This window comes from Salvelinus namaycush, chromosome 3, assembly GCF_016432855.1.
Source record: "Salvelinus namaycush isolate Seneca chromosome 3, SaNama_1.0, whole genome shotgun sequence".
Lineage (NCBI taxonomy): Eukaryota > Metazoa > Chordata > Actinopteri > Salmoniformes > Salmonidae > Salvelinus > Salvelinus namaycush.
In genome coordinates this window covers 29233305-29305101 of record NC_052309.1, presented here as the reverse complement: position 1 = coordinate 29305101, position 71797 = coordinate 29233305, and the positions used below count along the sequence as shown (strand labels likewise).

Below are 71797 nucleotides of genomic sequence, written 5' to 3'. Positions count from 1 at the left end.
GTCAATGTCCTTGGGGACCAGCTGCTTGCGTGTACCCATGGGTCTGTGCACCACCTTAGTGGCTGACAGGTACTTGGTCTTCAGGTCAATGGCGATGTCCTTCAGGTCCTGCAGGCCTCTCCAGCAGGTCCGTATGGAGCAGGAGCCAGACACACCGTGACACTTACACTTCATCACCAGCGCATCTCTCAGGGCCTGGAGGACGTGAACGTAAAACACTGTTACTATTGAGGCAAATGCTATAGCAGAAAATATGTCAAAGATTGCACAAAGGGATTGATTTACAGTTATAGGCCCTGAAAAGAGCTATATACAGTGCATTCGGAAAGTATTCAGACCCCTTGACCTTTTACATATTTTGTTACATTACAGCTTTATTCTAAAATGTATTAAATTGTTTTTTCCCTCATTAATCTACACACAATACCCCATAATTAGAAAGCAAAAACAGGTTTTTAGATATGTTTGAAAATTACAAAAAAAAATCAACAGAAATACCTTATTTGCATAAGTATTCAGACCCTTTGCTATGAGAATCGAAATTGAAGTAAGGTGCATCCTGTTTCCATTGATCATCCTTGAGAGGTTTCTACAACTTGATTGGAGTCCACATGTAGTAAATTCAATTGATTGGACATGATTTGGAAAGGCACACACCTGTCTATATAAGGTCCCACAGTTGACAGAGAATTTCAGAGCAAAAACCAAGCCATGAGGCTGAAGGAATTGTCCGTAGAGCTCCGAGACAAGATTGTGTCGAGGCACAGATCTGGGGAAGGGTAGCAAAATATTTCTGAAGCCTTGAAGGACCCCAAGAACAAACTGGCCTCCATCATTCTTAAATGTAAGAAGTTTGGAACCACCAAGACTCTTCCTAGAGCTGGCCGCCCGGCAAAACTGAGCAATCGGGGGAGAAGGGCCTTGGTCAGGGAGGTGACCAAGAACCAGATGGTCACTCTGACAGATCTCCAGAGTTCCTCTGTGGAGATGGGAGAACCTTCCAGAAGGACAACCATCTCTGTAGCACTCCACTAATCAGGCATTTATGGTAGAGTGGCCAGATGGAAGTCACTCCTCACACCTCCTAAAAGGCACATGGACAGCCCGCTAGGAGTTTGCCAAGGGACACCTAAAGGACTCTCAGACCATGACAAGCAAGATTCTCTGGTCTGATGACACCAAGATTGAACTCTTTGGCCTGAATACGAAGTGTCACGTATGGAGGGAACCTGGCACCATTCCTACGGTGAAGCATGGTGGCGGAAGCATAATGTTGTTGGGATGTTTTTCAGTAGCAGGGACTGGGAAACTAGTCAGGATCGAGGGAAAGATGAACAGAGCAAAGTACATAGAAATCCTTGATGAAACCATGTTCCAGAGCGCTCAGGACCTCAGCCTGGGGTGAAGGTTCACCTTCCAATAGGACAACGACCCTAAGCACACAGCCAAGACAATGCAGGAGTCTCTGAATGACCTTGAGTGGCCCAGCCTGGACTTGAACCCGATCAAACATCTCTGGAGAGACCTGAAAATAGCTGTGCAGCGACGCTCCCCATCCAACCTGACCGAGCTTGAGAGGATCTGCAGAGAAGGTGCTTTAACAAAGTACTGAGTAAAGGGTCTGAATACTTATGTAAATGTTATATTTCAGTTTTTTTGTTGCTTTTTCATTATGGGTTATTGTGTGTAGATTGATGAGGGAAAACATTATTTAATCTATTTCAGGATAAGGCTGTAATGTAACAAAATGTGGAAAAACTCAAGGGGTCTGAATACTTTCCCGAATTGTCCTGTGGGTTTCTTTAGTTGAACATCATATCCAATTGGATAGAACCCTAATCATCCACATTATCAGCCAATAACCAATAGTGGCTTTATTTCACTTTCATTTTATAAAATTTTATTCATTTTATACACATAAGTCTACTTATTTACTTGTGTTTGGAAACAAACACATTGTATACAAATGAAAGCTGAATTTGTCATATCCTCATATCCTCATTTACGATTGCTCAGTATGCTCAAATAGTCATCCATATATCCATCTTTCAAGCCAAACTACTACTGCTACCTCTACTGCTACTGCTACTACTACTACTACTACTACTACTACTACTACTACTACTACTACTACTACTACTACTACTACTACTACTACTAGCCTTAACCCTTGTGTGGTGTTCGGGTCCACTGGACCCGAGGGTAATAAAAGTGTGGAAAAGTGTTTGTGTAGGTGAAAACAAGTAAAAATTCAACCAAAAGGTTTACTGTGTGCCTTCACTCTGTCTTCCTCCTCCTAACCTGGCTCTCTCCCTGCCTGTCTGCCTGTATCCCGCTATTCTCGCACTCTTTACCATTTGTAGTGTGTGAAACTACACATTGTCTTGAGGGAACCTGCACAATGTTATTATAATACATTAGTCTGATACATTGTAGCTCCTTACCACAATCAATCAATATGGCAAAAATAATCTCTGCTCAGAGGGCCTTAGAAATAATTTTTGCAGAGAGAGAAGCTACAGTAGTGTGGAAGGAGCGTCTTCCACTTTGGAAGATGAAGACATTTCAGAATATGAGGATCAAGTCTCTGTCAATTCGGAGTCTGACAGTGAGTTGGAAGAAGAGGATGAGATTGACCCTCAGCCAGCCCCAGAACCAGCCCATCAGCAGCCAGCCCGTGGGCAACCAGCTCGTCAGCAGCCTGCAGGAGGAGAAATATAGATGTCAAAAAATGGTGACATTGAATGGTCTTCTTGTCCAAAGAATGAGCCACCCCGCATGGCTGCTAATGTGACAAGGATGCAACCAGGGCCGACGCGGATGGCGGTTACTCATGTGCAGGACATAAAGTCTTCTTTTGAACTGTTCATCCCAGACACCATCCAGAAAATCATTCTGGACTGCACTAATTTGGAGGGCAGGTGTGTTTTTGGAGAGAGATGGAAGGAGATGGACAAAACTCATTTACATTTTTAGATCCAATGGGAAATCCGCAGAATCCTTGTGGAATGCAGAAACTGGCAGATAACTTTTCCGTGCAACAATGTCTCTGGAAAACGTACACATTATTTCCAGGATTATCCGCTTTCGATAACTGAGCCACCAGACCAGCTCGGCGGCAGAGAGACAAGCTAGCTGCAATCAGGTCAGTGTAGGACAAGTGGGTGGACTGCCTTCTCCTGTTTTACATCCCTTGGCCCAACGTTACTGTTGATGAGCAGCTTATGCCATTTAGGGGCTGCTGCCCCTTCAGGCAGTACATACAGTCTAAACCCGCAAAATATTGAATCAAGATCTGGACTGCTTGTGATGCTGCTTCATCATATGCGTGGAACTTGCAAGTGTATACAGGGAAGCCCGATGGAGGAGCCCCTGAGAAGAACCAAGGGATGCGGGTTGTCCTGGATGTGACACAGGGACTCCGTGGCCACAACATCACATTCGATAACTTTTTTACTTCGCACAAGCTGGGACATGAGTTCCTCAAGAGGAAGCTGACGATGGTAGGAACAGTATGAAAAAACAAGCCAGAGCTCCCACCTCAGGCCGACTCGTCCCTAGTGTCCTACGTGCCAAAGAAAGGCACAAATGTGGTACTCGTGAGTATGCTACATAGGGATGGGAGAATCTGTGGCCAGGAACTTCAAAAAACAGAAACCATAATGGATTACAATGCCACAAAAGGAGGGGTGGAGAATTTAGCTGGTTACAGCTACAAAAGAAGAACCCTACGCTGGCCCCTTGTGATATTCTTCAACATCTTGGACATCTCGGCTTACAACGAGTTTGTCATCTGGATGGCGTTGAACCCAGATTGGAACAGAGGGAAGCTGAAGAGACGTCTCTTTCTTGAGGAGCTGGGCAAGGCATTGGTAAGACCTCAAATCTAGAGGAGGCAACATATCCCAAGGACCCCAGCTTCTGCAGCCATCGTGAGGATGATTCAGGAGGAGGATGCTGGTGCCCCATCTGCCCGAAACACAGAACTAACCAACTCCAATACCGGAAGTACGTGTGAGTGATGTTGTTGCATGTGTGTCTGACTCTCCTATCTTGGCCTGCTGTAACTATATATGTGAGTGAGTGAGATGTTAGTAAAATTCCTGAACTGTGTTTTCATCATTGTAGATTGCAGCCGGTAGCAACAAGAAGAAGCGCTGCGATGTGTGTGGAAGAAGGACAGGAAGGACAGGAAGACACAGTACACATCCATCAAGTGCAAGAAATACATTTGCTACACACACACAGTAAAACTCTGTCCCTCATATGGGGTGTAGACTGGCCTTAATTTGTGTTCATTTATCATTTCCATAAAATACTGAAAAATGTGTCCTTTCAATTTGTTCAGTTCAAAGCAATAAACATCAATAGTGATGCAAACCTTGTTTAATTTATATTTGTTCAAGATAAACATGATTTATTCCACCCATGTCTTGATAAAAATAGATTTCTGTTCACAAAAATTCAATTTTATTTAAAAAAAACAAATAGCACTTTATTGATATGTATGCTGTCTATATTGCTTGTAATTTATATAAGTCAACATCTAAGTATTAAGTATTTTTATGTAAATTGTTATGGCTGTATTGTTTTAAAAACCCAATAATATTGTGGGTCCATTCATTGGGTGAATAACAAAAACATGAACACCACACAAGAGTTAAGACTTGTGACTCGACGTTGACTTGAGACTGATGACTTGAAATTATCTGGCTAGGTTTTGTAAAATGTTTTCACTCATTTTGTGGCACAGAGTCTCTGTGGATTACTCTCCAAGCAGCCAGAGACAGTAGCCGCAGCATCGACATGCAAAAGAACGTGCAACAGATTGGTGAATGAATTGGACCAGCAAACTGTTAATCAACACAGGTCGGAAGAGCTAGCGCAGTGGTTCTCAAAGAGAGAGCGTTTTGGGGGGTCGCGAGTATGAAGCTGAATGGGAAAAATACATATTTTTCCTACATATTTTAATAGGCTACATATGCATATATATATTTGCCTGTTTGATCTGGTTTCTAATATAGACCTACCCTACGTACGGTATTATACCAAAAGATTGTCTCAAAAACATCTCATCTGTGCTTCAGAACCAAAAAGTTGCAGGTCTTGATTGTTGACCAATGACCAGTCATCAGCATTGACGCACAAAGGCGAACGCGCATATCCAGAGATTAGTGACCAGAAAGAATTTGCATTATTTTCTCCAGTTTTGCCTGACAAAAACACAGTAGGCCTTCGTTTATATTATTTATCCATATAATATACAGGTTAGAAATCAACCACGGAGGCATCTTTGCCCGAACAATAATAGGCTACCTGCCGATTTCATTGATCATGTTCATATTTCAGATAGTCCTAGTTTGGGTGGCTACTGGCTATATCATGTCTAAGGCTTGCTATAACATCGCACTGCCTTCAATATAATGGGATGAAAATTTAACATATTCTGGCGACTTAATTACGGTATTTGTGAAGAAGAAAAGGGCTATCCAGTTCAGGTGGCAACGAGCATTCGGCAGGCAGGCGGCCCTCCAAAGTGAAGCACTAAGCGTGCAGTGCAGACAGACAATGCTTTCCAGACGATCCTGCAACCTCCACTTTTTACAGGTGGCCAGTATTTTGCTTGCTCTGGACTACAGAGAAGTGACATAATATCCCTAGTTGTTATTGGCTGCTAACTGGAATGGTTGTAATGGCTGTAATGACAGGCTACATTTGCGCAGCGATTATGTGCACGTGTTAGCGTATGTACCTCGGGCATGTGTGTGTGTGGGTCGCAAACTTTTAACCAACTATTTTTTGTGATCTTGCAAGTCAAAACGTTTGACAAACACTAAGCTAGCTAGGGAGAGAAGATTGCCATAAATATATATCTAGCTCTAAATATTGTTTGGTGATCAAAAATATTAACTGTTTACTTTGCAAGCTCACCAGCAATGGGGCATCAGTCATAAATGACTAGCATAGGCCTAGCTACTGTTCTGTTGGTATGTCAAAACTGCTTGAAATGTATAATTTACTTACATTATGAAGCTTGCATTTGGAATTAGTTGCAAAATATATTATAACATAATCAAAATGTGTTATAGACAAAATAATGAAAAGGGCTGTTTGGAAGTCTCAATAGTCTCAACAGTCACTTCATGTATAGGTTTTATTTTTTTACTTGACTTGAGACTTGACTTGAAAAAACGTGTGACTTGACTCGACTTGAATTGTTCTTGGAATGCATGACTTAGATTTTACTCGAGACTCGACTCGTTCTACTTGGGACTCGACTTGAGACTCAGATCTTGTGACTTGCTCGTGACTCAAATAATAGTGACTTTGTCCCACCTCTGAATACTACTACATAGAATGAACAGTATGTAGTATCAGTATCAGTGATCTGTGATAATAAGATTACTTTGTACCTGTCTCCCCACTTCACTGTTGTGCAGATGCATCAGCTTGTTGGCGTGGGAGCCTGCCTTCTTCATCTTCATGGGGGCGTCAGAGAACTTGGAGCCCATGACCAGGCCATAGTGCAGGTTGTCTGCACATCCGCCCCAGCGGTAGCCCGGCTCAGGGATCTCCCCGGGGATGGGGCCGCACGAACACAGGCGCAGGTCCCCCGACGTGCACGCCTGCGCTATGGTGTGGCTGATGGCCGCCGCAGACAAGGCATACACAAACGCTGACTCCCTCGTGCCTGTTTGGAACAAGACAAGGCCTTTTGAGTGAGGGAAAATACCTCAGTGAGTATAATTTTTGTAGTAGAATCTAACCTTTATCTATTGTATCATCGAACAGTTTGCCAAGTGAAACCGCAGTAAGAGTAACATGAGATAGTCACTAGACAGATATGGTTATACAGCCGGAGTGGATCATATGGATCTAATGTAGGTGATGAAGTGTGTACACACAGAGGGCAGATATGTCAATGCTGAACGATGGAGGTAGGAGACAGGAAGAACCAGCCATACCACAAAAACATCCCTGTATGAAGAAGACCACTATTTTATTGTTGGCCAGTGGCTTCTCAAGACTGGTCTAACAGTTGACAGATGGAGCTTGTCTTCTCCTGAGGCGTATCATCATGGAGCTATCTCCTTAAATCTTTGATTAGGAGCCAGCTCTTTGTTGTGTTTTATATATATATATCTGCACCCAAACTCAGTAAAACTGGAACTGACATTGGCTCTGCCTGGCTCAGCAAAGATCCCTTTGGCAATGGAAATAAACCCATCAAAGTAGAAGTACAGAACATGGAAAGACTCAGACAAATCACTGAAAGGAGTGTGCATATAATGAGACAATGATCGATCAAAATCTGTAGGCACGTACTGTATACATTACTAATGCTTTGTACTGGAAGGAGCAACTAAGAGCCTGCCTATTCATACGACGTATGTTCAGTTGAGTTCGCTGATAATATTTAACATCTTGCATTACTATAGAAAACTAGATTCGTGTAGGTAATGTGTGACGTAAAAGGGATTTAAAACTGAGAAGGATGAGTTGTCACAAAAAAAGATGTCTAGATCCCTTCTAATAGTCACTGTCCAACTCAAAAATGTCATCTGAAAATACCTCTTACATAATGGAATCTATTGTGCCACAAAAGAGAGTCAAGGCACTGTTAAGCTATGAAGACAACCACATCAAGTACTTGGAACATAAAGAGAAGGACTTTGTAGCACGGATATTAGGGAGGTGGGTGGCTAGGGTGATAAAGGACAATTTTCTTTCTTTCAAGGGGACACAAAGAAGAATGGTAGCCTTTGCTTGGCCCAGTCTGCTCTGCCCTCAGAGCACAAAAGACCCCCAAGGACGATGATTAAGGCTTTAAACTCTCGCTTGTAAATGATCTCCTGCAACACTTGAATTAGCTTTTTGAATCCCACCAAGGACACAGAGTTTCTACTGTGCTGATAATTTGGTCTGAGATGATCACTCCTAGTTCTATTGAAAAAAAACGTTTAGGTTGCACACCTAGCACAATGGATCTCACACCACCATTTCAATCAATTGATCTCACAGCACCATAAACAGTAGGGGAGACTGGGGTTTGTTGTCTCACGGGTTTTTGTATTTGGCATTTTATTAGGATCCCCATTAGTTACTGCTGAAGCAGCAGCTACTCTTCCTGGGGTCCACACAAAACATAAAACATGACATAATACATATAATTAATAGACAAGAACAGCTCAAGGACAATCTAAATGGCACTGTGCAATATTGGTAAGGTTAACATGTGTGCATTCTTTGAAAGAACCTATCCACCTGGTCAATTCATGTCAGCATGTCAAAACATTGAGGTTAGGAGAATTTGTGTTTTCTTTACTTTTTTTGTTTTAATTATGGGAGTATCCATGAACAATTATGTTTGTTGAAAAGAGGAAAGGGAGAGCTATATTTCAAACCTCTTTTCTGAGTTCCAAGGTCCAGCCATGTAGTAACTAACATCTTTATTGGCATTGGAGTTGGTTGTCACTATCAACTCCATTATAATAAATCCCAAGCTCTTTTGTGCTTGTGCTATAAAAAGTTCCCTTCGTTGCCGCTCTCTCACACATATATTTTTTATGTCACCCCCCCCACACACACACACACACACACATGCTTGTGCAAACAAACACATACACACCCAAATTTACTCAAAATGTCATATGTTTTTCTCATGGCATAAAATGTTGAATTTGTTAGAAATATCTTTAGTTCAAAGAAAGGCTATTTCTAAGATGCTGTATGCTATATTGCTTCATTTCCTGTTACAAAAGAATAAGCTACTAGCAAACATTGTGATAACCAACAACATACTGTGTGACATCCTATCCCGCGATGGGGCTGGTTGTCACAGGTGGACAGAGTGTGTTTGATGGCTTAGAACTCCATGCTGGAATAAGATATGAGGGTCCCCATTTCAACCCAATACCTTGGTCTTTCTCCTAATATTGAAAATAGCCTTTTAAGATATACTGGTGCTGAGAAATACACACAAGAGTAAAAAGTGTGACAACCAACCCCGGTCTCCCCTAGATTGTGACTAGTAGGCCTACCTCTGTCAAGATCTGGACGATACCTCGAGGAGTCACTGGGGATATCAATAGAGGAACAGTTCCAGCGCATATCAGCAAAGGTCTTCTGGCAGGTCTTCTTGACCTCGCGGGCTGCGGAGATTATGGTCTGCATGAGCTCCAGGTTGCTCCGACACAGTTGGGCTTGTGACGACACCAGGCCGGGCAGCAGCTTGCAGTGCTGGGTCTGGTTGATGTGTAAGGACGTGGGTGTGTGAGATAGGGCCCTGGAACAGAAACAGATGTAATTATAAGTACTTCATTATGATGGCTTCAACTCAGAGGTTTCTATACTGCAAGAATGTCATCTGAAAAATTCCAAGATCAAAATATTTCAGGTTTTTGATATGAAATATGACATGATTTTATGAATGCAAAAGCCGATGCCATAGCTGAAAGTAATTTTCTCACTTCTAACATACATACATTTTTAGGCCCATAACTATAGTTACGATACATACTGAACCATTGCGCTTCAAACATGTTTTGAACCAATCAAACAGATTATCAGAACTGTTGGAACTTTTGACATTTTTGGCATTCGTACCACTTGACTTGGAAGATACAAAAATACCAGAGACAGGATGCCATTGACAATCTCTCAAGAAGTCACGAACAGGTAAAACATAACAGACCACAGCTTGGCATCAGACTATTCTCCTGATTTAGTTCAGCAGAGGAGGTTCCAGAACATGCCAAATTATTAATTCATCATTGGCAAAAAGCCTGACCCAGATCTAACTGACAGCACTACATCTATCCATCTATCATCATTTACATTCTTCATTGTTAAAAGGATTGCATTCTACCGAGAATTTTGTTTGGCATAAATCATCTGATTACGAAATCTAAAAGGGGGGCACACATACTTGATTTGCACATAGACAGAACAGAAGATTAGTTCATAGAAAAACCACCAGAGAACCTGGCCAGTCAGTGTCTGACTCTGTTTTCTATGTTTGCAGCAGCACTGCGAGGGAGAGAGAGTTCCGTGAGAACCAGCCAGTGCCTCCTGCACTTAGGCCTGTTACGGATTAGGAGTGAGGGGAGTGGCCACTCCATGCCCAACGATAAGTTGTGACAGACTCCCCTGTGCTCGTGGTAACCCAGAGCTCACAGGTGTTTATGGCTGCATCTGGTTCACATCCAGGCCCGTAGAAATATCAAGGCTGGGAGAGACCCTTTCTACTATAGGATTTAGCACAATGTCATGCAATCTCCATCTCTCTCTCTCTCTCTCTGAGGCACATTTGCTGTTCGACTGTTATAGCCTATAGAAATCTTACAACAACTCACTCATAGGTTTCAGATGCTACAGATGGTAAAACAAAAACATCCCAAATCACGTGCAGGCATAAAATGTCAATCAATCTATGAACCAAAGAAAAATATGTACCAAAGTCAATGAGGAATTTGTATGTCTAAGGGAAAAACTTCCAAATTATGTCACTCTTGGTTATAATGATGTTTAACACACAAGCTGCTTGTTGCTTTCGAGTACTCTGTTCTAACAGATTAATTTTTCACTCCATAATTCCCGTTCAAATCTTCTCATTAACATTCATCAGGGGACAAATTGAGAACCTAGACTGAAATAATGCACAGCCTTTCTTTTAGTTTACCGGCAGAAAATGTGGCAAATGTTCATCCTCAGAGGGACAATAAAGTTAAATTATATTATATTTTTCTGCAGGTTTAGATTAAATACAGTAGGAAACAAGAAGGACTTGGAGAGCCCCAGCTTCTGTTTTACTGCCTAAGCACAACACAGGCCACAATAAACAGTAAAGCAAAAGGAAAAATGCACACACATAAAATACAAAATAAAAGGTCCTTACAGCCATTTGATGCCGGAGCAGATCTGGGACAGCAGCAGAATGGTAAGCAGACAGAGTGGGAGGGTGTTAGACGTTTTCTTCATAATGATAGTGTTCCAACTTAGAGATGACAGTAATGCAGGTGGCTGTTGGCTTTTAGGCTCTTATAGGTGCAATCACAAGTCAAATGCCATGACACCGTCTCCCCCTCTTTCCCCTGTTTGGCGGAATAGAAAAATACACCATTAAAGGAACACTCCACACTATTCAAAACAAAATGTCAAAAGATAATCTATGCTATAATGGTTTTGTTCACAGCCACATTTCTTATGTATAGTGGAAATCGAAAAACTCTATTTCAAGAAATGTATTAATTGTGGAACTCTTGTGCACATCCTTCCCACTGGCGCAACAACACTCACTGCAGGGGCTATTGAGAGTTGACAGATCCCCCCCCCCCCCCCCCCACACACACACAAACTGAATTGTAATTTCTGCTTAACTTCAGATACATTTCAGATAGTAATATGATCAGTGGATGGCAACAACACACCAGCAGAGCACACTACCCTACAGCAGACAGGTTGTACTTGTACAGGGCATTACCTCCATCTGATAGGGTTTTTAATTGTCGTGTGATGATAAGGAAACTCTTTGAAAATAACTTTAATTTTATGCCCCAAACAAAACACTCATCTCACTGATTATAGTGATATTTAAAGTGGAAATAATAGTTGCTTAATACGTCTCATCAACACAAATAATAAGACAGTATAATAACACCATTATTTCACTCTATTTTCACCATGTTGCAAATCTTCCGAAGCATCTCTAACCATGTGGGTAATACAAACCTACAGCCTAATTTATATACATGTTGCGAATTGTGATCTAAATTGGCTACGCTGTACGGGAGCTCAACATCAGACCCTTTGGAAATGTCAGCTACAGCACATGTGGTATAACGGTTAGCAAGCAATCAACTACCAGCAGGCAATCAGTTTAGATAAGAATATCCGATTTTACATTAAAAACATTTATTCAACACTTAAACATTTAAAGATATTTAACATTTCTTCACAAAACCTTAAAGTTGTGGTAGTTCCATTTGTCCCGATCTCCCATTTTATATAAGGTACATTGGGTTTATGCGAGGGAAACCACTCTATGCATGCAGAGGTTACATTGGTATTTTGTGTGGGGTGGAACTGTCAATGAAATGAATAGTTCTGCCCATGATCACCTTCAACAAATATCTATTAAATTCCCGTTGTATAATAAAGCCGTATCAGCCACTAAACCTAAACATTGGAACTTTATTCCACATCGTTCTCTTTCAAATTCCCCTCTATCTGCATGTTTGAAGCTGTCTCCTTGTTATTATAGCCTTCTACCTCTATTCAGTCGCAGTAGGAACAATAGGTAAATAAAGCTACTCTTAAAATGTAGTTTGAGTCACGTTCAAGTTAATAAGGTTGCCTACACTCGAGTCCTTATTCGAAAATATCTGGGATATTATCTATCCAAACTAAAATCAGATATATAGTAGCCTAATCTTTAAATAGCCTAGTTCGTGTTCAACCAATTAAAAGCTATCAAACTCTGAAAATAAGCATGTCATCGATAACTTTAGACTTTGACAGTCATGTCATGAAACTAGACCATTGCTCCTCACCTTTAATGATGATTCGTGTCAGTGTAATATCCTTTTGAATTCAAAATCCTCCACAAATTCGTATAAATCCACAATTTCGCAATTCAAATGAATCCAAAGAAGTAAGCATCGTTTACTCCCCAGCAACAGTGGCTACCTCTTCTCTCTCGCAGGTTATTCAGCGTGCAGTGCCTCTCGCTGCGGAATGTGTTGGACTCATGGCAGTGGGGCAGCCTCAACTCATAAGTACTCCTGCGCCGCTTTGATCTCACTGGTGATGTCAGGCACAATTAGCATAACAAAACGGGTTGAATTTGGACTTCCAAGGAGAGACGTAAGATACCCACACTGTCATTGTCCAATCTTGCTCTACATGTTAGATAATTTTAACCAGTTGTGCTATAGTTTTTGCTATATATTTTCGCAGTTTTATTTTCTAGGTTGCCCCCAACACTAATGCTCACAATAATGATAATAGTCTAATATATAATAGAAACCACGAATAGTTTCAAGTTTTAATGTCACACACACACAAGTACAGTGAAATGCCTTTCTTGCAAATTCAAAACCCGACAATGCAATAATAAATAACAAAGTAATACTAGAAAGAAACATATAAGAAATATGAAAAACACAATAAGTAAGTAAGCATACCCTGCAGTCAGTTCCAATACCATATTTACAATGTGCAGGGATACTGCAGTGATGGAGGTATATACTGTATGTATACGGTAAGGTGAAAAGGCAACAGTATATAAGATAAACAGAGTAGCAGCAGCTTGTATGTGAATGAATGTCCGTCTGTGTAGAGTCTGTACAAAAGTATGTGCATATTATGTGTGAGTGAACAGATGTTGTGTAACTGTGTAGGGCCCTGTGAGTGTGTAGGGCCCTGTGAGTGTGCATAGACAGAGTACAAAACTAAAACAAAAGGTCAATAACGATACAAGGTTAACTCAGATAGTCCGTGTAGCTATTTTGTTAACTATTTATAAGTCTTATTGCTTGGGGATAGAAGCTGTCCAAGAGCCTGTTGGTGCCAGACTTGATGCACCGGTACCGCTTGCCGTGCGGAAGCAGAGAGAATAGTCTATGGCTTGGGAGGTTAGTCTTTAACGATTTCCCGGGCCTTCCCACCACACCGCCTGATATAGATGTCCTGGATGGCAAGGAGCTCTGCCTAATAGGCCCAATAATATATGATGACAATGATTATTATTATTATTATTATGCTATTACCTTAATGGGCCTGTTGTTTTATTATCAGCATCATCTATGTATTAAAAAAAAACTGAAATGTAATTTCAACTCAATGTGGACAATTTGAATATGCTGAGTTTTGTTAAATATATTCAATAATAATAAACAAAAACAGGGGCGTACTGAAAATGTTTCATGCACATAATGATTCCACCATGGTCACCTTATTAATAATTTTACAAGCAAGGCAGGTAACTATTTCCTTATAGTTTCTGTGTTTTAATATCAGTGAATGTTCCCATGCATCGCCATATGCATTTTCTATTAACCAATAACCTGGCTCACTTTGCCTCATGCAGAGAATTCCGTAACGCTGTGCTCTCCCCTCAGTAAAACAACCACACACCCAAGCGCTGTAATAACCATGCAATTAAGACACCTTCATTAAGATTGTTTCCACTGTTAACACGGTTCCAGTGTGTTGTTGTCTGACTGAGGCAGAGCTCCGCAGGTCATTTGAGCGGGTGTTTTGCCTTTTTATTTTATGGGGACAAACTTAATGAGAAAGGAGCACACAACAATGTAGGCTACAATTACATTTTAGAACGCATGGTCCTATAGGACCATTAACTATGAGTGTAATTTATGTACATTGGATTACGAGGGTAAAAACGCACATGACAGAATAAAAAGTAGGATGGCATTTTATTTTACTGGCTAAACCAGCCCAGAATGAAATTCAATAATTTATAAATGAAAATGTAGAAAAAAAACGTTTATTAATATGGGAAATGTTTTATGAACAGTCCTACTGTAATGTTACATTACATTATGGAATACTTTGCCGAGTAATTTTGAAACCCTGATACAGTCTTTGCAAAAACAAAAGACAAACTGGAAAAGTTATTTCGTGATATTTAAACAACACCACAATTCATCAGATTTTACAATGCTGGGCTAGGAACCTAAATCAACTTTAATATTCATGTTCCATTTTTTTAATACCTGTAATAACAGTATAATGACAGCATTTTTATTTTGTTTGGAAATTGTATGAAAACAGAAATGATATGTCCATTGAATATAACGGGTTTAAAAATGATCCTGGGAGGCTCCAGTTGCTAGTTGGTGGAGCCAGAATACACGGATTAGAAATAGAATCATGACATTATACAAAAATATGAAGGGTTTTCAGCGTAAAGGAAATTCTATTGTCAACTGAAACTAGTAACACTATCACAGCCGCTCTTTCTCCCATCATCTGTTTTTACTCAACAGGGGTCCTCTACCAAACAGTATTATTTTTCTGGTCGGGTATCAGGAAACTTGCTTGAAACGCAATAATGGGAAAGCAAAATAATACGCGCACGCACGCTGCCCCCCCCCCCCACCACCCCACCCCCTGCCGGCATGGTTTAAACCACTGACCTTGCTACCTGCCCCACGCCCAACATGCTAGCAGATCCTCTACTGGCTGCTCCAGAGGGGAGAAGGATTAAGATCTGTCACAGTTTCTTACTGCCGTTTGATCATGTGGGGTAGACACATTTACTAACCAGGACATGCCCACTTTCCCTCTGCACAGGGGGATTCTGTGGCCAAAATCTCTTTGGCAAACATGGTACAATCCAAGGTTGTTATTTGACAGTAACGTGTCTAGGGAACGCTTGGAGTTTGAGTTAACCTTTTACTGCAGTGGGCTAAATCAGGGTCACACAGAGTAGTCAAACAAATCCTATTTGTAGTGTGACTGCACTATGCCATGTTTCTGGTTCCGGCGGAGTGGGTGAAATGTGTTTTATGGCAGTAAACTGTGAATGGACATGGGTTGTACTGTGTGTGGGGAAGGAGGGGGCTGCAGCAGAGCTTACTGTAGCTGGAGCACTATAGCACCATCTCAGGGTTGACCGTTTTACACAGAGGCTCTCCATTCCTGTCTGAGCCAGGATCAACATACAGGCCTTTGATCTCCCATCTCACCTTTCAACCAACACACAGGGGAAAGGAATCCTTTTGGCTGTTCTGACTAGACAACAAAGCCACACGACTTCATAAAAATGAAAAACCTCATAGTTGTTTTACCCAATAACAGCCAAACCTTCATCAAACCTTTGTTTAGATTTAGCACCTGCAATTATTCTCTGTATATGTATAACAAACTCACAATGCCTTGTTCTACCCCACAGAAAGAGCCTGAAGAGGTCTGAATACAATGCTTAAACGTTTGGGAGGAATGGCTTTCCCAGCTCACAATGTTGTCCCATTGTCTCCCCAATCTCAAGTGTACCAGAGCTATATCAAGAGGAGATAAGACCACTCATCTTTCGCCTCCTGGGATACAGGCCTGAATGGGCCCTGAGTCACAGCTACCCAGCAACTACCCCCTGAAAAGACTAACCTGTCTGGCATCCATTCAACCCTTTCCTTTTATTTCTCTATCCCTCCTGTTCCATGTTTCTAAGCATCACCACCAGACTGGCAAGTTTCATCATGGTGTTGCATAAACTTGTTTTAGCGCTCACATCAAATCAAATCGTATTTGTCACATGCGCCGAATACAACAGGTGTAGTAGACCTTACCGTGAAATGGTTGCTTAGAAGCCCTTAACCAACAATGCAGTTCAAGAAATAGAGTTAAGAAAATATTTACTAAATAAACTAAAGTAAAAAATAAATAAAAAAGTAACACAACAAAATTACATAACAATAACGAGGCTATATACAGGGGGTATCGGGTAATTTGCGGGGGTACAGGTTACTCCCATCTACAGGCACAGAACATTTTTGTTAGTTCAATCAAGTTAATCTGCTAAATTGTAATTATTCGATTTATTGCCTACCTCCTCATGCCTTTTGCACACATTGTATATAGATTCTCTTTTTTTCTACCATGTTATTGACTTGTTTATTGTTTACTCCATGTGTAACTCTGTGTTGTTGTCTGTTCACACTGCTATGCTTTATCTTGGCCAGGTCGCAGTTGCAAATGAGAACTTGTTCTCAACTAGCCTACCTGGTTAAATAAAGGTGAAATTAAAATAAAATAAAACTAATGTGAATGCCATTGTATTATTGTGAGAAAGATCTGAAAGTTGATATATGCTTATGTTTGTAGCTCCCACAATGCAGTATACCTAACAATACACAGAAATCCAAACACTAAAAATAAAGAAATTAACTAATATCAGAACGAGCAATGTCAGAGTCCGGAATATAAATATATATATGGATATAATGTTGTGTATAGACAGTATGGACAGGATATGAATAGGAAAGATGTGTACAGCAGTAGTTATATAGGATGAGCCTTGACTAGAATACAGTATATACATATGAAGTGGGTAAACATTATTAAAGTGACCAGTGTTCAATGACTATGTAGATAGGGCAGCAGTCTCTAAGGTGCAGGGTAATGTATCGGGTGGTAACCGGCTAGTAACAGTGCCTAAGTTCAGGGCAGGGTACTGAGCGGAGGACGGCTAGTGGTGTCTATCTCTAGATGGTAGCGGGTGAACAGGCCGTGGCTCGGGTGGCTGAGGTCCATAATCATTTTCTTGGACTTCCTGTGACACCGGATGGATTAGATGTCCTCGAGGGAAGGCACATATACAATGCAACTGAATTAAGTGTCCTCTTGTTGATGAAGTACAAAGTACGAAGCTTAATATTTCAAAAGATCCTCACTGTCAGCTTAACTTCTTCTGAAAGCAGATGGAAATGCTTGAAATCTCTGAGACACAGACAGACATAGCTCTTTCTGGCTTCCTGCAACATTATTCCATAAATTATTACCTCTTACTAGCTCAGACTTTGATGAAAACGGTCTATTTTAATTTTTTCATCAAATGTTTACCACCAAACACTACGGGATCCTATTATCAGTTTGTTCTGATATAAAACATGACATTCGTGTCTATGACATCCTATATAACACAACACCATAATCAAAGAAAGCATCAAACTTTCCCTATAAAAAGGGAAAAAGCATCATCAAAGAGGCAGCTCACCAATGTGAAAATACTATCTTGATGTGTGGATTTTCAGGTGCTCTTCTTCTGAAAACAGGCAATAGTGTACCTCACAGCAGGGTCCACAACAGAAACAACGATCACCATCCAATTTGTGCTCTACAGCCAGGAGAAGATAGGAGCACATCTTTTGTGTACCATTTGTTTATAACCATTCTTAAACTCTGCTTTGAGGAGCCTAAACCCTTCAAGTGACAGATGGGTGGCACTTAATTTGGTCTTCAAGGAGTGCTCAGGCCTGTATAGGACTGTTTATCCATTCATGGACCCTTTGGCAAATGTAATTGTCCGGATCCAGAGTCCAACACCATTGGTTACTCATTTCAAAGGTGAAATTATATATTTACAGATTAATTTAAAATTAATATCATAGTTCCATACTAAAATCCAGCCACACTATAATATTAAAGGGATACTTCAGGATTTAGGCAATGACATTTTTATGTCTCTACGTGCAGTTTGAAGGAAGTCGCTAACTAGGGTTCGAGCAATTGCTAACTAGCTTTAGCGCAATGACTGGAAGTCTATGGTGCTTACTAGAATGCTAGTAGATACAATAGACTTCCATTCATTGTGCTAACGCTAGTAAGCATTGGCTACCTCTAATGTCCTTCATACTGGATGCAGAGACATAAAAATGGTATCCATGAGTTGATCTGACTCTGGGGAAGTAGATAAAGGGCTTCATTGCCAAAATCCCGAAGTATCCCTTTAAGTGATTTCTCAATTTGCTCTGCTGTAACTGTCAGGGTTTATAAAGTGCTTATAAAGCACATACAAAGGAGGCCTTCACAAAGACTATGAATGTTGTTCCTTGAAGACATTGTGAGATAACATTAAACTACTGAACAAAACAAATCAATATTTTCTTTAGGGTATTATGACATGAAATTAGGATCAAAAGTACTTTTTCGCCACATGCAGATAGAGGACACAACGAGACATTTCCTGTAACATGAAAAGTGATGTCAGTGTCGGCTTCTACAGACCATCCATCATACGAGAGCATATTATGTCTGACGAGGTGTTGCTGAAAGAGGAGGAAAGGGGAGAGCAGGTGATAAAGGTAGCGGAAGGATGGAGGTAAACTACCTGGGTGGGGTGATGCTTCCCTTCACAGTTCAGGTTCACTCTGCCAACACCTCTCAGGAAGACTGACCCAGACAAAGATGAAGGAGCCAACAGGGGCAAGTGCCGCCACCACAGGACCACAGGCCTCTGCACAGCATAATAGATCAATTGTGCAGCAGAAAGACATGTTTCTTTTCTCCTCCTCAGAATCAGTGGAGGGGTATCAGAGTACTGGAGCACTCTTTATTAATGCGTGACGCTTAAATCTGAAAGTGGAGCAGCAGTAGAGAAAGGGGTTACCAAAGCAGTAACCTGATCACAAGTTAATCGTCTTTGCCCTCTGCTGGTAAAGGGGCACATTTTTACTGGGCCAAGCTCAGCGGACGAGCAATCAGTGACCGACTGCTGATGCCCTGGCTTTAGGAGAGGGAGTAGATTTAAGGAAATGTCAGCAGTATAATTAATATCTCAAGAATATCTATCTATACGTTGTATACACACAGCTTTGGAAGCACTAAGTTTATCAATGGCATTTCTATACATGTCACAAAGATATATTTCCAATAGTACAGTTTAGTTTTAAATGTCTGTCCAGTGCATGAAAACGTGTTTCTAGTTCTGATCGGCTGACTTGGTCTATTTGTCGGTGTTTCTGAATTATGGGGGGCGATGCCATTTGTCCCCTGCAAAAGGAACCTTTAAATAAAATCCAGTTAAGCCTGTCTTCCTTCCCCTCCAGAGTGACCTTAAATTCTAGCAATGGACATGATTAGAGGGCCACAGGTCTAACATTAGAGCAGAACCTTGACTTCCAATAGGAAACCAGCACAGAAGTTCTAATTATGACAAGCAATTCCTTGTTTTGCTGGGAGATGAAAAGGCATTTCTTGCTTGTTATAGCAAGGGGTCCCAAAAACAACCAACCAAAAAGTCAAGATGAGATACAGTACAAAACACCTGCAACGAGGTCCACCTTTATTTCTGTATCAGTGGGGTTATGGGACTGAGCAGAGTAAAGTTTAGGAGTTCCTTAGCTGGATGTAGCCACCAGGGTTGTGGTCAATACCATTTCAATTCAGTCAATTAAGAATGTAAACCAAACATTTTCTCATAGAGAAGCACTGAGTAAAATTGGAATTTCAGTGTACTCCCTGAATTGAAAAGGAATGGACCTAAAAACCATGGTGGCCACAGCTAATGAGAATGGGCTGTAATCCAGTCTTCAAACAAGGCTCTGGGCTTGTCAGTGACGACCCAGAGCACAGCAGAGACAAATCCGTTTGCTCAGCAGTTGACCGAGGACATGGAGATGTTCCTTTCACACGGAGCTGAGCACCAACAATACATTCTTTCTTGTAAGGGAGGTTTCTGCTGTTACAGATCACAGGAAGAATACATGTCCCTTGAAGTACACTAATAGTTGAGATGGGGATGCACTGCTCTTTAACGCATAGATGGAAAGGAACTGTTTTTTCTTGGTGTGTGAGTCCCAAGGTGATGAAAGAATCACTGGTTCAAACATATTCCAGTTTATAACCAGTTTGTTTTTGCCAAAATACTATCGTAAATTAATGGTTAATTGTGGTAATTTCAATTAGATAGAAACAAACAAGATTTCTTTGGTTTTAAGTCAGGATCTACCTGAGATTAGTAGTTATTTTACAAATCAAACACTTTCCTCAAAACACGTTTTTTTTTTTTTAAAGGAAAATATATACCTGTGGGACTTACAAAATCAGTTAGATAATCTGAAATTTGAACACATTTGAAAGCACACAGAACCCCAGTCCTTTCTGCTGAGCACTAGACACAAATATCTGGCAGGCAGATTACAAAATAAAAAATGTATTGCTTGTGGAAAATGTGGTCAGTACCTAGGTCAAAATCTAGAAATGACTGGGAAATTCTCTCAACGATGAGAGGAACAAGAATTTGGCGCGTCTGTACAGCGTCCATCTTTTCACAAAACTTTTCAAGCTTAGCACATCAGGAATGGTTGTCAGGATAGATTCAAGAAAGCAATCTTCTGGCTTTCAAGACTTCTCTATAGATAACACAATGTAGAAAAATGTATAATACAGTGGTTTCGCTCACCCGAAATCTGAAAATGTCTTTCATGGTGTCTTTTCCTACTATAATATCTACATCATAGTTATACATTTGGAAAAGCCCATGGTTCCTTTAAAAAATACTGCATATTACAAGTGTTTTACTGATGACCATAAAATAGTTGATTTGTGAGAGCAATTATTGCATTGTCATCTTGTTAAGATCTTTGTTCTACCTGGGTTCATAAGCCTTCTGAAGTTCTTTCCTCACAGCAGCTAACCTCAGAAAGCTCATAGGTTATTGCCCTAAACTGACCCAGAGCCCAAGGTCTCACTGAAGACAGACTGATTGCCTCCCTTCAAGATTTGAAGACATCAGCTTGAAAACAATACCCCAGTGATTGATGCCCAGTCCAGAGACTAGGCTAAGGATGTGTTGCAAATCATAGACAAGAGGGAGTGTAAAAAAATTAAATCACACCCACCATTCAAGATAATTACCATGACAGTGGGAGGAATTAAAATTTGTAGGAAGTGAAGAATCAAAAGCAACCAATGGGAGGAAAAAGTTGGAAGTGCATAGGCCTACTGCACAATAAGCAATTATGAGATGGGAGATACTTCCTTTTGTTGTTGTCTAGACCAGTTCATATGTTTGAGATTTGTCTTCATGTTTGAGATTTCCCATTAAGATTGCAAATCGGTAAGATATACAGCAAGCTTCATGGTTTATTTGGCTTTGGATCCCATATCAAAAGGTGCGGCAATGCTTACATTCTCCAATCCTCAACAAAGCAGACAGCTGCAAGTCTGCCCCCCCCCCCCCAAATCGAATTACTTACATAAAATATGCTTTATAATCAAACATTTTCTTGATCAATAAAGGGGACTCTTAATATATTCCAAATTAAATGCCAAAATAATGTCGCCCTCTTGTGACTGCTTTGAACATTGATTTACTCACGATGGAATGCCTGCTACCGCAATGTGAAGTCATACAATAAGAACAGAGTCTTTTTAGAACTTTATTTTCATTTTTTGACAAATATATATGAATGTTGAACTCTTAAGGAGACAGTATTTGGAGAATTCTTTACAGAAAATGAACTCTCCTAAATAGACAAGAAACCATCATAAAATACATCTACATGATTGAACTAACCATTTCTATTTGTGCCAAGGAAGAGAATGATACAACTTATTGACAGTGAATTGATGCAAGTGATTCTTAAATTCAGTCCAATGTTATTTGGTGCTGACAAAAAAAGTTATTTCAAAAAGCCTGATGGGACTGTCATTTTCAGACATCTGTATTTTTATGATTCATGGGGTTGACTGTTAGTTTTGCATAAAGGCACACAAGCATTGGTAACCCTCAGGTGAGCATTGCTTTTTTTGTAAAGACATTGGTCCCATTAGGCAGTACAATTATCCAAACAACTTAAAACAAAAATGTTATAATAAAAAACAATGAATAAAATGACCAAAAGATTTAGATCATTCATGTATACAGAGAAATGTCTTCTAGTAAGTTAAAATGTTTGAGACCTAAATTAGGTTGGACATTTACTCAAGGGTACAGTGGGTCAGCAGTATAGGACACCAACTCAGAAACCTGCTTTACGCTAATAAGAGCTTGAGGGAACACCAACTTATTTACAGAGGATGAAGTTCAGAAAGGGACCTGGTCTCCTGTTGTATGAACCCCTGGAGGCTTCGCTTTCCCTGCCTGAAGGTACTCTCCCTCCGGGAAAATGGTAGGATGACCAGGAGCCTTAGGAGGGTTTCAATGTTACTAAAGCTCCTAATGTCTGATGCCTTCAGGGTGTCGAGCACAGTAGCTGGAAGATACCCGGACATGGGATCCAACCACTTCTCTCTCCAAGACTTCATCTCTGTTGGGAGTGAGACCAGGTCAGGCATGTCATCTTTGTACATGCGGAAAACGTGAGCATTTACACTGCTGTTTTCTAGCTTCGACATGGCGTAAGGCACAATCTCCAGGCACCTCAGGGCACTGAGGACCTTCTCTGTGAAGAACTCACTGACCTCAGCAATGGAGTGCTCTATCACCTTCTGACTAACCGCCATTTTGTAAAACTGACTCAGGGGTTCTAGCAGCGCAGAGTGCAACAACGTTATCTGCAGCTTGGAAGCTAGAGAGACAGCTTCCTTGAACCAGGCCTTGTGATGTGTGTCGATATCGCTCTTCAATTCATTGAGGGAAGTTAGGAGATCGGGCAAGCTATTCATAGCTAGCAACACATCTAGGGGTTTTCCTTGAAGAGATTGGCTCAGCTTTTTGGTCGAGCTCAGGACATTCTTCAGCACGACAGCCGAGAAGATGAACTCAAAACGTCTGACTTTATTGAAGTAAAGCAGTGCCTGGCCACTCCCTAAGCTATTCTCCTCACTTTTCAGCTCATTCAAGCACAGCATGACTACCTCCAGGAGCTCTACCATCAAATCATGCATATCATGACTCTTCTCCCAGTTCTTAATAAGCTTGTCCCTAAGCTCATTACCCTTCCCCTCATCATGTTGGAATATGGCAATGATCACCTCTTCCAGTTTGGTCTGTCGTTCTGCATCCTCTGTGAGCCACTGTAACATGTTTTCTATAGACACTGCACAGTCTGCTGCAGCCACTGCAGGAGATGACCTGGCTAGCCACACATTCAGAGACACAGCAGAGCTGACCATTTGCATGGCCAGGGGGTATTTCTGGGCTATTACAGCAGAGACAGCCCTCATCCGAGACCCTACCTCACCAACACTTAGCAAAGCTTGCCCTCTACAGTACTCCATATTGAGCCCCCATTTCTCTGATAGGGCTGTTTCAATAGCATCAGCCAAGACAGCAGTGTCCTGGCTAAACGGGATGAAAGCTACAGTCTCCTCGCACTGAGTGTCCTGTTTGTCCAAGTACCTGATGCACAGGGGGACATAGAGCTTTCCCTCAATCTCAACCGCCTGTTCCGTTATTATTGTGAAGAACTGTGAGTCCCAGAGTTCCTTAAGTATTTCCTCACGCACAGGTGGGTCATAGAAAGACATAGCCTGCCTCTGACCTACGACCCTGTCCTCTACCATTACAACACCGTCCTCCGCGACGCCCTCCTCCACCATCAGCCCGCCGACCTCCTCCTCCGCCAGCGCGACAGCCTCCTGCGCGACGGCCTCCTGCGCCACGCCGTCCTGCGCCTGGGCCACGCCGTCCTGCGCCACGCCGTCCTCCGCCTGGGCCACACCGTCCTCCGCCTGGGCCACGGCGTCCTCCGCCTGGGCCGCGCCGTCCTCCGCCATCAGCGCGCCGTCCTCCGCCATCAGCGCGCCGTCCTCCGCCATCAGCGCGCCGTCCTCCGCCATCAGCGCGCCGTCCTCCGCCATCAGCGCGCCGTCCTCCGCCATCAGCGCGCCGTCCTCCGCCATCAGCGCGCCGTCCTCCTCTTGCAACTCTCCTGCAAGGGGTTGTTCTGCCATATCAGCTTGGTGTTCCTCAACTGTCTGCTCATGTCTCTCATCAGGGTTTAAATCAAAAGCTCTGAAATCTAAACACACACACAGTTAGTTAAACACCCCTCTTTCCTTTATTTTCACTCTGAAGTATATACTATTACATGGTTCATGTAGAATATGTCATGATGAATCTTCATGATTTAAACATTCACTTACCACTTTCCAGCTTCAGACTTTTCATTTGTTTCTTCACCTAAATTACATAACAGAATTGAGTACATTTAAAACACATTTAATTGCTATGCATATCTCCTTTGCCAGGGGATGGGGGGGGGGGGTGATCTTGCTGTATTGTTTACTGTTATTATCTGTCTGTTTGTAAAACTGACAATTCATGAATAAAATAATTGTATGCATATCTATACCAGGGATTTTCTGGATAGAAATGGGGCTTAGGTGGTGGGCGTGGTGGAGGCGTGGCCATGGGCCTGGCAAATGGTGTGGTCGATGACCGAAAACTTTAGATGCCCTCCCGTTGGCCGCAGTGACAAAATGTAGCTGTTTTAAAGCAAATTTCATGCAATTCTACAAAAAAAGGGATTCAAACAAAACTAAATCAATGGGGGCCCCATGACAAATACTCCTGAGTTAAAATTTTAGATTCCCCCTGACTGTCTTGCTTTTATTTTGGTGATTCGTTCTCAAAGATAAACTTACTTCAAAATGTACAGGTCCATCATCATTTCTACATACTTTATATCTGTGGTTTAATTTTACACAAAAAGAAAAACAAATGTTTTGTGTGTGTGTGAGATATATATATATATAGATACTGCTCAAAAAAAATAAAGGGAACACTTAAACAACACAATGTAACTCCAAGTCAATCACACTTCTGTGAAATCAAACTGTCCACTTAGGAAGCAACACTGATTGACAATAAATTTCACATGCTGTTGTGCAAATGGAATAGACAACAGGTGGAAATTATAGGCAATTAGCAAGACACCCCCAATAAAGGAGTGGTTCTGCAGGTGGTGACCACAGACCACTTCTCAGTTCCTATGCTTCCTGGCTGATGTTTTGGTCACTTTTGAATGCTGGCGGTGCTTTCACTCTAGTGGTAGCATGAGACGGAGTCTACAACCACCACAAGTTGCTCAGGTAGTGCAGCTCATCCAGGATGGCACATCAATGCGAGCTGTGGCAAGAAGGTTTGCTGTGTCTGTCAGCGTAGTGTCCAGAGCATGGAGGCGCTACCAGGAGACAGGCCAGTACATCAGGAGACGTGGAGGAGGCCGTAGGAGGGCAACAACCCAGCAGCAGGACCGCTACCTCCGCCTTTGTGCAAGGAGGAGCACTGCCAGAGCCCTGCAAAATGACCTCCAGCAGGCCACAAATGTGCATGTGTCTGCTCAAACAGGCAGAAACAGACTCCATGAGGGTGGTATGAGGACCCGACGTCCACAGGTGGGGGTTGTGCTTACAGCCCAACACCGTGCAGGACGTTTGGCATTTGCCAGAGAACACCAAGATTGGCAAATTCGCCACTGGCGCCCTGTGCTCTTCAGATGAAAGCAGGTTCACACGCACATGTGACAGACGTGACAGAGTCTGGAGACGCCGTGGAGAACGTTCTGCTGCCTGCAACATCCTCCAGCATGACCGGTTTGGCGGTGGGTCAGTCATGGTGTGGGGTGGCATTTCTTTGGGGGGCCGCACAGCCCTCCATGTGCTCGCCAGAGGTAGCCTGACTGCCATTAGGTACCGAGATGAGATCCTCAGACCCCTTGTGAGACCATATGTTGGTGCGGTTGGCCCTGGGTTCCTCCTAATGCAAGACAATGCTAGACCTCATGTGGCTGGAGTGTGTCAGCAGTTCCTGCAAGAGGAAGGCATTGATGCTGGGGAACGGACTGGCCCGCCCGTTCCCCAGACCTGAATCCAATTGAGCACATCTGGGACATCATGTCTCGCTCCATCCACCAACGCCACGTTGCACCACAGACTGTCCAGGAGTTGGCCAGGCGTTGTAGGGAGGTCATACAGGCACGTGGAGGCCACACACACTACTGAGCCTCATTTTGACTTGTTTTAAGGACATCACATCAAAAGTTGGATCAGCCTGTAGTGTGGTTTTCCACTTTAATTTTGAGTGTGACTCCAAATCCAGACCTCCATGGGTTGATAAATTTGATTTCCATTGATAATTTTTGTGTGATTTTGTTGTCAGCACATTCAACTATGTAAAGAAAAAAGTATTTAATAAGAATATTTCATTCATTCAGATCTAGGATGTGTTATTTTAGTGTTCCCTTTATTTTTTTGAGCAGTGTATATACACACACACACAGTGAGCACCATAATTCATTGGACAGTGACCATTTTTTTGTTATTTTGGTTCTGTACTCTAGCACTTTGAGTTTGAAAGGTTTGAAATACAATGACAATGAGGGTGAAGTGCAGACGGTCAGCTTTAATTTAAGGGTATTTTCATACAGATCGGATGAACCGTTTAGAAATGACAGCACCTTTTGTACATGGTCCCCCCATTTTAAGGTAATACAAGTATTTGTTGAATTGGCTTCACAGATGTGTGTCGTTAGGCAGGTGTATTCATTTGTGTAGTTAGTGAATGCAGGAGAGCCGTTGATGAATAGTATTGATTATAGACTTTGCTATTGCCTTTGGAGGTTGTTGTTGGGGTGTGACAACATGAGGAAGACAGCAGTGTCGATGCAAATGAAGCTGGCCGTAATAAGGCTCAGAAATGAAAATCAATCAATCAGGAACATTGCAAAAACCCTGGGCATGCCCAAGTCAACAGTTTGGTTCATCATTAACAAGAAAAAAACAACAACCGGTGATCTCAATTATGTCAAAAGACCTGGTAGACTGAGGAAGACCACTGTGGTGGATGACCAGAGAACACTCTCTATGGTGAAGAAAACCCCTGACAACCCCACTGACAACAGCCCAACAGATCAAAAACACTCTCCTGGATGCAGGTGTGTCAAAGTCTACCATATGTAGAAGACTACACCAGCAAGACTACAGAGGGTACACTACAAGATGCAAACCACTGATAAGCCTGAAGAACAGAAAGGCAAGATTACAGTTTGCTAAAAAGCACCTAATAGAGCCCCAAGAGTTCTGGAAAAAAAAGTATTGTGGACAGATGAGACAAAGATTAACATGTACCAGAGTGATGGAAAGAGGAAAGTGTGGAGAAGAAAAAGACATGCCCATGATCCAAAGCATACCACCTCATCCGTGAAACATGGTGGAGGGGGTGTTATGGCTTGGGCCTGTATGGCTGCCAGTGGAACAGGCTCACTTGTCTTCAACGATGATGTGACTGCAGACAGAAGTTGAACAATGAATTCTGAAGTGCACAGAAATATTTTATCTGCTCAGATAAAACCAAATGCCTCCAAACTCATTGGACGGCACTTCATCATGCAACAAGACAATGACCATAAACATACTGCTAGAGCAACGAAGGGGTTTTTGATGGCCACAAAGTGGAAAATCCTTGATTGGCCGAGTCAATCACCGGATCTGAATCCAATTGAACATGCATTTTACATGCTGAAGAGGAGACTGAAGGCAAGTCCCAGAAACAAGCAGGAACTGAAGATGGCTGCAGTACAGGCCTGGCAGAGCATCACCAGGGAAGATACCCAGCGTCTGGTGATGTCGATGCATCGCAGACTTCAAGCAGTCATTGCATGCAAAGGATATGCGACCAAATATTAACAATGATTACTTTATTCTACATTATGTTAAACTGTCCAACGTTTTTTGATGCCCGAAAATGGGGGGGACTATGTACACAAGCTTCTATAATTTCTAAACGGTTCATCCGATATGTATGAAAATACAATCAAGCTGTTAATTAGAGCTGACAGTCTGCACTTCACCCTCATTGAGTTTGAAAGGATACAATGACAAAGTGGACGAGTACAGAACCAAAATAACAAACAAATGATCACTGTCCAATGAATTATGGTGCTCACTGTATATATCAAAAGTTTGGACACTCCTACTCATTCCAAGGTTTTTATTTATTTGTACTATTTTCTACATTGTAGAATAATAGTGAAGACATCAACACTATGAAATAGTACATCATGTAGTAACCACAAAAGTGAAACTATTCTTCAAAGTAGCCACCCTTTGCACACTCCTGGCATTCTCTCAACCAGCTTCACCTGAAATGCTTTCCAACAGTCTTGAAGGAGTTCCCATATACACTGAGCACTTGTTGGCTGCTTTTCCTTCACTTCACCTTCACATTTCCACTGGTCTAGTGTCCATTGCTCGTGTTTCTTGGCCCAAGCAAGTCTCTTCTTATTGGTGTCCTTTAGTAGTGGTTTCTTTGCAGCAATTCGACCAAGAAGGCCTGATTCACGCAGTCACCTCTGAACAGCTGATGTTGAGCTGTATCTGTTACTTGAACTCTGTGAAGCATTTATTTGGGCTGCAATTTCTGAGGCTGGTAACTTACGAACATATCCTCTGCAGCAGAGGTAACTCTGGGTCTTCCTTTCCTGTGGCGGTCCTCATGAGAGCCAGTTTCATCATAGCGCTTGATGGTTTTTGCAACTGCATTTGAAGAAACTTTCAAAGTTCTTGACATTTTCAGGATTGACTGACCTTCATGTCTTAAAGTAATGATGGAATGTTGTTTCTTTTTGCTTATTTGAGCTGTTCTTGCCATAATATGGACTTGGTCTTTTACCAAATAGGGCCATCTTCTGTATTCCACCCCTACCTTGTCACAATACAACTGATTGGCTCAAATGCATTAAGGAAAGAAATTCCACAAATTAACAAGGCACACCTGTTAATTGAAATGCATTCCAGGTGACTACCTCATGAAGCTGGTTGAGAGAATGCCAAGAGTGTGCAAAGCTGTCATCAAGGCAAAGGGTGGCTACTTTGAAGAATCTCAAATATATATATTTTTTATTTGTTTAACACTTTTTTGGTTACTACATGATTCCATATGTGTTATTTCATAGTTTTGAACTCTTCACTATTATTCTACAATGTAGAAAATAGTAAAAATAAATTAAAGGCCTGGAATGAGTAGGTGTGTCCAAACTTTTGACTGATACTGTATATACATTTATTTTTTGGACATAGGCGGCCCGGAAAAAAACACTTAAGCGGCCCGTCCAAGACTTTTCTATGCAGAAAAAAACCTGTATATCAATAAAATCAGTCCTTAAAACATGAGCATTGGAATGCTAGAAAGAGTATTGCTGTTAATTTACCTGCTCAAGACATGGGATGCTTTCTGGGTCAACTTCGATGCACTTCTCAATGACCTCCCTTAGTCTTTGAACAGTTGGGTAATGCATGAGAAGCATCACAGTGTCGGTTTTGCTGCCCTTGCAGACAGTGTTCTTCAGCAGAGCCCTCATGGAGTTCAGGGTGGTCTTCATGAGGTCCCACTCCATACTGACGCTGGGTAGAACAGCCACCAGTCTGAGCAGCATTGTCACTGTGGGATGGCTTTGAGATTCTGGGTGAAGCAGTATCTCAGAGATAGAAGCTGGTGGTGACATGTCCTGGTATTTCTCTTTCCACACTGTGGCCCAGTTACTGATATCCTGCTCTACTGTGTCAGGATCAGGCAGGTCAGACAGGTAGAGACTGTATAGCTTGTCTGTGGACTCTGCGCGGATTGGCTCTGAAATGGGCTGTGGATTGCAGGTGGGAAGAAGAGACAGGAGCTTCAAGGCTTTCAAATGACTATCGGAGAAGTTGTACTTCATTTCGTCAATGAGGCAGCTCAGTACAGGAACACTAAAGTTGTCCCTGTAGTACACCTCTGGAGACTCGTAAGAGTTAGCTTCCTCTGGGAAACACACTTGCTGAGGGGCCACCTTGGATGCTAGTTGCAATGCCTCTTCAAACCAAGGTGTGTGTACAGTGCTTATGTTCTCCAACATCTTGTTCAGTGTCTCTATGATTGGTACGATCTTCTCCACCTCACAGATGATGTCAGCAGGGTTACCACAGCGGAAAACAGTGCTGCAGTTCCGAAGAGGAGAACAGGCGTTCTTCAGGATCACAAGTGTGACGACAAAATCCATCTCTCTCAAAGCAGTGGCGAGGACCTGTGCATGTAGCGACATAGTGCCCGTGGCGCTGGAACTAACTGAATCCAGGCAACTCAAGACTCCCTCCAATGTGTCGACTAGGAGATCAAAAAAGTCCTCCCTCTTCTTCCACCTGGAGCAACAGGTTTCTGGAATCTCCTCCAAGGCCTCCCGAGGTGTATTCAGTAACCCATCCACAGCCTGTGCTAGCTCTGCCTCCAGTCCAGGTGACTGGTCAAAGAACAGTAGAAGATCTTCCACAATTCCCAGCATCTTTGTGACAGGTGGGCAGTGTACACTTCCTGCTAGCCAACAGGCAAGACCACAAGACTCACTGGGTGTGATGACAGACAGAGGATAGCTCTCGAGGAACTCCAAAGACATCTTCTTCAGGCTGTGACAACCTGAGCCCATGCGCATGAATGCTTGCCCACGACACTGACTCATCGGCAATCCCCAGTCTTCAGTTAAAGTTGCTGAAAGATTCTTGGCTTGAACATCAACATCACAGGTTTCAAAAAATCGCAAAAAACCAATGAGCTCTACCTTGGGGGCACATTCCCCAACATATCTGACGAAGACAGGCAGATAGCTCTTATTAGCAATTACAACAGGTTTATCTGTAATAAGAGAAAAGAAGGGTGACTCCTGTATTTCTAAGAGTATGACTTCCCTGATGGATTTTGTGAGAATCTCTACCATTTCCTCCTCTCCTACGTTAAGCGTGGACTTGCCATCTCTTCCAAACCAGTGGCACAGGCCGAGATCCTGGATGAGAAGGACTTGATCTTCTTTGGAGAGTTCGGAGAGCTGGCACTTCTTTTTCCCTAGACGTGCAGCCAGTCTGAAAACCATTTCCAAACTCTGTCGATTATCTCCAGTGTGCCCATTCTCATCCACCGCTTTCATTTCCTGGTTCTCTTTCTTGTCAGAAGACTGATTCTCAAGGTCCTCTGTTCCATCTTTGCCATGATCGACTGAAAATATAAAAGGTAAATGATTTAATTCAATTGACTCAGTTCAAGTTCTATAATGTTCTATCAGAGAGAGTTCATTTATTTCGTCACTTGACAAAACCTAGGTCCATCCCTATTACCAACATACTAAATGGTAAGTGTTATTACATATTTATTACCTTACAATTACATGGTCACATGGGGATTCATTGTAACAAATATTTTCTATAACATACCTTCCATGTTGGCTTCAGAGTTCTTCATCAGACTTTTGGATTCCTTATCCTAAAAAAATAATTAAAAAAGACATTAAAAGGAAATCATTTATTTTAAAATGACATTTCAGTATAGACTGCACTGAAAGACTACATAGGTTTAACGTATTAGACAAAATACACTGCTCAAAAAAATAAAGGGAACACTAAAATAACACATCCTAGATCTGAATGAAATATTCTTATTAAATAGTTTTTTCTTTACATAGTTGAATGTGCTGACAACAAAATCACACAAAAATTATCAATGGAAATCAAATTTATCAACCCATGGAGGTCTGGATTTGGATTCACACTCAAAATTAAAGTGGAAAACCACACTACAGGCTGATCCAACTTTGATGTAATGTCCTTAAAACAAGTCAAAATGAGGCTCAGTAGTGTGTGTGGCCTCCACGTGCCTGTATGACCTCCCTACAACGCCTGGGCATGCTCCTGATGAGGTGGCGGATGGTCTCCTGAGGGATCTCCTCCCAGACCTGGACTAAAGCATCCGCCAACTCCTGGACAGTCTGTGGTGCAACGTGGCGTTGGTGGATGGAGCGAGACATGATGTCCCAGATGTGCTCAATTGGATTCAGGTCTGGGGAACGGGCGGGCCAGTCCATAGCATCAATGCCTTCCTCTTGCAGGAACTGCTGACACACTCCAGCCACATGAGGTCTAGCATTGTCTTGCATTAGGAGGAACCCAGGGCCAACCGCACCACCATATGGTCCCACAAGGGGTCTGAGGATCTCATCTCGGTACCTAATGGCAGTCAGGCTACCTCTGGCGAGCACATGGAGGTCTGTGCGGGCCCCCCAAAGAAATGCCACCCCACACCATGACTGACTCACCGCCAAACCAGTCATGCTGGAGGATGTTGCAGGCAGCAGAACGTTCTCCACGGCGTCTCCAGACTCTGTCACGTCTGTCACATGTGCTCAGTGTGAACCTGAGCACACGTCCTCCACGGTGCCAAACGTCCTGCACGGTGTTGGGCTGTAAGCACAACCCCCACCTGTGGACGTCGGGCCCTCATACCACCCTCATGGAGTCTGTTTCTGACCGTTTGAGCAGACACATGCACATTTGTGGCCTGCTGGAGGTCATTTTGCAGGGCTCTGGCAGTGCTCCCCCTGCTCCTCCTTGCACAAAGGCGGAGGTAGCGGTCCTGCTGCTGGGTTGTTGCCCTCCTACGTCCTCCTCCACGTGTCTTGATGTACTGGCCTGTCTCCTGGTAGCGCCTCCATGCTCTGGACACTACGCTGACAGACACAGCAAACCTTCTTGCCACAGCTCGCATTGATGTGCCATCCTGGATGAGCTGCACTACCTGAGCAACTTGTGGTGGTTGTAGACTCCGTCTCATGCTACCACTAGAGTGAAAGCACCGCCAGCATTCAAAAGTGACCAAAACATCAGCCAGGAAGCATAGGAACTGAGAAGTGGTCTGTGGTCACCACCTGCAGAACCACTCCTTTATTGGGGGTGTCTTGCTAATTGCCTATAATTTCCACCTGTTGTCTATTCCATTTGCACAACAGCATGTGAAATTTATTGTCAATCAGTGTTGCTTCCTAAGTGGACAGTTTGATTTCACAGAAGTGTGATTGACTTGGAGTTACATTGTGTTGTTTAAGTGTTCCCTTTATTTTTTTGAGCAGTGTAATAATCATGGACATTTATTTCAACAGTGAAAACTTACCAAGCAGATGCCCTCTAAAGCCTGGGGAGTGACCTTCAAGCACTTAGTCACCATCCGGTCCAGATCTCTGCTGAAGTTGGTTCCCACCTGCAGCATGGCCAGACATGGGGATCTGTCCTTGGGGCTGGTGTTCCTCAGGTATTCCTGGAACATCTTGTGGCGCATCACTTCCCCACAGTTCTCCAGTACCGTGCTGGGTAGCACAGACATGATCCTCAGCAGTGTGTTGATGTTCCCAAAGTACTGCATGAGTGGCAGACGGAGAGTCTGAAAGATGGTGTCTGGTATGGTCACGGATGCAACTTTGGTCTTCCACTTCACCCTCCAGCAGCACAACTCGGTGAAGAAGTTGTCGGAGTCAGGCAGATCACTGGCGTAGAGAGGAGGCTTTGACCTCAGGATTTCAAACATGTAACTCACAGTCACAGAGCAGGGAACCAGGGAGAGGAAGTTTAGGGCCTCCTTGTGGTCCTCAGAGAAATGATCCTTAACAGCATTGGTGAGGTTGTCCACTAGGGGCACACTTAGTGCATCTTTGTAATACAGAGCTGGTTTCATCATGCTATCCCTGGACGCAGAGGAATTATCAGGCACTTTTATCTGCACACCTAGACTCTGGGCGAGCGCACAAGCTTCATCAAACCAATTCTGGTGAAATACTTTGATGTTTGTTTTGACCCTGTTAAGAGTAGCCACTATACCACTGATCTGGCAGAGTTGGGATGCTGCGCTGAAATGATCCTTCTGGAGTCCTGCACTCAGTTCCCTGGTGAAGGACGAGGTGTTCTTCAGGGCTACCATGGGCACAATAAAATCAAAGTCCCTTATCAAACGCAGCAGTGCTCCAGCTTTTAGAGAGAATGAGGATTTCCACCTCTGTGGGTTGCTCTTGATTTTCTCCAAACATTCGACAAGGGGCTCCAGCATCTGCACAAAGACTTCATAGGAATCGTGCTTCTCCTGCCAGACGGTACAGAACTTCCCCTGCAATTCTTGAACCTTTTCATAGCTTTCCCTAAGACCAAATGCAATGACATGATCCAGCTGTTTCTCAAGCATAGGCATGCTCCCAAAAAACATCAAAACCTCTTCAAAAACATCCAGGGCCCGTTTGACTGCTGACACAGGGGTGGATTTTGACCACCATATGTTAAAAGAGTAACAAGAGCAGTGTGTGCATATTGCAAGGGGGTACTTTTCTTGGATTTTGCAGGCAAATGCTTTCAGCTTGTAGGAGACATCACCGGATCCCAGGTAGGCCTGACCTCTGCAGTAACACAAATCGAGATGCCACTCTTTGGTGACAATTTCCAATATGCGCTCTGACATGGCATCACAGTCAAGATCCACATCCAGAAATCCCATGAGTTCCAATCGCATGACATCAAAACTGTCCACAAACCTGAGGAAGAGAGGAAGATGTTTTTTCTCCCCTAACTTCACAACGCGGTCGATGAACAGAGAAAAAAAGGAAGTGCCCACCTCCACAAGAATTCCCTCCCTGACAGCATCCTCGCATACTCTGAGAACTTCTTCCATCTCAGACTTCGACACATATTTCAATGAGTCTTCAACCTCGCCATCCTGTTCTGCAGAGGCCTCACCAGGCTGTCTGCTCTGGCTGTTATATGCAGCTGTCACAGCAACCTGCAGAGCAGATTTGAGTGCCTCCTTATTAGTTTCTGTGGCTGGGAGTTTCGGTTGCCCCACTCTCTCGGTCTCCATCTCAGAGGGTATGATGTCCTGTGGTTCTTCTTGTGTTTCTTCAACATTCTCTTTTAGAGTGTGATTCCCATCATTCTCAGAGACAGGTTCTGAAATAAAGCAGTGAAGAGCATGAGCCAAGAAGGAATAATTAATAAAACATAGGTATTAATGCAAATATTTTGATATTTATACAATAGTGCAATAAATATTATACAATTATTATATTAATAATTGTACTTCCTTACCAGCTTCAGGCTGCATCTCTATTACCTCATCATCCTATGAACAGAAAATAAAAGCATTAGCAAAATAAGACTTTTGTTCAGTAACTGAAACCTACAAATGCAAATATTAGTAAGAAAACAAGTTCAGAAATATCCAACATCCACTTACAGTACTTTAATTTTGTGTAGTTTTTCAAATTATTTGAAATCTTCTGTTTATTTGATTGTGGAGCAAAGACTTTAAAAGCAACAAGAACACAACTTTAATATTAAAATAAACTTACCATATGCAAAAACTGCAATATGTCAATATGCTTCTCCACATAGGACTCAACCATGTCTTCCACATTGAAGTGCACGTCTTGATTGACATAGACAAATGCCATGTTGCACAGTCTCTGATCCTCCGGTGTGGCTTTCAGGTAAGACTGGTACCGCTCCAGCACCATGTTGTACTGCCCATACACGTCTGCCTCTGCGTTCACACAGGGGATGGTTCCCAAAACTCTCAGCAGGCTCTGCACATTTGGGTAAAATGCAATGTCTGGGATTTTCAATGTTGCAAACACTGTTGTGGGCAGGATCCTCCGCTTGCTAGCGTGTCTCCACTTCACCTCCCAGCAACCAAGCTCATCGTAAAACGTGTCAGGCCGGGCAAGGTTGTTCAAGTTTGCGTCCGCCACTTTATCCCTGCGGATACTGAAATTGTGGTCAGCCATGTAAGACGGCACCAATGAGAGCCATCTCAGAATCCGAACCATCTCAGTGCTAAACACCCGCTTTACCTCCGCAACAAGGTACTGTAAGATCTGCCTGCTCAGAGTCTCTCTGTAGAAATCCTCCAGAGGGGTTTCAGTTGCAACTGCCTCGCCAGTCTCAGGTGAGCTCTCATCCGGCCTAGCGACCTCCACTCCCAGCTTCTTAGCCCTGCCCACTGCGTCAGAAAACCACTTCCTGTGGAATATTGCGATCTCCTGCAGATGTTTGTTGACCAGCTTTAAGGCGTTGGAGATTGTGTACTGCAAGGTGCTGCTGATGCTGATGGCTCCCCTGAGACTCGGGTTGAGGATACTCACGCAACAGAGGGTATTCTTCAGAACAACCAGGGTGATAATGAAATTGAAGTTCTTCAGGATCGGCTTGAGCTTGGCCATCTGCTCACAAGTAGCGGTGTCTGCGTTCGCAGCCGAGCACACCTCGTTGATGCAGGCGAGGAATGGTTCAAGAATGTCCAACATGGTCTGGAAGGCATCAACACCATACTCCCAGGTGTTCTGGGAAGCCTCTATGATCCTGTCCACTTCACCTTTAAGGTGGCTGTATGAAGACTTGATTTTCACCTCCAGTCTTTCCCAAAGATCTGGGGATCCTCTAATTATTGTGGCGACCTCCTCCACTGTGTTCACAACCTTCTGGATATAAGGTATGGGCATGGAGCGGATTAGCCACATGTTAAAGGCGTATGGGTCACTAGGTGCTAGCACTACCTGAGGAAACTCCTGCAGAATCCTGCTGGTGAGATCCTTCATTTTCTGACATAAACCACCTGTGGTCAGGTAGGTAAGTCCTCGACAATGCTCCATCCGCAGCCCCCACTTATTCCGAATTTCTGAGAGCAGCATGTAAAACAGACCCTCAGCATCTGCATAACAGGGCAGGAAACCCATGAGGTGTTTCTGAGGGAACCCTGCCACAGTGACGGACCTGATGAAAACTGGGATCTGATCTTTTCCCTCGATGTTTGTCACATCTTGAAGCAGGATGGAGAAAAAGCGTGCCAACCTCAAACTGTTCCGGATCTCCTCCCGCATGAGGTCCTCGCTGAACTGAAGGACTTCTTTCTGGTCAATTCTTTCAACACAGATGGGGTTGAGAGACTGTTGTCCTCTGTGGTCTCCCATCGGTTCATCTGTGTTGGGGTTTGCATCGTTCCCTATGCTGAATCCAGTGAAGGCAAGGGTTTCCTTAAAGTAGACTTTAAGGATTTCCTTTGCTTTTGAGTTGGCGACATCCTCTCTCCTTTGTTCCTCTTGCTGTAAATCACATGTTGCGCTATTCTCTCCTGGCTTAACTTTCAACTCAGATGGAGCATCATCTTCTGTAGTAAAGGAGAAAACATGGACAAGAAATTGAAAAAAAGTGTAACTGAATAAATACGTTGAGCCATTTCTACAAATACCCTATCAAAAGGTGTACTTTCCTAACTTAACATATAGCCTATGACAATACAGACCACATTACTATGAACTACTAGTTGCTACCCAATTACGTAATTTCTGGTAGGAAAATAGATATAATTTTGCAGCGAGTGGCCAAATATGGAAATATTTTCTTCTTATGGTAAAACAAACAACAAATGAGAAGAAATAGATTTACCAAACCAATCCCCTTTAGCTTTCTTCAAGGATGCAAGCTCTGCCTCAGCCTAAATGGATTAAAGACATACTTAGATGTAAACTGGAATTAATGCAATAGTATCAGATTATACACTTACTGAGATCAGGTTAGGATGACTTTATTGGGTACAACATTCAGGGTCATGACCTTATAAGGGACACTATAAACCACTTGTGTGTTTTAAACATGACAATACTTACAGGTTCTCTTGTTCTTTTATTCCGGTTGTGGCCTGATGGATTATTCAAATGGCTTGTAAAATCAAATCTGGTTGGAATAGCACCCTCTTTCAAGGATGTTCTTAAAGTGCTCTGAAAAAGAAACAAGCAAATAATTATAACAATTTCAATGCCACTCTTTTGCATGCCTGAGAGTAAGAACCTACAGGGAGAAGCATGACCTTTTAATACAGACCTACCAGTGGTCTTCAGATAGACCTACTGCATTATGATTAAGCTAGTCCCAAAAAAGGTCTACATGACTTACACATCACGTCACACAGTATGTGGGAAACCTATTCTACAATAGTTTTTGATTCCCCTAAGCATGTGACAAGACATTATTTCTAGTGTGCAAGAGATTTTATTCTGAGAGCAATGTACATAATACAAGGTGCAGTGAAATTTGCCGTTTTACAGGGTCAGCCAGAGTATGACATAGCCTACATCCCAAACCCGGTCAATTGGTCTATTAGCTAATGCATAGATGAGTCACCACCTGAATAGGTCATCTGTAACTCATGACTCCGCCCTATTCCCGAACAATATAACTGAATGAAAACGTAAAATTAATGTTTTAATATACAGTGCGTTTGGAAAGTATTCAGACCCCTTGACTTTTTCCACATTTTGTTATGTTACAGCCTTATTCTAAAATGGATTCAATCGTTTTTCCCCCTCATCAAACCACACAAAATACCCCATAATGACAAATCAAAAACAGTTTATTTTTAAATGTTGCACATTTATTAAGAATAAAAAAACTGAAATATCACATTTACATAAGTATTCAAACCCTTTACTCAGTGCTTTGTTGAAGCACCTTGGGCAGCGATTACAGCCACGAGTCTTCTTGGATATGACGCTACAAGCTTGGCAAACCTGTATTTGGGGAGTTTCTCCCATTACTGTGCAGATCCTCTCAAGCTCTGTCAGGTTAGATGGGGAGCGTCGCTGCACAGCTATTTTCAGGTCTCTCAAGAGATGTTCCATCGGGTTCAAGTCTGAGCTATGGCTGGGCTACTCCTGGACATTCAGAGACTTGTCCCGAAGCCCCTCCTGAGTTGTCTTGGCTGTGTGCTTAGGGTCGTTGTCCTGTTGGAAGGTGAACCTTCCCCCCAGTCTGAGGTCCTGAGCGCTCTGGAACACGTTTTCATCAAGGAGCTCTGTGTGCTTTTCTCCGTTCATCTTTCCCTTGATCCTGACTAGTTTCCCAGTCCCTGCCGATGAAAAACATCCCCACAGCATGATGATGCCACCACCATACTTCACCGTAGGGATGGTGCCAGGTTTCCTCCAGACGTGACGCTTGGCATTCAGGCCAAAGAGTTCAATCTTGGTTTCATCAGACCAGAGAATCTTGTTTCTCATGGTCAGAGTCCTTTAGGTGGCTTTTGGCAAACTCCAAGCAGGCTGACATGTGCCTTTTACTGCGGTAAAAGGCATGATTGGTGGAGTGCTGCAGAGATGGTTGTCCTTCTGGAAGGTTCACCCATCTCCACAGAGGAACTCTGGAGCTGTCAGAGTGACCATCAGGTTCTTGGTCACCTTCCTGACCAAGTCCCCTTCTTCCCTGATTGCTCAGTTTGGCCGAGCAGCCAGCTCTAGGAAGTCTTGGTGGTTCCAATCTTCTTCCATTTCAGAATGATGGAGGCCAGTGTTCTTGGGGACCATCAATGCAGCAGAAGTTTTTGGTAGCCTTCCCCAGATCTGTGCCTCGACACAATTCTGTCTCGGAGCTCTACGGACAATTCCTTCAACCTCATGGCTTGGTTTTTGCTCTGACACGCACTGTCAACTGTGGGACTTTATATAGACAGGTGTGTGCCTTTTCAAATCATGTCCAATCAATTGTATTTACCACATGTGGACTCCAATCAAGTTGTAGAAACCTCTCAAGGATGATCAATGGAAACAGGATGCACCTGAGCTCAATTTTGAGTCTCACAGCAAAGGGTCTGAATACTTATGTAAATAAGTAATTTTTAATACATTCGCAAACATTTCTAAAAACCTGTTTTCACTTTGTCATTATGGGGTACTGTGTGTAGATTGATGAAGGAAACATTTTCATTAATCCATTTTAGAATAAGGCTGTAAATTAACAAAATGTGGAAAAAGGGAAGGGGTCTGAATACTTTCAGAATGCACTGTAATTAGTGATGGGGGAAAAAATCTATATTTACATATCACAATTTTATTTTGGATGATATTATATCAATACTTTGACTCCAGGCATCAATTTGTAAAAAACAAACAAACATAGGCAGCGTTAGTCGGCTGTACCTGCACAAAAACTCAGGTATTTGTCATCCTATAGCATGTTCTCCATCTTTAAAAAAAAAAAAAGTGAGCCAAAAACATGTTTTCAACACTTATTTCCATGACTGATCAAAACAAATTTTCTCATGCTCTCTCGTCTCTCTGCAGCAGACAGATATTGAGCAGAAGTTTTCCCAATAACATATTAAATCTGCTCAGAATTAAGATACAAATATATTCTGTTTGCATCAATATGTTTGCAACATCAAATCGCAGTATCGAATTGCAATATATATATATAGAATTGGGAGCGTCGCAATATTACTCGTATAGGCACCTAAGTATCGTGATAATATATTATTGCGAGGTCCCTGGCAATTCTCAGCCCTTGATACCTGGCCTCTTCAGTAAATAATAATACTTACGTCACGACAGATCAAGGAAGGCTCAAAATGATTTGCACAAATTTGGAAGGAATTGTGTAACTCCTCAGGGGTTTTTGGCTCCAAGTCAGATCGATGACAATTATTTAACCATTGTTTACATCTGAAAGGAAAAATTCACAGGATTAGATTTCAAAACTGCAATAGGGATAAGCCTGCCCCCATGTTATAGACCGATGAAAAGATCTATCTGCATATCACTAGCAAACCGTCCTGTGACGGAAGGTAGGTCTACTACAGTAAACCACGGTAATGGATTTGCACTGAGACTGATTTTTTTCACACAAAACATGTATGCCAAACAAAAACATTGATTTCAAAGTTAAACTAATCATCAACTCTTTGAACAAGGCCTACTTTTAAAACAATTTACACAGAAATTTTTACAAAAACGCATTTACTGGAAGAACTGGGCAGATGCAAAGTTAGGTAACAGAATTTTGGTACATTCTCCCTCAGTTTTTTGCATGACCAAGTTTTCACAAAAAAATTACATCTGCTCAGAATTAAGATACAAATATGTCTGCAGAAGGAATGAGGTGTACGCTATTATATGAAACCTTGGGTTTGAAAACAATATATTTTGGTTATTGAACTACAGTAAGTGAAGTGGACCTACACCCAGTAACAGAATTGTGGTAACGAATTTCATCATGCATCTGTACTGTACTGTAATTTGTTTAACACTTTTTTGGTTACTACATGATTCCATGTGTTATTTCATAGTTTTGATGTTTTCACTATTCTTCTACAAAGTAGAAAATAGTAAAAATAAAGAAAAACCCTTGAATGAGTAGGCGTCAACTTTTGACTGGTAGATGACCAGTCAATATAAACACGTCTTTCTAAATGACAAAATATTAGATCAATGTACCTCAAAATCGTTTTGATGGAGTGACTTAAAAAGTTGAGATGACAAACATTTTTTTGTAGATCAAGACTACTTGCATCCAGGGAAAGGGTTAAAAAAAAAGATTGTGACAAAGTGGTTTCCCCAAGTTACCCTACGTTTAAGGAAAGGAGCAATATTTGCTAGTGTCTGACATACGCAGGTGGCTTTGATTAAAGGGTCCTTTTACAGGTGTGTGTGTGTGTGTGTGTGTGTGTGTGAGTTTGCTGATTCTCTATAGGCCTATATGTTCATTCAGAAAGTTTCCTAAAAGTAGCCTGTCTGGACTGTCAATCCTTTGTCTTGATCACGTTGAAGGAGAGGTTGTTGTCCTGGCACCACACTTACAGGTCTCTGACCTCGTCCCTATATACTCTCATTGTTGTCGGTGATCAGGCCTTCCAGCATCGTGTCGTCTGCAAACTTAATGATGGTGTTGGAATCATGCTTGGCCACACAGTCGAGGGTGAACAGGGAGTACAGGAGGGGACTAAGCACGCACCCCTGAGCGGCTCCCGTGTTGAGGATCAGCGTGGAGATGTGAAGTTGCCTACCCTTACCACCTGGGGGGTGGCCCGTCAGGACATCCAGGATCCAGATGCAGAGCGAGGTGTTTAGTCACAGGGTCTTTAGCTCAGTGATGAGCTTTGAGGGCACTATGGTGTTGAGCGCTGAGCTGTAGTCAATGAACAGCACTTTCACATAGGTGTTCCTTTTGTCCAGGTGGGAAAGGGCAGTGTGGAGTGCAATTGAGATTGCGTCATCTGTGGATCTTGAAGAGGGTTAAACCAAGGCCTCATACCTTTTAAAGGGTTAACAACTTGTGTTATGATTAACTGTAAGGTATTCTCTTCTAGGAGATCTCTGTGTGTGTATTAACACCTGTTTGAGTGTTGTGCCCTTCAGACATTATCAGAAGGCGGAAACCTCCTACGTTCATACATACTCCTCCTGTCTGGGCCCCACCTGGCTATCTGTGGTTCTGAGAATACGACTACTTTTCCGAGAACAAGGCTGCCGCAGGCCTGATAAAAACAGCCATCGGTCAGAAGATGCTTGGACTCGTTCACCTTGTTATGAACCTATACTTGTGATGAAAGGTCAAGTTTCGGTCAAACCCACTTCTGAGCTTTAAATTGCTGAGAAGATGGTTGCTGCTGTCAGGGGGAGGTTAGATTTATTAAAATGTTGTTGCCAGGGAAACTCACGCAAGGAGGACTGGAAGAGGCTATATGAGTTACAGGATGTCTTAGTCATTTTGAAGAACCTGGGGAGAGCTATCATATACTGTACTCTGTACCAACTTCTGCCTACAATTGTATTACTAAAGGATCATTTTAATACTTAAACAAAGAGTGTTTCCTTTCCATTACTAATGTATGTTCGATAATTATATAGAATTGATTGACCAACAATCTGTTGGAGCAGGATGCGGGTCTAGGGTTTCTCATGATGGTGCTGATGTGAGCCATGACCAGCCTTTCAAAGCATTTCATGGCTACAGACGTGAGTTCCACAGGTTGGTAGTCATTTAGGCAGGTTACCTTGGCGTTCTTGGGCATAGGGACTATGGTGGTCTGCTTGAAACATGCAGGTATTACAGACTTGGTCAGGGACAGGTTAAAAATGTCAGTTTAGACACTTGCCAAATGATCCTATTTACACTTTGTAGTCAATTTTGACACTAGAATAAATGTTTGACTCATATCGATGCCACATATGCCGTTTTCAAAACGAGAAGTTTCTTTTTAGGGGCAGTTGACCTCTAATTCCAATGCTTCTCTAGCGCAGAGACCCTTAGAGGGCATAGTTCTTCCTGATGTCGTACCTCTAGGTGTCGACACAGTGAGCCCAGCCGGTAATATACCTGTCCCCCCCATGGACCGGCTCGTACATAAAACATCCTCCATTCAGGCTGAAAAGGCGTTGGTTTTCTCCTTAACTCGATTTAATGGCTTGTCAGTGGGAAAAGAAAACGGGCAAAATATGTATACTGTCTTAATAAAACATTTTCCACCACCATGCTACAGTGGCTAATGCTACTTCCTGATGTTGTGGTGCGCATTCAGCCAGGGGTAAACGGATTCACGCTGTGTGTAACATCCGGAAGTTGTCAGAAAATCCAAAAACGGACGGGGAAAATTGTGTTTTATTAAGACAGTACACAATTTCCCACTGACGAGCCATTAACCTGAGTTAAGGAGGAAACCGACATATCCTGAATGAAGGATGTTTTACGTACAAGCCGGTCCATGGGGGACGTGAGTGTATTGTCGGCTGGCCACATTAAAGTCGGATGTAAGAAGACAAACAATGTAAAAGGAATAATAGCGCCATCTTGCGGCTGGTAGGCTTCTACAATGTTAAGACGGAATGTTATGGTTAAAATAACTGTACTTACAGTAATTAACTGTATACATGACAAACTTGTGGGGTTAGGCCTGCCCTGACTTCTGTAAGGTAAAATGTCTAATCACCATTTTCGGGGAGCTTATATTCATGAAGCTCACACACTTGATGCATTGATTCAACATACACTCAGTGGCCACTTTATTAGGTACACCCATCTAGTACCGGGTCGGACCCCGGTTTGCCTCCAGAACAGCCTGAATCCTTCGGGTTGTGAAACCCAATGTTTCAAGAGACATAACGTGTGCCAAGGAAAATATCCTCACCATTACACCACTGCCACCAGCTTGTACCGTTAACACCAGGACGGATGGGGTCAAACTCATGCTGCTTACACCAAATCTTGACTTTGCCATAAGCATGATGCAACAGTGAACGGGATTCGACGGACCAGGCAATGTTTTTCCACTCCTCAATCGTCCAATTTTGATGATCTCATGCTCACTGGAGCCACTTCTTGGTTTTAGCGGATATGAGTGGAACCCGGTGTGGTCGTCTGCTGCAATAGCCCATCCATGACAAGGATCGACGAGCTGTGCGTTCTGAGATGCCGTTCTGCACACCACTGTTGCACTGCGCCGTTATTTGCCTATTTGTTGCCCGCATGATTCTTGCTATTCTCCTTTGACCTCTCATTAACAAGCTGTTTTTCGATCACAGGACTGCCGCTGATTGGATGTTTTTTTGTTTGTCATACCATTCTCGGTCAACTTTAGACACTGTCGTGCGTGAAAAGCACAGGAGGCCAGACGTTTCTAAGATACTGGAACCAGCGTGCTTGGCACCGACGATCATACCACGCTCAAAGTCGTGTAACCGATGTGAAATGCTATTAGCGCGCACCACCGCTAACTAGCTAGCCATTTCACATCGGTTACACTCACCCCCCTTTTGACCTCCTCCTTTTCCGCAGCAACCAGTGATCCGGGTCAACAGCATCAATGTAACAGTTTAACTTTAGTCCGTCCCCTCGCCCCGACCCGGCCCGAACCAGGGACCCTCTGCACACATCAACAACAGTCACCCACGAAGCATCGTTACCCATCGCTCCACAAAAGCCGCGGCCCTTGCAGAGCAAGGGCAATCACTACTTCAAGGCCTCAAAGCGAGTGACATCACCGATTGAAACGCTATTAGTGCGCACCGCCGCTAACTAGCTAGCCATTTCACATCGGTTACAGTCGCTTAGGTCATTAGTTTTGCCCATTCTAACGTTCAATCGAACCGTAACTTAATGCTCGATGCCTGTCTGCCTACTTTATATAGCAAGCTACGGCCACGTGACTCACTGTCTGTAGGAGAGAACCATTTTCCTGAAGAGGGTGGTGTACCTAATAAACTGGCCTTTGAGTGTATTTGGACCATCAGCAACATAGGGAGGGGGTGTAACCTGCTACATCAAAGCTAGATAGCCTGCTAGCTAGTCTGATTAAACAAGCTGTAATACAACATTTGTATTTACAGCCGGAAACGAATGCCTTCAAAATCATGTAAATGTTCCTTACAAGCCAGAATGTTGAATAAAATTACATTTAAACTTTACTGGTTGTATGTGCGGTTTGTCCTTCAGCTGCTCAAAAATGTAGACAATATCTACAGGAATGTATTGTTTACCGAACTTCTTAGAAAGCCGGTAGGTATATGGTTCGGCACCAAAGTAAAGTTAGTTTTAAATACACTCAGTAGTCCTTGTATATAGTCTTGTTATTGTGTTACTATTTCCTTTTTTATTGAGCAAATATTTGTCTTAGTTTTTAACTCTGCCTTGTTGGGTATGGGCTCGTATGTAAGCATTTCACTTAAGTCTACACCTGTCGTATTTGACGCATGATGTGACCAATAAAATGTTATTGGATTCAGTTCTCTTGTCAATAGCTATTGAACCAAGCATGCCATGACAATGAAAATTGTATATTCTGAATCAGGGAAGGATGGAGAACAATCCTGTGAATTTATATTTTCTTATTTGGATTTCAATTGTCAAAAATATTTTATCGAAGACAGATGGTTCTCCATCCTTCCCTGATTCAGAATATACAACTTGCCATGGCATGCATTGTTCAATAGCTATTGACAAGAGAAAACCGAACATCCAATATAAAACAAACTTTACCTCGGTGCAGAACGAGTCATATAGAGCGCAATAGTAATGGCTAACTTCACCATGGTTCGTTGGACAAAACCTATGGGGAAATTTAGTTTTTGGTTAAATGCCAAAAAAAGATGGTCTGTAGTAAACAAGCTTCAGAGATCTTATACATTTGGTTCGAAGATAAATCTTCATTAGTCACTGAATTTTGAAGCATTTATGTAATTTTTTAAAAGCACAAAAAGGATTCATAAATCATAAAGATCATGTTAACTGACTGACTGATAATGTCATAGAACAAAACGTATAAGATCTCGTAAGCCTGTGTTAAACATAAGGTCTGAGGTTATCATAAAACTCTCTACTTTCCCCATAGGAATGGCTGAACTAACTACTAATTTTTAAAAAATGTTTTTTAGGACTACAAGCTGGCGACCTCTATAGACGGTTTGGTTGTTTAGCAACAAAACCGACGCATGCGCAAATATGGAGCAAAACAGACGGGGTTGCCTTAGATTTGTAACTATATTTTGTATCCAATGCTTATTGAAAACATACATGTGCACCTGTCTCAAATACATTGTTACAGTTGTTGGTTAGCTAGCTATTAGTATTGACTAAATACCTCAAAACAAGAAATGGTATCAAAAACAAGATGAAACGAGTCATTTACGATTCCCCACATAGCAGTTTGCCATTGTTGTAGCCATCTGGCTATCCAGAATCACAACTACTCACGGACTTCTGCTCCACTGAAGCATGCACATCGTTTTCGTGACGTTGTCAGTTTACCCATCTATACCTACCCGCCCTCAAAGTTTGGTAAACAATAACTAGCTACTTTGCTGTGGATATTTTATCTCAAATTTCAAGCAGGGGAAGGACAAACCGTGCAGACAATCCGTAGAGTAAGTTTAAATGTAATTTATTCAACATTCTGGCTTGTAGGAACAGGTACACGATTGTGCAAGCATTGTTTTAGGCTGTATATAGACCCATTTGGGATTTAGTGGAGGGTAAACACAGTTTACGCACCTTTTTAATTGGTGTTTACGCACATTTTTATTTCGTTAATACACTTTTTATTGCGTTCCCAGCGTTGATAAACGGTCACAATGTTAATATTCTTGATCGGAGTTAAAAATCGCGACCGTCTCTCTGCGAAGAGTGGAATCATGATTCAGGTATGCTCGTTATGTTCGCCTACTCCCCCCGGATTTGTCTTGTTAGAAGCACCTTCATTCACCACTCTGTCCAAAGTCAAACTCCGCCCAGGCACAGACGTGAAACGAACTACCTCAGCCCAGACCAGTGGTGTAGTACTTTGAAGTATTTTTACTTAAGTAGTTTTGGGGAGTATCTGTACTTTACTATTTATATTTTTGATTACTTTTACTTTACTACATTCCTAAAGGAAATAATGTACTTTTTACTCCATACATTTCCCCTGACACCCAAAAGTACTTACATTTTGAATTCTTATCAGGACAGGAAAATTGTCAAATTCACTAACTTATCAAGAGAACATCCCTGGTCTCCCTACTGTCTCTGATCTGGCGGACTCACTAAACAGACATGCTTCATTTGTAAATGATGTCTGAGTGTTGAAGATGGAAAATGGTGTTGTCTGGTTTGCTTAATAAGGAATTTGAAATGTATACTTTTGATACTTAAGTATATTTGAGCAATTACATTGACTCCTGCGGTGTCAGACACCCCCCCCCCAAAAAAACTACTCTGAGAATGAGTGTACAACTGGCAAATAGTCACTGATATTTCAGTCAGATGGCTATCTGGCTAGAAGGATGGTGTTAGAAGCTAACATTAAAACAGATCTTGACCTCAGCAGGAGCAATTGACTGAAATTAAGCAAGCTATAATCTTAACAAAAGATTGGCTACATAGATTCACATAAAATAACTTTGCTTTACAGCTAGTAGTGAGAGGCAGTGGTGAGGCAGACTGGGGTGATGCAGGCTGCAATGCAGAAGGCAGCAGAGTAGACACACAGAGAGAGGAAGCAAGCAGAGGTTACAGCAGTTCCCAAACTTGGGGTCCCCTGAAATTTAAAATGGGATCCCTGAGAGAATCTGTAATCGTATCAAACACAATAACATGTTCTCTTCAAATGCATATAGAATACAACTATGGGCCTTTTATACAAGGGCATTTTACAATACAGAATTGCAGTGCAGCTCACATGAGATACTAAGAACATGATTAAAAAGATAACACATTTCAATATAAAGATCTCCACATCCTATTTCTCTGGACTTTCCTAGTGTCCAGTCCAAATACATATTTTTCTGAGGGCGACCTGATGTGCATTGTGTAACTACATAAAATTACATTAGGCCTTCCCTATTGACCTGCATGAAAATGGAATCAAACAATGCAGTTCTAAAAATGTAATGTTTTGGTTTATATCGGTGGTGGTTCGTCTGATCTCGATCGCCCACTGGAGTTTATAGTTTACCCACCTTTGTTTTACCACTACATCAGTGATACCAATTTATTGTGTATTACATCTTGATTAATCTGACTACCCAATTTAGCTATCTAGCTACAGTACAACATATGAAGAGGATGTTGTCAGATTAAAGATAACTTTCATAACTTTGAGGGCTGACCAGGGACCCCCCTCTCACTAAAACAGACTTCTAATTCATCCTTAACGTTCCACAATTAATACGGTTTCCTTAACCACAATGTAGCCTTTTAGCAAGCTAGCTAGCTGGCTAGCAAACAACCCATCTTTGCCATTACCATCAACGTTAGCACAAGCTAGGCTAACTAGCAAGCTCTAGAGGTTTCAATGGATCAGCCAGCTAGCCAGTTAGCTAATGAAGAATAACAATTTTACTTTAAAAAGTATAGTTTGTAGTGGATTATACACTATTTACATCTAACCCAACTACATTGCACTTACCGCTCCGAGTCCAATGGAAATCTGAAAAATGGGACGTCTGATTTATCTGTATAGATATTACAATTTGGTGCGGCACAGCGGTTGGGCATTTTGGGATCCATGCACTCACTGGTTCAGAATAAATCGTGCATCGTGCAATTAATCAGAAATCCACCCGTATTGAATCTTTAGCTTAATATTTGTACAAAGTCTTTAAATTAACTTTGTACCTAGCTAGGTAATTTAATTATTTCATTCCGTAAAAAGTTGATTTGTTGAGCGGTGTAGTTGCCCGAGTGTTCCTAAACCAGGAAGAACACCTTTGTAAAGCGGAAATCGACACCGCTTGGCGCATTGATCTCTGTACAATGTGCACAATTGTATATCTTTGTATTTTTCCTTCTATGTATTCAGTACGATTGTAATAACAAATGTATTTTAATAGCTGTATTTTTTAAAGTTCCGCATATGACAACCGAGTAAATTATATCGGAATACCACGAGGCCTCATAAAACGCCTACTTGTCACGTGACAAGATGACTGAACGAGTTCATGGTTGTCAAAAAAGCCTATTAAAAGCTTTGAAAACTGTGGTTATAACAGAAATAGCTACATCTTATCATAGACATACATTGGGAAAAAATGTACTTTATACTGTGAATTGTGTGATCAAAGTCAATGAGGAAAGAAACATTTTCAACAATTTATTTGAGAAATGCAGCTATCACACAATAAAATGGTGTAAATAAATGTATGACAATAATTGCAATTCTTATTAGACTGAATCAAAAACGTTGATCTTTATTTGTAATCATTCTTACAAAAAGAACACAGTCTTAGATCAAAGCAGGTAGCCTAACAGTTAAGGGCGTTCGGCCAGTAACCGAAAGGTCACTGGTTTCGAATCGCCAAGCCTACTAGGTAAAAAAATCTGAAGATGTGCCCTTGAGCAAGGCACTTAACCCTAATTGCTCCTGTAAGTCGCAATGGATAAGAGCGTCTGCTAAATGACTAAAATATAACAGTATTTCAATCACATTGGACCTAGAAGAAAGTACTCCCAGAAGACTTATGTAATAATACATTCAGTTCTGTAATTTACATAACCAGTTGCATAAACATAAAAAAATTACCTATACATAAATTCAAATCACAAAAAACTTGAGTTGAAACTAAGTGTTTTGTTGCATACTAAATCTAATGATTCCCTCAAAAACTTGCAATGGTCATTGATCAACTTTATACAGACAAAATAAGTGGTTTCAAGTCAACATATCAAATTTCCAATAAGTAAGAGGTCAGCTCTTGTCACAAATGCTGAAGACAGACTACAATTTATACAAGAACAAGTCAACAGGCTGGCATACTTGCTCATTAGGGTCATGAAATTAATTGGATTTAACTTTCATTGTTAGGGTACATCTTATTCTTAACGTAACTATCAACCATAAAGTCCAGGTCATGTCTGGCATAATGTATGACTCTTGGATCTGTGTTTGTCAGGTGTGTTCTGCAGGTACATCTGAAAACGTTTACGAGAAGCATTGCCGTCGACATCCTCAAGGCCCAGGACTGGCAGGTTGCTGAGCACCCTCAAGAATGCAAGCACATTGGGGAAGAACTTCACTTCAGCAAGCTGCAGCGTCTCATGGACGGTAGAGGGCAGGGTCACCTTGCCCCTATTTTTTCCACTTCACCCTCCAGCAGTGAAGCTCAGCAGGGAGAGTGTCTGCGTTGGGAAGGTCGTTCCTATACATCTCCATGTTGTTATCTTCAGACATGTTGAATTTCAGCTGCCCCATGACAGCAGGGACGAGCGTCAAATATCTCAGGGCGTTAAGGTGGTTCTCAGAGAAGAGGTCATTCAGTTCTTTGATGACCTGGCTCACCACTGGGGCAGTCAGGTGCTCTTTGAAGTAGCTTTCGGGCTGGATCTCTGTTCCAGCTTCTGGGCGGTGCTTTCTCAAGTACAGCCTGGGAACCTTGACCGGAATCTCTAGCGCAGCAGCTAGGTTAACAGCCTCTTCGAACTAGAACTCATGGTACACCTCAATGTTATCCAAGACCTCGTTCAGCGAGTGTAACACAGCGGTCAAGCTGCTTGCAGCAAAGTAGACATCTGTTGTTGGCCCTTGCAAGTTCTTGCCGAAGGTCCTTGTGAATGACAGAGTGTTTTTCAGCACAACCAACGCTGCAACAAACTCAAAATCAGCCAGAGCCTCTGATATCTCCAAGGCATCATGTGTCTTGGTCACTCCACCTCAGATCTTCATTGTCATGGACACTATCTACGCAGAGCAGTAGAGATTCCACGACGTCGACTGCCACCTCAAATGAATCATGCCTCATTGTCCAGTTGGTACGGCAGGCCTCTTTCAGATCACTGGCCTTCTCTTCATTGCCCCGGTAGAAAATTGAGATGGCATTCTCCAACTCCAATTGCAGTGAAGGCGACTTGTTGAAAAAAGACTCAATCTTCTTGAAAGTAGACATGACAATCTGAATGCCTGTCAAAGCCACTCCACTTGCCAGTGAGACATTCAAGGCACAGGTGGAACTTGGCGTGTACACTGCTGTGGGATACTTCTCTGTGAGTTTGGTTGCAATGGCTTTCATTTTGCTAGAATGCACACCGGAGCTGAAGTGGGCCTGCCCTCTGCAGTAGTCCATATTCAAGCCCCATTTCTTTGTCACCTCAGTCAGCAGCCTCTCCATCAGGGTCTCCTCATCTCCCTCAAAAGGAAGGAATCCCACAAACTCCTCCCGCAAGCAGTTGGCCTGGTTCAAAAAACGTAAGAATATGGGGATATGGCACTCACCCGAGATCTCGACCACATCGTCAGTGACCAATGAGAAGTGACCCTCTAACTTCCTGTAAGTGTTTATCACGGACACAGTTCTCACAGACCTCCATCATCTGCCTCTATTGGGTGGAAGTGCAGCACTCTGCATTCACAGCGCTAGTCTCAAACCTTTTCCTGAGAGCTTCGTCACCACCAGCATTCATTCGGTACTCCAACAATGCCTGGAAGTTGCTTGGAGTGAGACCGTCGCACTCCTGCACCTCCTCGGTATGTCTATTCAGAGGTATGTTCTGTTTCCCCAACACCAGAAGAACTTCAAATAGTGATTTGAGATATTCTCTGTGCTTCTTCTCCTCAAAGGTCAGCTGGGGGGGGCTGGTTTGTCTCAGTCATCTTGGCCTTCACCATCATCTTTGCTAGTCTTTGATTGGTCCACAGAGTCCACTATAGGAAAATAAAGTAATATTGATTAAAAATAAGATGAGTATAACTTTTTGCTTATGTGGGTCCTGTGATAGGGCATTGTCTCATGATGAAAAGGGAAATACATCCATTACTAGTCATTCAATTTAAACCTAGAATATTATTGCATTGCAATGCATTCAGAAAGTATTCAGACCCCTTGACTTTATCCACATTATGTTACAGCTTTATTCTAAAATTGAAATAATTCCCCCCCCCTCAATTTATACCCAATTCCCCATAATGACAAAGAGAAAATAAGTTATATTTTTTGTTTTTGATGTATTACAAATAAAAAATAGCATATTTAAATAAGTATTCAGACCCTTTGCTATGAGACTCGAAATTAAGCTCAGGTGCATCCTGTTTCCATTGATCCTCCTTGGTGTTTCTATAACTTTATTGGAGTCCACCTGTGGTAAATTCAATTGATTGGACATGATTTGGAAAGGCACAAACCTGTCTATATAAAGGTCCCATAGTTATGGGGGATGCCAGAGCAATGCCAGAGCAAAAACCAAGCCATGAGGTTGAAGGAATTGTCCGTAGAGCGCAGAGACAAGATTGTGTCGAGGCACAGATCTGGGGAAGGGTACCAAAAAAAGGTCCCCAAGAACACAGTGGCCTCCATCATTCCTAAATGTAAGAAGTTTGGAACCACCAAGACTTCCTACAGCTGGTCGCCAGGCCAAACTGAGCAATCAGTGGAGAAGGGCATTGGTCAAGGAGGTGACCAAGAACCCGATGGTCACTCTGACAGAGCTCCAGATGTCCTCTGGAGATGGGAGAACCTTCCAGAAGGACAACCATCTCTGCAGCACTCTACCAATCAGGCAAATACAGTGGCTAGATGGAAGCCACTCCTCAGTGAAGGGCACATGACACCCCGCTTAGAGTTTGCCAAAAGGCACCTAAAGGACCGTCAGATCATGAAAAACAAGATTCTCTGGTCTGATGAAACCAAGATTGAACTCTTTAGCCTGAATGCCAAGCGTCACGTCTGGAGGAAACCTGGTACCATCCCTACGGTGAAACACAGTGGTGGTGGCATCATCATGCTGTGGGGATGTTTTTCAGTCGCAGGGACTGGGAGACAAGTCAGGATCGAGGGAAAGATGAACGGAGCAAAGTACAGAGAGCTCCTTGATGAAAACCTGCTCCAGAGCGCTCAGGACCTCAGACTGGGGCGAAGGTTCACCTTCCAACAGGACAACACAGGAGTGGCTTTGGGACAAGTCTCTGAATGTCCTTGAGTGGCCCATCCAGAGCCCGGACTTGAACCGATCGAACATCTCTGGAGAGACCTGAAAATAGCTGTACAGCGACGCTCCCAAACCAACCTGACAGAGCTTGAGAGAATCTGCAGAGAAGGAATGGGAGAAACTCCTCAAATACAGGTGTGCCAAGCTTGTAGCGTCATACCCAAGAAGACTCGAGGCTGTAATCGCTGTTGAAGTTGCTTCAACAAAGTACTGAGTAAAGAGTCTGAATACTTATTTAAATGTGATATTTCAGTTTTATTTTTAATACATTTGCAAACATTTCTAAAAACCTGTTTTCTTCGGAAGAAGAGGAGGAGTAGGGATTGGACCAAAGCGCAGCGTGATAATTTGAAATAATGATGTTTATTAAAGTAAAGACGAAAATACTTAAACAAACTACAAAATAACAAACTAACGTAGACAGACCTGAACTATGAGAACTTACAAAATGACGAAGAACACACGAACAGGTACAGACTACAACAAACGAACGAACAAACCGAAACAGTCCCGTGTGGTGCAACATACACAGACACAGAAGACAATCACCCACAAACAAACAGTGTGAACAGCCTACCTTTATATGGTTCTCAATCAGAGGAAACGTCAAACACCTGTCCCTGATTGAGAACCATATAAGGCTAATTACACCTGACCTAAACATAGAAACACAAAACATAGAATGCCCACCCCAACTCACGCCCTGACCAACTAAACACATACAAAAATAACAGAAAACAGGTCAGGAACGTGACAGAACCCCCCCCCTCAAGGTGCGAACTCCGGACGCACCACCAAAAGTCTAGGGGAGGGTCTGGGTGGGCATCTGTCCACGGTGGCGGCTCAGGCTCTGGGCGTGGTCCCCATCCCACCATAATAAATCCCCACTTTTTTATCCCCCTCTCAATGACCACCCTCCAAATAACCCCACCTAAATTAAGGGGCATCACCGGGATAAGGAGCATCACCGGGATAAGGGGCATCACCGGGATAAGGGGCAGCTCCGGACTGAGGGACGGCAGCTCCGGACTGAGGGACGGCAGCTCCGGACTGAGGGACGGCAGCTCCGGACTGAGGGACGGCAGCTCCGGACTGGATGGCGGATCCTGGCTGGATGACGGCTCTGGCTGGTCATGGCTGGATGACGGCTCTGGCTGGTCATGGCTGGATGACGGCTCTGGCTGATCCTGTCTGGCGGAAGGCTCTGGCTGATCCTGTCTGGCGGAAGGCTCTGGCTGATCCTGTCTGGCGGAAGGCTCTGGCTGATCCTGTCTGGCGGAAGGCTCTGGCTGATCCTGTCTGGCGGAAGGCTCTGGCTGATCCTGTCTGGCGGAAGGCTCTGGCTGATCCTGTCTGGCGGAAGGCTCTGGCTGATCCTGTCTGGCGGAAGGCTCTGGCTGATCCTGTCTGGCGGAAGGCTCTGGCTGATCCTGTCTGGCGGAAGGCTCTGGCTGCTCCTGTCTGGCGGAAGGCTCTGGCTGCTCCTGTCTGGCGGAAGGCTCTGGCTGCTCCTGTCTGGCGGAAGGCTCTGGCTGCTCCTGTCTGGCGGAAGGCTCTGGCTGCTCCTGTCTGGCGGAAGGCTCTGGCTGCTCCTGTCTGGCGGAAGGCTCTGGCGGCTCCTGTCTGGCGGAAGGCTCTGGCGGCTCCTGTCTGGCGGAAGGCTCTGGCGGCTCCTGTCTGGCGGAAGGCTCTGGCGGCTCCTGTCTGGCGGAAGGCTCTGGCGGCTCCTGTCTGGCGGAAGGCTCTGGCGGCTCCTGTCTGGCGGAAGGCTCTGGCGGCTCCTGTCTGGCGGAAGGCTCTGGCGGCTCCTGTCTGGCGGAAGGCTCTAGCGGCTCCTGTCTGGCGGGCGGCTCTAGCGGCTCCTGTCTGGCGGGCGGCTTTGAAGGCTCATGGCAGACGGGCGGCTTTGAAGGCTCATGGCAGACGGGCGGCTTTGAAGGCTCAGTACCGACGGGCAGTTCAAGCAACGCTTGGCAGACGGACAGTTCAGACGGCGTTGGGCAGACGGGCAGTTCAGGCGCCGCTGGGCAGACGGGCAGTTCAGGCGCCGCTGGGCAGACGGGCAGTTCAGGCGCCGCTGGGCAGACGGGCAGTTCAGGCGCCGCTGGGCAGACGGCAGACTCTGGCCGGCTGAGACGCACTGTAGGCCTGGTGCGTGGTACCGAAACTGGAGGTACCGGGCTAAGGACACGCACCTTCAGGCTAGTGCGGGGAACAACAACAGGGCACACTGGACTCTCAAGGCGTACTATAGGCCTGGTGCGTGGTACCGGCACTGGTGGTACCGGGCTGAGGGCACGCACATCAGGGCGAGTACGGAGAGAAGGAACAGTGCGTACAGGGCTCTGGAGACGCACAGGAGGCTTGATGCGTGGTGCCGGGACTGGAGGCACTGGGCTGGAGACACGCACCACAGGGAGAGTGCGTGGAGGAGGAACAGGGCTCTGGAGACGCACTGGAAGCCTGGTGCGTGGTGTAGGCACTGGTGGTACTGGCCTGGAGCGGGGAGGTGGCGCCGGAAATACCGGACCGTGCAGGCGTACTGGCTCCCTTGAGCACTGAGCCTGCCCAACCTTACCTGGTTGTATGCTCCCCGTCGCCCAACCAGTGCGGGGAGGTGGAATAACCCGCACCGGGCTATGTAGGCGAACCGGGGACACCATGCGTAAGGCTGGTGCCATGTAAGCCGGCCCGAGGAGACGCACTGGTGGCCAGATATGTAGAGCCGGCTTCATGGCACTTGGCTCAATGCTCAATCTAGCCCTGCCAGTGCGGGGAGGTGGAATAACCCGCACCGGGCTATGCACACGTACAGGAGACACCATGCGCTCTACTGCGTAACACGGTGTCTGCCCGTACTCTCGCTCTCCACGGTAAGTACAGGGAGTGGGCGCAGGTCTCCTACCTGACTTCGCCACTCTCCCTCTTAGCCGCCCCCCCCCCCCCCAAGAAATTTTTGGGGTTTACTCACAGGCTTCCTTGCTAGTCGCGTACCCTCATAACTCCGGTTCCTCTCTCCGGTTGCCTCTGCTCTCCTAATCGCCTCCAGCTGTTCCCATGGGAGGCGATCTCTTCCAGCCAGGATCTCCTCCCATGTGTAGCAACCCTTGCCGTCCAAAACATCCTCCCATGTCCACGAGTCCTGGTTTCTTTGCCGCTGTTGCTGGTTCCTCTCACGCTGCTTGCTCCATGGTTGGTGGGTGATTCTGTAACGGCTGTCCTCCTCCTCTTCGGAAGAAGAGGAGGAGTAGGGATTGGACCAAAGCGCAGCGTGATAATTTGACATAATGATGTTTATTAAAGTAAAGACGAAAACACGAAAATACTTAAACAAACTACAAAATAACAAACGAACGTAGACAGACCTGAACTATGAGAACTTACAAAATGACGAGGAACGCACGAACAGGTACAGACTACAACAAACGAACGAACAAACCGAAACAGTCCCGTGTGGTGCAACATACACAGACACAGAAGACAATCACCCACAAACAAACAGTGTGAACAGCCTACCTTTATATGGTTCTCAATCAGAGGAAACGTCAAACACCTGTCCCTGATTGAGAACCATATAAGGCTAATTACACCTGACCTAAACATAGAAACACAAAACATAGAATGCCCACCCCAACTCACACCCTGACCAACTAAACACATACAAAAATAACAGAAAACAGGTCAGGAACGTGACATGTACATTGAAACAGCCTCAACATAAGATGCACAACTTACTTTTCCTCCCTTTCATTTGCCTTGCTTCATCTTCACTCTGTAGAATATAATAGCAAGAGAGAAACAATAACAAGCTGTTTCATTTCAATACATTGAGTATGACTAGTGATTTGTTAAATGGAAAAGAAACCCCTACCAGCTCTTTAATCCTCTTGCGTTTCCTACTTTGTGGCTTATTGAGCTGGGATTGTAAATCAAAGATGGTTGGTATGGCATTATCCTTCAGCCTTGTACTGTAGGAACTCTGGAAATATGAACGATTTATTAAACTACCTATTTGATGGGTGTGTGTAGCACTAAATAAGTACACATCTCTGTTCAACTACATCAATTTCAAATGTTAAACGTTTCAGCTAAGCCAAAATAAACAAATGCCAAGCAAATTGCATCAGTATCACTTACTGCTTTACAAATCACGGATGGTTCAAAATGCTTAGCAAAGTCTGTAGTGTCTGTTCAGCTGGTCAGGTGTTTAATCTTCAAGATCCTTGCCATGCCAGTTTTCCACCCACTGTTTGCATCTGTGCACAACAGACAAAACAAACTATTCTCATTCATACATTTAGCTTCATTGAATGAGATTGAACATTAAGAACGAGTTATTCAAACACTGATCGTCAGTGACCAATGAGAAAAACGACCCTCTCTGACTTCCTGTAAGAGCTCCTCACGGATACAACTTTAAAAAACAAACAGTTCTCATTTATACATTTAGCGATCATTGAATGAGATTGAACTAGTTATTAAAATACTGAAGATATGATTGCTATAGTTAATGGTATAATCACACAATCACATTGTGTGCTGTGTTGACAATAACATGCAAACTAAAACATGGTGTCTCGCTAGCAAGCAGCTTGCTGTATGTTTTAACAACCAAACCCCAAAAGTCTGGTTATGCAATTATTCTGCAAGCATGCTGCAAAACTAGCTACAAGCTAGCCAAATAGCTTGCACAGTGCACATATTTAGCTGACAGCTAACGTTAACTTAGTTAGCTTAATGTGCAAAGTCAAGCATGGAAGACCGTCTTATTAACGTACCTTTCAGTGTCCCTTGGAAACCTGAAGAATAGCGATGCTGACCGATTACTTTTTATGGTGCAATTTGGTGCTGCGCAAAAGTTTGACATGGTTTGCTTATGCTAGTATAATGCTTTTCAAAAGTAATTTACTTCAATATGAACTTATCCAGAAATTAGTAAAGAATGGACTCGCACGCAACAGTGCTTTATGTGGCGTGGAGGAATCAACGCGACAAGCGATTAAACCACGACCTTCCCACAATGCTTTGCTAACATAACCCAGTGCGCATGTTTGTCACCGCTCTGTTCACATCACCTCAGGGTTCCAATACTGATATTAGCTTTCCTTGCGCCCTTCGGATCAAGACATGCCTGCACAATTATTCACACAAGACATTTCAAGAATTTTGACATTGTTCATGTTTGGCCCTCCGAAACTCGTTAGCCAGGTATAGGACAGTATTTTCTAACTTACCATATCCCAATTTGACTAAAATTACAGTCCAGCAGGAGGGCAGTTGGATCCAGTGAGTAATCAATGAATACATTTCTTTGTTAAGGTATGTTATTGCATTATTTCCCATTTCAAAAGCAATAATTCCACCAGAGAACCATTTTGTTATAATTTTATTGAATAGTGTCACTTTTCCTGGATGTGCAACACACATTTCTTTATTTCCTACCAAATTATTGAGGGTGATAAAAGGTGTGCTGTACGTAATTTATCTATGGTAAAACCTAGTGGTAGATATTAAATTATCAACTCTGCATTAAAATAAACAATACATTCATAAAACAAACACAGTAAGACAGCAGAGAGAATATATACAACAAATAAAAGAGAAGGTGTAGCAGGTCAAGCTATGGCAAATGTCCCTTCCTTATGAGAAGTAACAACTAAGACAAACAGAAAACAAAAAGGCACCCAGTCTTATTGTATTAGTAAATCTTGCCACACAAAGCCCATATTATCACAATTTGGATTAACAACCATTATGGATGGTAAAACAGCAAATAATCTATTTTCATTATTTTAAAACCCCTTTTGTAAAGTGCCCATCAGTTCCATATTCTTTCTATTCATTTTCAGGCCTTCTCGTCCCACTCATCCAAAGACTCAGATCCTCTCCAGGTCTTTGGGATGGTCAGGCAGGTCCTCCAGGAGAGCAGGGTTCCTCCTGTAGATGTAAGCGTTGGCATCGTCGTCCAGATTCACCAGCTCTGCCAGCGAGGACACACAGGTGTCGTGGTCTGTCAGCATCACAGGCAGGTGGGATGACTTGCGCTGGATGCGACAGGAACGACGGACTGGTGTCAGGAACTTCAGATCCTTGATGGTGTTTTTTCGCCTGGAACCACTTGCACATGCCTCACCGTTGATTGTTCTCTTAACACTAGAAGGGGAAAGAGATGGACAGAATTGTGTGGTTAGTTGACAGCCATGTTCAGTTTAATATACATTTCAATATAGAGATGTGAAGTAGTGATGTTCTCCATGACCTCCAGAATTTCCAATAATTGTATGGAAGTGATTGTAAAATAGGTATTTAAGATAAGAAATATCACCTTTGAAGGTATGGAGTTGTCTTCAGATTGTATTTCACCATGGAGGCTCCCTCTGGTGTAGTCTCCATCAAGCATTCGTCATCATAATCACTATCGACTTTCTCAACATAACCCTTCCTTACTTTCTTCTCTGAAGCTCCCGCTCCTACTTCACTGTTCACTTCCTCAGACCTGTCAAAATTATTCTCATCAAACTCATTCCTCTCTTCAAATCCATAATTTGTCCCGCCCTCCACGATTTTCTCTTCAGATTCCTTTTTCTCATGTGGCTCTAAAAGAAAAAAAAGAACACACCAATGAATATAACACATGACTAAAGTTTACATGATAAAATGTTACTCTTACATGATTTGAATCAGGCAGATGATGCCAAGTGAGCAAGTACATTTGACTGTTTGCTGTGAATGTACTGACCACAAAACTTACCATCCACACATGCTGAGGGCGTCTCCAATGCCTCCAAAGCATCACAAAGGTTGACCACAACCTGTGATAAGACATAGGACAGTGGTGGTTAGGTTATATTTAAGAATTTTGATGAATAAAACTACAGTACCAAAATAATAAATTACTAAACAAAGGTTTCTTACGTCATTCATTTGAACCTCTGGATCAATAGGGAGAAAATATGTATCAGAGTTGTCAAGCAAGTCCAGCGTCGTGTTCATTATCAGTGGAGTTGAGGCACAGGCTGCCTCCTGCTCAGGGACCACCTGGTCATTTTTAGGCCGAACAGTCGGTTCAGGCTCAGGACCAGGTTGTTGTGACGTCTGATCAGAGGGCTGAGGCTCAACATTGGTCTTTTGTGGTGAGAAGGCTGTGAATACTGGGTGGACTTCAGGCTTGGGCTGCACAACTGGTTTATACTTTGGGAGTGCCACTGCTGATATGGGAGGCCTTTTCAGAGTCTTTCCCTTGGATGCCAGCCACTCTGCCAGCTTTGCTCTGGCAATCAATGATTAAAAACATCAGTTAAAACCAGTGGTGGAAAAAGTACCCAATTGTCATACTTGAATATGAAGATATAAAGATATATATAGATAATTTAATAGAAAATGACAAGTAAAAGCAAAAGTCACTCAGTAAAATACTACTCGAGTAAAAGTCTAAAAGTATTTGGTTTTAAATATACTTAAGTATCAAAAGTTAAAGAAAAAATCATTTCAAATTGCATATATATATATATATATATATATATATATATATATATATATATATATATATAATTAAAACGGCACAATTTTAGTTTAAAAAATAAATAAATAATTTACAGATAACCGGGGACACACTACAACACACAGATATAATTTACAAACAAAGCATATGTTTATTGATTGACCAGAGGCAGTAGGGATGACCAGTGATGTTGTCTTAATAAGTGTGTGAATTGGACCATTTTCCTGACCCGTTAAGATTTCAAAATGTAACGGACACTTTTGCGGGCCAGGGAAAATGTATGGAGTAAAAAGTACATTATTTTCTTTAGGAATGCAAAATTAAAATTTGTCAAAAATATATATAGTAAAGTACAGATATCCCCAAAAACTACCTAAGTAGTACTTTAAAGTATTTTTACTTAAGTACTTTACACCACTGGTTACAAATATTTTGAGCAGTTGACCAAAGTACCAAAAATATCAGTTATTGGACAATTCAAGAATGTTAAACAAAAATCACAAACCTTTTCTCTTCAGCAGTCTCTGTGTTAGCCCTGTACTGGCTTAGGGTGCTGGCAACCGGAGGCTTGCGAACTTTGTCAGTTGTCATCTTAGGCTTGGTTCTCTGTGGCAGCTCTTTCTCCTTTGATGTCATGGCAGACCTACTGGAGCTTTGGAGAGCTGTGGTAAGTAGAGCCATTCTGGCAGGAGGGACTGCAGAGCAAAAGCCTGTTGGACGGCAAGTGGCTGGGCACTTAGAGACTGGAGGAGGCCCATTGGACACAGACTTGGATTTTGAGGGCTGACATATTTGAGGGGGCTTGAACATGGAACGCTGAGGCAAGTCAGCAACAGCTTTGGGCCTGACCTTTGTCAAATTCACAGGCTTTTGGCTTTCAGCTTTGGGTGCCGAGGTCTTGGTAGCTGCTTTGCTTTCTACCCCTCCCTCCAGGCCACTAGGCTTCCTGAAGGTGCTTATTTTGGATTGGACAACCTTTCCTTTGTAGGTGCCAGGGACAGGTTTAGCTGGGACGGTAGTTGGCTGTGAGGCCTCTGCAACCAGTTTTCTCTGTCTGACAGCCTGTTTGGTGAGTAAGGTTTGGCTGAAAGTGTTGCGTCTCTTTGTATCACCAGCGGTTGCCATCTTGACCTTCTTCAGAGCATCTTCTCCCTTTCCCAAGTCCTCCTTTTTATTGCTCTTGGAATGCAGAGGGGCAGATGGAGCTGCCACTGTTTTAGTAGAAGCAGCTCTGGTAATAAAGGACTTAGTGGGTCCACTTGCTGGTCTGGCATTCTCTTTGTTACCCTAATAATAGCAGACAGGACAAACAAGAAATAATACATTGTACAGAAAAGTAGTAGGCCTAACAGAAGAAAAAAAGAGCTACATTACCTTTTTCAAGTTGGTGTTATTTCTTGTAACTGTATCCATTTTCATTGGTGTCACAAATGGCAGACCCCTTAAATATTTACAAATATACTTGTTCAGTAACAGACCTTGAATAAATAGATAAAAAGCCAGGAAAAATATGTTTTACATGGAATTCAGCTTGTATAACGTTAGCTGGCTACTAAAATGTCTTCTCTGTTTAGTTATCTATATGGCTAGTTACCCACCTAACTAGCAGCTTAGCCTCTAGTAATAAGAATCTTTGATATTAGTGTTGTTAGATAATGGCGTTTTTCTAGCTGAAAGGCGTTTTTCGACCACGTTGTCTTGCAAAACGTAGATTAAACTGGCTAAATGTACAGTACGTTAGCTAGCTGGAAAACTTCAAAATACTGGTGTCAATTTCAATAGCAAATTAGATAAACAATTTTAAATCGCGCTTACCTTCTGATTCAATGTATTGTAGACAAAAATAAAAACGGACAGCACAGGCTAAAACGTCCCTCGCAAAACAAACCCCGATTCAACGTTGGCGCTGTATTACGGAAAATAAGATTGGTCCGGATTGGTCGAGATGTTGTCGGGAAAACTCAATTTAGCCAATCGAATGTCTCGAGATTAGGTCATAGGACAATTTGGAGGAGGGTTTGGGCGGGTTCATCTGAGATGAAGGCATACGTCTGTACTTTTGAATGTTTGAACCATAATAGAATTCCTAAAATACTGTCTGACTGCTACACCCAGACCAGAGAGGAAGACAACAACATTTGATATAACTTTTATAAAAAATGTATAGACTGATTAACGTCCTAATGGTAATCCAACTTTAGAATCACCTACATGCTGCTTTATTAACCGAGATCAATTGTGTATTGCTGCGTTCATAACCAAGTGTGAAGATGTTAATCACAAGTTTGCTATGAGACTCGAAATTGAGCTCAGGTGCATCCTGTTTCCATTGATCATCCGTGAGATGTTTCTACAACTTGTAGTCCACCTGTGGTAAATGCAATTGATTGGACATGATTTGGAAAGGCACACACCTGTCTATGTAAGGTCCCACAGTTGACAGTGCATGTCAGAGCGAAAACCAAGCCATGAGGTTGAAGGAATTGTCTGTAGAGGCAGAGACAGGATTGTGTTGAGGCACAGATCTGTGGAAGGGTAGCAAAACATTTCTGCAGCATTGAAGGTCCCCAAGAACAGAGTGGCCTCCATCATTCTTAAATGGAAGAAGTTTGAAACCACCAAGACTCTTCCTGGAGCTTGCAGCCTGGCCAAACGTAGTAATCAGGGGAGAAGGGCCTTGGTCAAGGAGGTGAATAAGAACCCAGTGGTCACTCTGACAGAGCTCTAGAGTTCCTCTGTGGAGAAGGGAGAATTTTCCAGAAAGACAACCATTTCTGCAGCACTGCACCAATCAATCCTTTAAAGACTCCCAGACCATGAGAAACAAGATTCTCTGGTCTGATGAAACCAAGATTGAACTCTTTGGCTTGAACGACCCTAAGTACACAGTGAAGACCACGCAGGAGTGGCTTCTGGGAAAAGTCTCAATGTTCTTGAGTGGCCCAGCCATAGCCGGACTTAAACCCGATCGAACATCTCTCGAGAGATGAAAATAGGGGTGCAGCGACGCTCCCTATCCAACCTGACAGTGCTTGAGAGGATCTGCAGAGAAGAATGGGAGAAACTCCCCAAATACAGGTGTACCAAGCTTGTAGCGTCATACCCAAGAAGACTTGAGGCTGTAATCGCTGTCAAAGGTGCTTCAAAGTAAAGAGTCTGAATAATTATGTAAATGTGTTGTATTTTTTAAATAAATTTGCAAAAATGTCTAAACCTGTTTTTGCTTTGACATTATAGAGTGTAGATTGATGAGGGGAAAACTATTTAATACATTTTAGAAAAAGGCTGTAACAAAATGTGGAAGAAGTCAAGGGGTCTGGATAGTTTCTGAATGCACTGTATATGCATCTCAGGAGAAACAGGGTTTCCCATAAGGATCTTTAAGCTCTGCCAATTCACAAAAGGTGAACACATTTTGAAAGGGTGTGTAGAGTATCTATTGGCACTGTAATGCTGTACAGGTGACAAATAATCTTGGCAATGTTGATTAACATGGAACAAGCATATCTCCTGTCCTGTTTTAGTAGTGCCAAAAATAAGGGGTCTAATATATCAAATTTATTTATAAAGCCCTTACATCAGCTGATGTCACAAAGTGCTGTACAGAAACCCAGCCTAAACAGCAAGCAATGCAGGTGTAGAAGCACGGTGGCTAGGAAAAACTCCCTAGAAAGGCCAGAACCTAAAGAGGAACCAGGCTATGAGGGGTGGCCGGTCCTCTTCTGGCTGTGCCGGGTGGAGATTATAACAGAACATGGCCAAGATGTTCTAATATACACTACTGATCAAAAGTTAAACACCTACTCATTCAAGGATTCATTTATTGTTACTATTTTCTACCTTGTAGAATAGTGAAGACCAACTATAAAATAACACACGGAATCATGTAGTAACCAAAAGTATTAAACAAATCAAAATATATTTGAGATTATTCAAATAGCCACCCTTTGCCTTGACAGTTTTGCACACTCTTGGCATTCTTTCAAACAGCTTCATGAGGTAGTCACCTAGAATGTATTTCAATTAACATGTGTTCCTTGTTAATTTGTGGAATTTCTTTCCTCTTTAATGCGTTTGAGCCAATCAGTTGTGTTGTGACAAGGTTTGGGTGGAAAACAGAAGATAGCCCTATTTGGTAAAAGACCAAGTCCATATTATAGCAAGAACAGCTCAAATAAGCAAAGAGAAACGACAGTCCGTCATTACTTTCAGACATGAAGGTCAGTCAATCTGGAAAATTTCAACTACTTTGAAAGTTTCCTCAGGTGCAGTCGCAAAAACCAAGCGCTGTGATGAAACTGGCTCTCATGAGGACCACCACAGGAATGGAAGACCCAGAGTTACCTCTGCTGCAAAGGATAAGTTCATTAGAGTTACCAGCCTTAGAAATTGCAGCCCAAATAAATTCTTCACAGAGTTCAGGTAACAAACACATTTCAACGTCAACTGTGAATTGCTGCAAAGAAACCACTACTAAAGGACACCAATAAGGAGAGACTTGCTTGGGCCAAGAAACACGAGAGATGGACATTAGACCGGTGGAAATCTGTCTTTTGGTCTGTAGTCCAAATTGCCGATTTTCGGTTCCAACCAATGTGTCTTTCTGAGACGCGGTGTGGGTGAACGGATGATCTCCGCATGTGTATTTCCCACCGTGAAGCATGGAGGAGGATGTGTTATGTTTGGGGGTGCTTTGCTAGTGACACTGTCTGTGATTTATTTAGAATTCAAGGCACACGTAACCAGCATGGATACCACAGCATTCTGCAGCGATATGCCATCCCATCTGGTTTTGGCTTAGTGGAACTATCATTTGTTTTTTGACAGGACAATGACCCAACACACCTCCAGGCTGTGTAAGGGCTATTTTACCAAGAAGGAGAGTGATGGAGTGCTGCATCAGATGAACTGGCCTCCACACTCCCCCGACCTCAACCAAATTGAGATGGTTTTGGATGAGTCGGACCACAGAGTGAAGGAAAAGCAGCCAACAAGTGCTCAGCATATGTGGGAACTCGCTCAAGACGGTTGGAAAAGCATTCCAGGTGAAGTTGGTTGAGAGAATGCCAAGAGTGTGCAAAGCTGTCATCAAGGCAACGGGTGGCTATTTGAATAATCCCAAATATTTGTATTTGTTTAACACTTTTTGACTACTACATGATTCCATATGTGCATAAATTGGTCATCAAATTTAATCTGATCTTCATCGAAGTCACAACAATAGACAAACATATTGTGCTTAAACCAATAACACACAAATAATCGTATTTTTCTTGTCTATATTGAATACATAATTTAAACATTCACAGTGTAGGTTGGGAAAAGTATGTGAACACCTAGGCTAATGACTTCTCCAAAAGCTAATTGGAATCAGCTAACCTGGAGTCCAATCAATGAGACGAGATTGGAGATGTTGGTTAGAGCTGCCTTGCCCTATAAAAAACCCTCACAAAATTTGAGTTTGCAATTCACAAGAAGCATTATCTGATGTGAACCACAAAAAGCATGCCTAGAACAAAAGACATCTCAGATTTGGTCATTTTCTGCAAACAAATGCTCTAAATGACAATATTTTTATTTGGGAGAAATGTTGTCAGTAGATTGTAGAATAAAACCAAAATTTTCATTTTTCCCAAATACATACCTATTAATAGTAAAACCAGAGAAACTGATAATTTTGCAGTGGTCTCTTAATTTTTTATAGAGCTATATGTATGTGTGTGTGCGTGTGTGTTTCCTGATCTTATATTTCTCATATATAGGACAGACACTTCAGAACAAATTTCCCTTAGATTTTTTTTTGTGGACTATCTGTTGTTCCATGTAGTAAATCTGTTTTTTAATGGGTTTGTAAGCAGTAAGGCCAAATACATTTTTTCATCAAATCAATTTAAAATATTTTTTGATTCTTCATTCGGTTTTAAAATTCTAAATCACATTGCAAAATTATCCTTGGTATGACCTTAAAACAAGTCCATGTACTATAGCTTAGTAGAACCCTAACTTTAACTACTAAGATGGATAATAATATTGACTGCATGAATTAATTTATTTTTCTATGTCGTTCACAAGATTGAATTAATGAACAGAGACAGTGTGGGCCTGGGGAGGAGGGCCTGCCACGGGGTACGTGTTCTAGCGGTTTCAAAGTAGAATCTGTGTGACTCTATCTAACGTTACTTACATGACCATCACTCAAGCTAGCTTTCGCCAGGTTAGTTATAATAAGGGCCACCAACAAGTAACGTTAGTTATTTAGCTAACTAGCTAGCTAGCTGCCTGCCTTCAATGCTTGGTAGCTGTATTGACAGACAAGACAGGGAGCTTATATTAAAAACCACCAAACATTGAGCTAAAGCTAGCTAGCTGTCAGGTGTGTGTGTGTGTGTGTGTGTGTGTGTGTGTACACTGTCCAAGGATCGCTCAAGACTATCCAGCCCCAGCTAACACGGCTTGACATATCAAGTTTTGAACATCACCCTCTCTCTGCCATCAGGTGAGTATAGATTAATTATCAATTGTCTATATGGTGTATGTAGCAAGCTATAGCTGGTCCTTCCCTCCACCTAATAATGGCAGAGATTAAAGGAATTAAGATTGAACAATTCAGCGATCTATCTTTCAGTTATTCTCAATGGTAATTAGTAAGTGTACTGTATATCTATAGAGAAATAGGTGGGCATACTGCGTATGGGTGAGATTGACGCTGGCAGTGTTGACAGCGACACATCACATATAGGCTGGCACAACACTGCTGCCCTTCCTTGCATGGTATGGCTCTGTGTATACAAGAGTATACAGGGACCAGAGTCAGAGCGGGCAGAACTGTTGCGGAGAGGAAAACAGCGTCAGGCAGGGAAAACGGGCACAACAGGATCTGAATAATAACAAATGGCTAGAAACAGCCTGACTGAGCAGAGATTACGATCTGGCAGTGTGGAAGTGGGAGGGCTGAGTATTTGTAGAGGTCTTGATTACGGAACAGGTTGCAGCTGGTGGGGATCTGCTCTGACTCCAGCACACCTGTCTCCCCACGCACAATCACACACACACAGAGAGAGGGAGAGAGTACTAGGGAATTGGCGGCAGGTCAAGGAGACACAGGATGAGCAGTAGAGGGCGTTGCAGGAGCAGATGTGACACTATAATACAGTTTAATTTACACATATCTCATTTGCTGCAATATTGTGTGAGCCAGTACATACACTTCCTACCTAACACAAATTACACATCATCCCAAATACATTTGCAAGATAGCAACCTCCTCTTAACTACTTGCCTCCTGTTTAAAAAAACTCTATCATGTCCATTTACAACATTAATATACTCCAACCTTCATCTACAAATACACATACCTCCTAGATATCCTGACCAAACCCTTCAATGGATTCTTCCAGGTTAATTCTCAAATCCATGCATACAACACAGGACACTGCGATAACCTTCCCCTTCCCCTTCCCCTTCCCCACTGCCACACCACACATAAGCAATTCTCTATAAGATACAGAGGTTCCTACTTTGGAATTCCTATCTTCACATTTCCAAAACATAATCAGCCCTCAATATATACACTACCGTTCAAAAGTTTGGGGTCAGTTAGAAATGTCCTTGTTTTTGAAAGAAAAGCTACTTTTGTCCATTAAAATAACATAAAATTGATTAAAATTGATTAGAAATACAGTGTAGACATTGTTAATGACTATTGTAGCTGGAAATGGCTGATTTTTAATGGAATATCTACATAGGCGTATGGAGTAGAGGTCGACCGATTATGATTTTTCAACGCCGATACCGATTATTGGAGGACCAAAGAAGACGATACCGATTAATCGGCCGATTTAAAAAAAAATGTATTTGTAATAATGACAATTACAACAATACTGAATGAACACTTATTTAAACTTAATATAATACATCAATCAAATCAATTTAGACTCAAATAAATAATGAAATATGTTCAATTTAGTTTAAATAATGCAAAAAGAAAGTGTTGGAGAAGAAAGTAAAAGTGCAATATGTGCCATGTAAAAAAGCTAACGTTTAAGTTCCTTGCTCAGAACATGAGAACATATGAAAGCTGGTGGTTCCTTTTAACATGAGTCTTCAATATTCCCAGGTAAGAAGTTTTAGGTTGTAGTTATTATAGGAATTATAGGACTATTTCTCTCTATACCATTTGTACTTCATATACCTTTGACTATTGGATGTTCTTATAGGGACTTTAGTATTGCCAGTGTAACAGTATAGCTTCCGTCCCTCTCCTCGCCTCTACCTGGGCTCAAACCAGGAACACATCGACAACAGCCACCCTCGAAGCATCGTTACCCATCACGCCACAAAAGCCACGGCCCTTGCAGAGCAAGGGGAACGACTACTCCAAGTCTCAGAGCGAGTGACGTCACCGATTGAAACGCTGTTAGCGCGCACCCCGCTAACTAGCTAGCCATTTCACATCAGTTACACCAGCCTAATCTCGGGAGTTGATAGGCTTGAAGTCATAAACGGCTCAATGCTTGAAGCATTGCAAAGAGCTGCTGGCAAAACGCACAAAAGTGCTGTTTGAATGAACGCGTACGAGCCTGCTGCTGCCTACCATCGCTCAGTCAGACTGCTCTATCAAATATCAAATCATAGATTTCATTATAACATAATAACACACAGAAATACGAGCCTTTTGTCACGCCCTGACCTTAGAGAGCATTTTTATGTCTCTATTTGGTTTGGTCAGGGTGTGATTTGGGGTGGGCATTCTATGTTCTGTTTTCTAGGTTTGTGCATTTCTATGTTTTGGCCGGGTATGGTTCTCAATCAGGGACAGCTGTCTATCGTTGTCTCTGATTGGGAATCATACTTAGGCAGCCTTTTTCCCTTGTGCCATTGTGGGAAGTTGTCTTTGTTAGGGGTACTATTACCATTGTAAGCTTCACGGTCGTTTCTTGTTTTGTTGGCAACATTTATTCAAATAAAAGAGAATGTATGCTCACAACACTGCACCTTGGTCTTCCTTTAAAGACGGCCGTGACACCTTTGGTCATTAATATGGTCGAATCCGGAAACTATCATTTCGAAAACAAAACGTTTATTCTTTCAGTGAAATACGGAACCGTTCCGTATTTTATCTAACGGGTGGCATCCATAAGTCTAAATATTCCTGTTACATTGCACAACCTTCAATGTTATGTCATAATTACGTAAAATTCTGGCAAATTGGTTCGCAACGAGCCAGGCGGCCCAAACTGTTGCATATACCCTGACTCTGCGTGCAATGAAGGCAAGAGAAGTGACACAATTTCACCTGGTTAATATTGCCTGCTATCCTGGATTTCTTTTAGCTAAATATGCAGGTTTAAAAATATATACTTCTGTGTATTGATTTTAAGAAAGGCATTGATGTTTATGGTTAGGTACATTCGTGCAACGATTGTGCTTTTTTCGCAAATGCGCTTTTGTTAAATCATCCCCCGTTTGGCGAAGTTGGCTGTCTTTGTTAGGAAGAAATAGTCTTCACACAGTTCGCAACGAGCCAGGCGGCCCAAACTGCTGCATATAATTGACACAATTTCCCTAGTTAAAAGAAATTAATGTTAGCACGCAATATTAACTAAATATGCAGGTTTAAAAATATATACTTGTGTATTGATTTTAAGAAAGGCATTGATGTTTATGGTTAGGTACACGTTGGAGCAACGACAGTCCTTCTTCGCGAATGCGCACCACATCGATTATATGCAACGCAGGACACGCTAGATAAACTAGTAATATCATCAACCATGTGTAGTTAACTAGTGATTATGATTGATTGATTGATTGTTTTTTATAAGATAAGTTTAATGCTAGCTAGCAACTTACCGTGGCTTCTTACTGCATTCGCGTAACAGGCAGGCTCCTCATGGAGTGCAATGTAAGGCAGGTGGTTAGAGCGTTGGACTAGTTAACCGTTGCAAGATTGAATTTTAATTCAAGGTTTAAAGGTTGCAAGATTGAATCCCCGAGCTGTCGTCCTGCCCCTGAACAAGGCAGTTAACCCACCGTTCCTAGGCCATCATTGAAAATAAGAATGTGTTCTTAACTGACTTGCCTAGTTAAATAAAGGTGTAAAAAAAAATACCGATTTCCGATTGTTATGAAAACTTGAAATCAGCCCTAATTAATCGGCCATTCCGATTTAATCGGTCGACCTCTAGTATGGAGGCCCATTATCAGCAACCATCACTCCTGTGTTCCAATGGCACGTTGTGTTAGCTAATCCAAGTTTATCATTTTTAAAGGCTAACTGATCATTAGAAAACTCTTTTGCAATTATGTTAGCACAGCTGAAAACTGTTGTCCTGATTAAAGAAGCAATAAAACTGTCCTTCTTTCGACTAGTTGAGTATCTGGAGCATCAGAATTTGTGGGTTCGATTACAGTTTAAAATGGCCAGAAACAAAGAACTTTCTTCGGAAACTCGTCAGTCTATTCTTGTTCTGAGAAATGAAGGCTATTGCGTGCGAGAAATTGCCAAGAAACTGAAGATCTCGCACAACGCTGTGTACTACTCCCTTCACAGAACAGCGCAAACTGCATCTCCAAAATGCAGCTGGAGGTTGAATGTTTGAAGGGGTAGGGACTATAAAAAGTTTGGGAACCACTGTGTTAAGTAATTATTAAACCAGTTACAGTACATACAGCCTGGTCTAGGCCAATTGAGGAAAGCCTCTGAATTAGCAGTGAGCGATCAACAGTATCAAAAGCCTTTGACAGGTCAATGAAGGGGGCAGTACAATGTTGCTTTTTATCCATACAGTTAACCACATCCTTTATAACTAGGAATGCAGCAGAGATGGTGCTGTGATCTGGTCTAAAACCCGA

The 71797-nt window shown here is 42.6% G+C and overlaps 4 protein-coding genes and 1 pseudogene across 5 annotated transcripts in view; all 5 read right to left on the bottom strand.

Annotated features, from left to right (window-relative positions):
- wnt11 (wingless-type MMTV integration site family, member 11) overlaps positions 1-12736 on the bottom strand; it is a 20923-nt gene extending 8187 nt beyond the window's left edge. The window contains exons 1-5 of the mRNA XM_038988932.1: positions 12552-12736; positions 10898-11093; positions 9042-9286; positions 6414-6691; positions 1-195 (exon numbers count right to left, since the gene is read on the bottom strand). The exon at positions 1-195 is cut by the window's left edge and continues 98 nt beyond it. Coding sequence (XP_038844860.1) covers positions 1-195; positions 6414-6691; positions 9042-9286; positions 10898-10980 — 801 coding nt within the window. The 5' untranslated portion in view covers positions 10981-11093; positions 12552-12736. The remainder of the gene's footprint in view (positions 196-6413; positions 6692-9041; positions 9287-10897; positions 11094-12551) is intronic.
- Positions 12737-21889: 9153 nt separating this feature from the next.
- si:dkey-250d21.1 lies at positions 21890-34808 on the bottom strand. Its single transcript, XM_038990149.1, has 5 exons — positions 33371-34808; positions 31642-31690; positions 29619-31426; positions 24553-24589; positions 21890-24428 (listed from the first exon to the last, which is right to left on the bottom strand). The coding sequence occupies exons 1-5, from the start codon at positions 34748-34750 to the stop codon at positions 22534-22536; spliced, it is 5169 nt and encodes a 1722-aa protein (XP_038846077.1). The 5' UTR covers positions 34751-34808; the 3' UTR covers positions 21890-22533.
- Positions 34755-42767, bottom strand: LOC120043823 (52 kDa repressor of the inhibitor of the protein kinase-like). Its single transcript, XM_038988419.1, has 5 exons — positions 42719-42767; positions 35586-37399; positions 35323-35356; positions 34892-35184; positions 34755-34772 (listed from the first exon to the last, which is right to left on the bottom strand). Exons 1-5 carry the CDS (start codon positions 42765-42767, stop codon positions 34755-34757), a joined length of 2208 nt encoding a protein of 735 aa, XP_038844347.1.
- A 6841-nt stretch (positions 42768-49608) lies between these two features.
- Positions 49609-52244, bottom strand: LOC120043822 (annotated as a pseudogene).
- A 6569-nt stretch (positions 52245-58813) lies between these two features.
- Positions 58814-62871, bottom strand: si:ch211-266i6.3 (cytoskeleton-associated protein 2). 2 transcript variants are annotated; one of them, XM_038990147.1, is made up of 7 exons: positions 62762-62871; positions 62321-62387; positions 61452-62233; positions 60361-60715; positions 60197-60257; positions 59771-60041; positions 58814-59598 (listed from the first exon to the last, which is right to left on the bottom strand). In XM_038990147.1, the coding sequence occupies exons 2-7, from the start codon at positions 62363-62365 to the stop codon at positions 59322-59324; spliced, it is 1791 nt and encodes a 596-aa protein (XP_038846075.1). In that variant the 5' UTR covers positions 62366-62387; positions 62762-62871; the 3' UTR covers positions 58814-59321. The 2 variants fall into 2 exon arrangements, with proteins under 2 accessions (XP_038846075.1, XP_038846076.1); XM_038990148.1 differs by having other exon boundaries at positions 62321-62424; positions 62762-62839.
- Between the last annotated feature and the right edge of the window lie 8926 nt (positions 62872-71797).

What these genes read in the sequence shown, in the direction of transcription:
- si:dkey-250d21.1 (XM_038990149.1), bottom strand. Translation starts at nt 34,750, where the DNA reads ATGCGATTGGAACTCATGGGATTTCTGGATGTGGATCTTGACTGTGAT. An exon ending in CTTTAGAGGGCATCTGCTTG is followed by an intron (nt 31,691 to 33,370) that starts GTAAGTTTTCAC and finishes TTATTTTTTTAG; the next exon opens with GATAAGGAATCCAAAAGTCT. An exon ending in CTCTGAAGCCAACATGGAAG is followed by an intron (nt 31,427 to 31,641) that starts GTATGTTATAGA and finishes TTATATTTTCAG; the next exon opens with TCGATCATGGCAAAGATGGA.
- LOC120043823 (XM_038988419.1), bottom strand. Translation starts at nt 42,767, where the DNA reads ATGACTAAGACATCCTGTAACTCATATAGCCTCTTCCAGTCCTCCTTG. An exon ending in TATTGCAGTTTTTGCATATG is followed by an intron (nt 35,357 to 35,585) that starts GTAAGTTTATTT and finishes TTCTGTTCATAG; the next exon opens with GATGATGAGGTAATAGAGAT. An exon ending in AGAGATGCAGCCTGAAGCTG is followed by an intron (nt 35,185 to 35,322) that starts GTAAGGAAGTAC and finishes GCTTTATTTCAG; the next exon opens with AACCTGTCTCTGAGAATGAT.
- si:ch211-266i6.3 (XM_038990147.1), bottom strand. Translation starts at nt 62,365, where the DNA reads ATGAAAATGGATACAGTTACAAGAAATAACACCAACTTGAAAAAG. An exon ending in GAGACTGCTGAAGAGAAAAG is followed by an intron (nt 60,716 to 61,451) that starts GTTTGTGATTTT and finishes ATTGATTGCCAG; the next exon opens with AGCAAAGCTGGCAGAGTGGC. An exon ending in ACAACTCCATACCTTCAAAG is followed by an intron (nt 59,599 to 59,770) that starts GTGATATTTCTT and finishes TTCCCCTTCTAG; the next exon opens with TGTTAAGAGAACAATCAACG.